The sequence below is a fragment of the Diuraphis noxia genome, unplaced genomic scaffold (assembly GCF_037042655.1).
Source record: "Diuraphis noxia isolate RWA-SAM2 unplaced genomic scaffold, SU_Dnox_SAM2 contig0002, whole genome shotgun sequence".
Classification (NCBI taxonomy): Eukaryota; Metazoa; Arthropoda; class Insecta; order Hemiptera; family Aphididae; genus Diuraphis; species Diuraphis noxia.
In genome coordinates, this window is record NW_028301712.1 from 19,732,144 (window position 1) to 19,793,091 (window position 60,948).

General features: G+C 28.1%; 1 protein-coding gene and 1 long non-coding RNA gene across 2 annotated transcripts; both read right to left on the bottom strand.

Moving 5' to 3' along the window:
• Positions 1-10,031: 10,031 nt before the first annotated feature.
• Positions 10,032-53,348, bottom strand: LOC107174156 (bestrophin-4-like). The gene is made up of 10 exons (XM_015524994.2): positions 52,635-53,348; positions 27,904-28,038; positions 27,656-27,822; positions 27,373-27,530; positions 23,737-23,814; positions 23,510-23,662; positions 22,246-22,326; positions 21,988-22,139; positions 21,745-21,906; positions 10,032-12,568 (listed from the first exon to the last, which is right to left on the bottom strand). Exons 1-10 carry the CDS (start codon positions 52,811-52,813, stop codon positions 12,172-12,174), a joined length of 1,662 nt encoding a protein of 553 aa, XP_015380480.2. The 5' UTR covers positions 52,814-53,348; the 3' UTR covers positions 10,032-12,171.
• Positions 34,094-36,780, bottom strand: LOC149058193 (uncharacterized). The gene is made up of 2 exons (XR_016190632.1): positions 36,693-36,780; positions 34,094-34,736 (listed from the first exon to the last, which is right to left on the bottom strand). It is a non-coding gene; the product is annotated as an uncharacterized LOC149058193 (long non-coding RNA).
• Positions 53,349-60,948: the final 7,600 nt, after the last annotated feature.

Consider the following 60,948-nt stretch of genomic DNA (forward strand, 5'->3'; position numbering starts at 1 on the left):
TAAAAATTGATCATTAGTGTAAAAAATATACTCGTAATACTTCGATGTTGTAGTATGTTATTTACCAAAAAAACTACGGTTGTTAATACCGTACGTATTCGCACCGTACCGTACCGTACGGTTCTTATTTTACCTACTGATAACCGATTAATAACAATTTATTAAACAAAACTTAATGGCATGCTGACGATCAGCAAGTATTTTTTTTATTCGCTTTTAGTGTAACTATGATAGCTCAACAATTATCAAAATATAACAAAGATAATTATTAAGATTTACATTATAAAATAATATTCGTGAAACATTGTGATTTAAATGATAATAAAGGAGTATTAAATAAAATAATAATGGATAGAAAACACATTCAAATGTACAGTTACAGATAGCGTATTCGACATTTAAAATTATTATAATATAGTAATGATGGTCGATGGAGTAATAAAGATTGGATTATGGAATAAGTTGTTTGTTTAGAACAACAGTAAGTAAATAGCGTAGGTAATTAGAGGATTACCTAATTAATGAGGAAAGTACAGAAATAAATTTAGCAAACGACTTATCGCTAGTGTTATAGCTATTAGGTAATGGGATAGTATTGGAATCGGTGGCAGAGGCGAAAAAAAATTTAGGAAGGTGAGGAGTGAGAGTTTCAAGATGATAAGGCGAGAATACAGTATTTGGATTTTGTGTTTTTGAATGAGATGTTTTGCTGCGTTTGAGAAGTGGTTTAAATGATGGGCATTCCCTGTAGTTGGAGGCGATTACGATCGCCCATGCAAAGGGTGCATTTGACTGGGCTGTCTTTCAAAGACTGTCTTTGTCCTTAATAGTTTAATGCAAGTGTCTGTGGAGTGGTCACCCCTACTCTTGACACAACGCAAAAAATGATGGTATAATAGTTTGTTGTGTGACCGTAATTCTAGTAGTTTCTACCCTGGGGTGGACGACTATTGGTCCTATAGGGTATTTTGGCTTTGTTGTAGGTGTTGGGATTTAGTTCCATGGGAAACAGAGGGCACGGGTTGCCATTTTTGATGACGTTCTTTTTGATATATCAGAGATGAGTGTTGTGTGGTCCAGATTTCTTATTATGAGTTTTTATGACCTCATATGGCCGTTATGTTGGGGGCATAAACGTGTGAAAACGGGCACTGATTTCCATTAAATGATTTGCTATTGCATTAAACATAAGGCGTCCATGAAGGCGAATGATAAGAAAAGAGGACGTGGACTTACAAGTAAACCGGCCATTATTGGGCCGGTGATTTGTACTAACGCATTTTTGAAAGTGAAGTAATTGATTATGTTTTGACTTTTGAACATTTATTGGCGGAGTCTTGGAGTTGTCTTGTTGAATATTAGTAGTAGTAGAATCGACGATCATGTTTGAAGTAACACTTGTGGTCAGAGGTTAAAGTGGGAAAAAATTCCAGAGGGGACTAATGTCTCCATATAGTTTTAAGCGTTCCATATATCATTTTATGTATAATGTCTAATGTATAAAATCCTAATTTGTTAAAGGGGACGCTTTTTAACCGCCATCAGAGGTAAGGGGACTGAGTCCTCCTGCGTCCCCCCCCACTTTAACCCCTGCTTGTGGTGTCGAGTTTGATTTCGTTATCCTCTGTATTCGCAAGGACAGCGAATTTATTTGGCAAGACGAATGACTTGGATTTTTTATGCTCTGTTTAGATAGGTGAATTTGGAGATTATGGCAGCGACCGTTTGGGCTTGGACATTTTCGGAGAGAAGGTGTTAGATATATTAATAAAGGAAATGCGAACAACGGAGTGGAAACCGTAAATAGATTACATATAAATTAATTAATACCGCTATAACGGAACGGGCAATTGCACATCGTGCGACCGTGTTGCAGGTCAATACCGCACTGATAAAATATTTTAATACTTTATAAATCGTTATTTACACGTCATAACAGAAAACTTCTAAATAAATGCCGTGTAATGTTTTTAACTCAAATCACTGCTGGACTGCTGTGCCTAAACATTTTCCCGTAATAAAATGAAATTAATATATGACTAGAACTGAATTGATTCCCAATTACAGGTTCATGAGGTTAACAAGAAAAAAACAAATTAATTGTTCCATTCATGCAGAATCTAACAACATTTTCACTTTCCATAGACGAAAATAAGCTTGTTGCATGAAATAAGTTTCTAATATAGTATAATATCTAATTGTTATAGCTTCGGAATAAAGCATTAAATTTGTATCCAAGTTGGATAGGTCATTTAACAAGCTAAATAATTTTAATATATCAATATTATTTTCAAACAATTATAGTCCTCATAAGTATCTTTAAACTTTATTATCTTGAATCTATAGTTAATTACATTAACTTTAAAAAATCTAGTTGGAAAGTGGGTACAGGTATATTTTATAATATTACTGCTTTTATAGTGATTTTGGTGAATAGTTTATAATATTTAGGTATAATTAAAATTAAATAAATAAAAAATTTTTTTTAGATGATGAACATTGAATTATTATATTTTATTAATAAACATTTTCCAAGATCTCATAAATACGATTTTTATAAATTTAATTATTAAAATATTAAAAGTATTATTAAACGGCGTCCAAGATAGGCTATTTTGCTACGCTACTGTTGCAAGTAAAATATTTCTTGGCATCTCACATAATATCTAATTAATTTATTTTTTTTTCAATAATGCAGTGTACATCAGTGTGTACATCAGTGTGCTATGACTAGATTTTGGTTTTCAACAATTATTTATGATAATAATAGATTTTTTGTGCTAACCATATTATTATAAACAGTTTCTATACTATATAATAAGTCAATAATTCTTTTATGTAACGAGTAGATTCGGACACGGAAAAAAAAACGTGTTAATGACGAACTCTTTAATATTAAAACACAGAATGATATTAGAAAACAAACAATAAATTACATATTATCATAACTCTTCATATTTATCGGTAACTACCTAAGTTTTTTTTTGAAAAAATTTGTCAAAATCATGAAAATTTGAAAAATTATTTGGAGTTAGAAATTTATAAAAAAAATTTTTTTCACATCTAACATTTGAAATTTTTCATAAGCTGTCTTTTTTAACGAAAAATAATGTTTATCGGAAGCTCAAATTTTTATGAGCGATTGAAGTACAAATTTTGACAAAATTGAAAACCCGCAAATCATTTCGTAGTTATTGTAGTAATTACACAGCTGATAATTGAAAATTTAAAACTAGGATCTATATATAAGTTTATATTGCCCCCATCCCTGCCCAAACTGAAATAAAGTACTTAGGCATAACACTCGATAAAAGACTTACCTGAGGCCCCCACCTAAAAGAAAAAGGAAAATCAGCGAACAATAGACTTCACCTCCTCCACCTAACCTCCAAAATACCACTCCAAAACAAACTTATTATATATAAGTCAATCATAAGACCAGTCTTATCTTATGGAATAGCAATCTGGGACCCAGCCAACCCCTCAAACATCAGGCCAATTCAGGCTTTTCAATCAATAGCGCTAAGGTTAGTAACCAAAGCCCCCAGGTACGTTTCAAACTTTACCTTACACAATGACTTAAAAATATTAACTACCACTGAACTAGCCAAAACAATGTATAAACGTTTCCACCAAAATTTAAGCACTCATCACAATACTTTAATATCACACATGTCCCCTCTTACCCTCCCAAAAAACCCACCACGCAGACTAAAGCGAAAATGGTGTAGAGACCTATTAAATTAGTAAAGGAGGTGTTACCATTGGGTTGCTTCCTCATCACGTCATTCATGCGACTTTATTCTGTTTTTATCTTATTTGCTTATTGTAATTATTGTGTACAGATTGTAAATTGTCTTTAAAAAAAAAAAGTTCATATTGCAAACAAAAAAAATATGTATACATAAATTTTGTACAGACATTTTAAGTTCAAATTTAGATGAAATTAGATATTAAAACGAAGGTTATCGATTTTAGTTGTTTTTTGTAATATTTAAAAAATATTATTCTTGGGTACTTAATTTGAAACTTTTAAAATATGTTATTATATTTTACACATAATGACATTTTAGAATTTAATTTTTTTGGCGAAAATTCATTTAACCTATTTCATAACACAGATGACTAATAGTAAAATAATTTATTTTCATAATAATATCAAAATATATAGGTACCTACTTTGTAATATGTAGGCTGACAGATCATCTTCGCTTAGTTTTTTGTTAGCTTAGGCTTGACATTTTTTTTTATTTTTTTATTTAAGCCGCAACAACTAAGGTTATTGGCATATTGTACAATGTAAACATTAAATTAGGTGCTAGACAACATTATGAGTATTAAGTACAATGTGGATTATTTATAAAGGTATAACGTTAAAATATAGAGGTACAGCATTGGAAGTGAGAGAAAGATGAAGAGAAAAAATAAAAATAAAAATAAAAAACAAAAAAAATAATACAAAGTACAAAATAGATACAGATACAAATACAAATGTCAGATAAGGTTATACAATTTGGTTATTTTAAGAAACTTTATGATTTTGACAGTATTTTCATGATCGGGTCCAAGTGCTTCATAAAGATGCTCAGGTATGCTTAAGGCTGTTATGGTGTCTGCGTAGTTTCGACAGTATAGGAGGATATGTTTGACAGTTAAAGCTTCCCCACAAGTTGTACATAGGTCAGGGTCTTCTCGTCTCATGAGGTGACGTGTGTAAGCCAGGTATGTCCAATTCTTAGTCTATTGATTACTACTTCATGACGTCTTTTGGTAAGGTAAGTTGGCCAAGGGTTGATGGAGAGTTTAATTTCATTTAGTTTTGTTTGAGAAGAAGCCCAACGATGTTGCCACTTTTCCAGTGTCAGGGCCTGTATGACGCCCTTGATGTCAGAGAACATGTTTGGACAGAGATGGCATCAGGGGAAGTTATGGCTCTTTTGGCATAGATGTCTGCTGTCTCGTTGCCTGGTATTCCAACGTGGCTGGGGATCCATAGCAGCGTAATGATTTGATTATTAATATTTAGTAGAGAGATCTGATTTTGGATTATTCTGGATATGGTGTTAGGTTGTTTTATATTTAAGATGCTGTTTAGAGCGCTAAGAGAGTCACTTAGTATTAGTGCTTGGTCTATCTTTTGTTGTTTAACTATCTCAAGTGCGTGTGAGATCGCAGCTTGACATTTTATTTTATTCATTAGTAGGTCTTGCTGAAATCTCCAAAATCTTTAAAATACTTCAAAACAATTTTTTTATAGACATTTAAAGTTTAATTGTTGACGAAATTGGGAATTTAAATGAAGAATAATGACTAATTGTTTTGTTATCGTTAAAAATTATTATTCACAGACACTTGAAATTTTTTTTTACTATTTATATTATACTATATTATACTCATTAGTATTTTTAAAATATTTAGAACAATTCTAAACTATTTCATATTGATCAACGAAAACCTTTTCTCAGTGTTCTACGCAGTAAGTTGGCATTGACTCAAATATTAATATATATAATATATATGATATAAATATAAATTTTTATAATAATTAATTATAAAATAATAAATGGGATGGTTTTGGTGAAAACGAAATCCTTCAACCGTATTACTGATATAGGTATACTAAGGTACCTAACAGTAAAATAAATTACTTTAAAATCCTACATATAAATTAACAATAAAATATATTTACTTTGTAATCACTCAAAATTGTTTCGCATGCGTCAATAATGCTTCATTGAATTCAAATTTAACATAATATCCATTAATAATATTAATATCCATATTCGATGACGGGTAAGTACATTCCAGTATTCGACACTTACTGTACAGCAGAGTAGGTACCTTATATTGGTAGCTATTTACTGTTTGGTTAGTATATCTAAATACACGAGTATAAATGCACGTTTGATGTCAAATTATTCAGATATTTATAATTATGAGTATAGTTGGCTAGTTATAAACTACCTATTGTATAGTTTGTATATTAATTATTATCCTTAGGTAAGTTGGTATACCTATGTTGCCTCCGGGCTGCAAACGTAATATTTTTGGAGTATTGCGTTTGCTGCTGGCTGCCACACTCTTAAGTGTTCTTTTTTACAATATTATTTAATTACCTATATTATTGTACTAGCCACTAGGAAAGTGTAGGTGCTATAAACATCGCGGACATGCAGTGGCACTGATTTTAATGATACAATCTTGACGTATGTACGTCAAGTATGTCTTACTATACGTCAAGTATGTCAAACTACACGTTAGCATATTATACATTGGCCATTGGCATATCTCCTTAAACTCAAGCTGTTGAAAAAAAATAGTGGGCAAAAGGTTTCTATAGATAACTTGATCGGTTACCATGAAGGTCAGAAAGTATTAAAGTAAATATCTAGAAATGTAATTGTTCTACGACCGCAGTTATAAACAATTTCTTCTCGAGGATCTAAGAGCTCTTATATTTTTATCAAATTGTCTATAAATTAATTTTAAATTTAACTTCAGGCTTCATTTAACCAACTAACCAATAGAAATTGTTTAACTGTAAATAAAATAAAATACTTGTTTTTCGTCTATTTGTTTCGGTTAGGTTAGGTTCCGGCCGGATTTCACATTTAGCGATTTTCTCATTTTGGTGAACTCTAAAAAAAAAGTGATCGCAGATACTTGAATTTTCACTGAATGTTATATATAAAGGCATTTTTTATATTTGATAACATTTTTAAAATATTTTGATTTATTTCGAGCTGTTTACTGACATTTGAATTTTTCAATATTTTAGATTCTGAGCGGAGCGATGAATGTATTGATTTTACCATGATGTGTTTTTTTTTTTTTTGTGTCTGTCATCACGTTATGGGGCAGTAAAAGTGCTTCGATTTTTGACTTCAGTACCTTATTCGATCAGAAAATGAATCTAGTTGGTACTTTTTTGGGGTCAAAAATAATAAATTCTTTATACTTTTCTAAATAATCGAGAAAAACAAACTAAAATTTAAAAGAAAAACGGGAATTTTTACGCACACTCATTTTTTGATAAAATCGATTTTGGTTTTTGATGTAACTTTAAAACAAATTACCATAGATACTTGAAATTTTCACCGAATGTTTATATAAGTATATTCTATCCATCATGAAATTTTCAAAAATGTTTGATTTAAGTTGAACTATTCATAGGTATATGCAATTTTCGATCATTATTAGTTTTTTTAAAATTAAAATCGATAAAAATTTATTTTTTGAATAGAAAATCTTGAAAATTTAATACAAGGCTCTTAACATATTGTTACAATAGCAGTTGAAAAATAAAATAAATTCATAGTCACAATTTTTTTTTATAAGCATTCAAAGTTCGAATTTTGACCAACTACGTAAAAATCACGAAAATTCGCAAATTATATTAAGCTAGAAATTCATAAAAAATTTTATTTTTAAATCTAAGATTTGAAAATTTAATACAAGATTCGTTATAATTTTGTCAATCTTTATCACAAAAAAAATTTCCACCGGAAATTCAAATTAAATTTTTATGAGCATTTGAAATTTAAATTTTTACAACATTGGATTTTTACTTTTAGCGATTTCCTTATTTTGGTGTAACTCTAAAACAAATGACCACAGATACTTGAAATTTTCACTGAATGTTTATATAGGCATTTTCTACATTTGATAAAATTTTCAAAATATTTAAATTTGTTTTGAGCTGTTTACAGACATCGATAAAACATTATTTGTTCGGTAAAAAAGCTTGAAAATTAATACAAGGCTTCTTACAAATTGTAACAATATCAGTTAAAAAATATTAAAAATACATAGCCACGATTTTTTTTTATAAGCATTTAAAGTTCAAATTTTGACAAAATACGTAAAAATTACGGCAATGTTCAAATTATCTTAGATAGAAATTCATAAAAATTTTCTTTTTAATTCTAAGATTTGAAAATTTAATACAAGCTTCCTAACATATTTTTACAATAGCAGTTGAAAAATAAAAGAAATAAATAGTCACAATTTTTTTTTTAAGCATTCACAATTTGAATATTTACAAAATACATAAAAATCACGAAAATTCAAAAATTATTTTAAACTAGAAATTCATAAAATATTTTCCTTTTATATCTAACATTTGAAAATTAAATACAAGGCTCCTAAAGTCCTAACATATTTTTACAATACCAGTTTGAAAAATAAAAAAAATATATAGTCACACATTTTTTTATAAGCATTTAAAGTTTAAATTTTGACTAAATACATAAAAATTACGGCAACGTTCAAATTATCTTAGATAGAAATTCATAAAAGTTTTTCCTTTTATATCTAAGAATTTTTAATTTTATATAAGGCTCCAACATATTTTTACAATAGCAGTTAAAAAAATATTAAAAATACATAGGCACAATTTTTTTTTTTTATAAGCATTCAAAGTTTGAATTTTGACAACATACGTGAAAATCACGAAAATTCGCAAATTATTTTAACCTAGACTATTTTATCCTAGACAGATAAACCGTTTCCGCTCAGAATCGTTTTTCGTATACAATGACATAATATCATTGGATTCAAATTTAATTCCATCCATTAGACCATTAGAGTAACCCACTTGTAACCTACTGTACAGCAGAGCGACATCCACGACTTGCCCGCTTTTTTTATTCTGTAAACACTTTTTCTCCCTCTAAACTTGTTCAAAAATATCAAATGTAGCATCTTTTCATAAATGTTATGTTCTTGAGCTGGTACTTTAGATGGGTCATTTTTTGATTTTCGAAACGGTACTCGAAATAAAAGTGGTCTAAGGAGAAAAAACGTACGATTTCACGATTTTATAATATTAAATAATTACGGACGACGTTTTCTACCAGAAATATTGCTTCAAATGAAAAATGACAAGAAATCTTTTTTGTTCCTTACGGTTCGAAAATTTTTAGCCATTTTTGAGCTATTTATAGACATGTTAATTTTGGGAGTTTTTTTGTTGTAATTCGGTTAAAAACATTCGTAAAAACTTGAAATTTGGGTTGTTTACTTATATTAGCCTTACCTAGAGATGGTAAAGATTTCAAAACATTTGAGTGACTTTTTAAATCTAAGATTTGAAAATTTCTAGTAATCTATAATAATATATCATAGACAGATAAACCGTCTCCGCTCAGAAACGTTTTTTGTATACAATGATATAATATCATTGGATTCAAATTTAATTTCATCCATTACAGTAACCCACTTGTAACCTATTGTACAGTAGAGTGACATCCACGACTTATTCGCTTTTTTATATATATTTTTTGAGCGTAAAATTCGAGTGTGTCATTTAACATTGACCGATATTGACTGTATTCGCACGTATACTAAAAGTTAAAACAGTCTAAGCTTTTAAATGACCTAAACGGCGAGTCGGCGAATGTCGTCCGTATCAGGCTGTTATCGTTTTTCACTTTATCGCTGTTCCGATCAGGTCTATAAATAATTAGTAGTCATTTGTATATGTATTATAATGGAACTCGCTGCAAGTACCTAAAGGTTTAATAGTTTAACGGAGTTCGTGGCTATATAATATATATTATATTATATAACGATAATATCTATAAATATATATATATAATCTAATTTGATTTTGGAGACGAAGGAAACCGGTTTTGAACCTTCATAATAATAATAATTAATAATTAATATTATTGTCATATATTCGACGATAACGACGTCTGTTTGACTGTTTCCTTTTTCTTTTGTTTGTTTCTTTTTTAATTATTGACCTATAATAATGTACAAAACTAATAAAAAATAAAATAAAAAGTAATAATGTTTCTGATACGCATGCGTGTTCCCTTATTTATTCAATCGATGAGATCGACATCTCCAACTTCAATCGTTCAGTCGTTGAAGTGGTTGAATTCTAAATGTAGGATATATAATTTTCAGAAATTAGCAATAACAATAAGTCAATAACTACAATATGTAATTATATTATATTATTTGTAAAGCCAAAAAATAGTCTTATGTTTTTAAATTAAATTATAAAAAAATAATTTCTTCCGGAGGAAGATCGGGCAGCTAGTATATAATATATATATAGGTAACTACTATCTAATATATTTTTTATTCGTGTAATAGGTAGGTAAACTACCTATGCGTTTATTAAAACATATTAATATTTTATTAAAATATTTTACATAGGATTTATGTTATTTTAATTCAATATCTTATCAATAATATAATACAAATTTATGTTAGGTACGTAGGTACTGTGTAAATTACATAATTTCGAAATATACAAATTAACATAATGATTTTCATTGTTTCACTCGCTAGATTTTTCAGTGTACAATATTATAATAAAATATATAATATACTAACGAAGATCTATACACAGTACATACACAATTTACATACATACATATTATATATTTATACATATTACACATCTAAACTAAAATTATTGCTATATTATTAGATATGTAATAAAAATAAGTACGCCTATATTTACAATTATTTAAAAATTCGATGAGGCGTTTAAAATTGTTCTTTAAAATCATATAGAATATAGAGTGAATGTTCAAAGATGTTGATTTTATAATTTAAGTTTATAGAACATGTCTACTGTATGCTGTAGAGGCAAATACGTCATGACTCGTTGGGGAGGGTTTGAAAAACTATGACAAACAAAAAGGTCCATATCAAAGACTTGTGAGGAAATTACAATCTCTCTACATATAATCTCGATTGCTACCTAGTGTAGTTCTAAATATATTATTATTTATAATTAGGTTTATCGCTATATCTATTATATTATAGGAATATTATGATTAGGTTACGAACAAAATAAAATTAAAAAAATTATATATCTACATTATATTTGTAGGTAGGTTATACATGAATATATAATATAATTGAGTGTCTCTTGTCTTTATATATGCTATTTATTTAATTTATTTTAAGAAATAATCTATTTTCTTTAACTACAGGTACTTTTTTGTATTTAATGTTCAGTATGAATTGTACCATAAGTTGTTTAAATTTTAGAAATCCGCACATACCTATATCAAATGTATTATATAATATTATCAATATGACAATATATATTAATGAACATTATTAATTAAGCTAAATTATTACGTTTAACTATTTGTCTATCTGCAGGGTATCATATAATTTTTAAATAATATGAACTATTATGGAATTAAATACTTATATAATTCATTATACAGAGTGTGTAAAAAAACAAAAACATCAATTCAAGGAGGAAGCTGTAGCCGTATAGGTAGAAACATAAAAAAGATTGTACCTATATATGGCTACACATACTTTGTCGGTAACTGGTAAATAGAAGATAAGTCTATAATAACGGATATTGAAGGGGATGGATACTATATCACTATAGATTTAATTAAGATGATAAATGTATACAATTACAACTGACGAGGTGATTACATTGAAGATTGGACAATAAATTCAAATAAATTATTGCGAATACGCCGTAAGCTAGTTATTCCTAAAATAAATGTCCACAGCCAAATATTTTGGCTTTTTAATGAAATATTTTGGCTTAAGATAAATAACTTCTATTCAACGATTTGTCTAAAAAGGTTTATTTTGTAGAGTTTTAATTTAGGAAAGTTTCATAAGAATAACAATGTTAACCATTTAACATTTTTGTATGGGAATTTATTTCGTTTTATTAAACACTGAATTTAAAATAAAAAGTTGTTAAGCACATAAAATTTGTGACAGTGTTTTTTTAGCGTCGTAGGACAATACTGTACCTTTTTAAGCTTCAATGAATAGCCGGGGGACCGAAAGTTTTTGTAAAAATTAATCAAGGCATAAAAATTGTTAATAAATAATTATAATCATAATACCTTAAACGAAAACAAGAATGTTATATAACCAGGTAATCATATATTGACACTTGTGTTTCAATTCTAAGACTAGATTGTAAATGAATAATGATAGTTACAAAAAATAGTTGGTAAATACTCGTGAGTTGGCGTGGTTATCTATAACATAAAATAAACAACCGTAACAACACCTGTTATTAATTTAAGGTGTAGCTGGAATTGAAATAATTTAACGGTGGGGGTAATTTTGATTTCTTTTGCACCGGTGGAGAGGGATTGGTGGATCGGGGATCAAACAACCCGACGATCCCTCTCAGATACGCCGCTGCATTAATGTGCATCACACGTCGTGTTGCTGTCTGTCCGGTACGAACGCCGCGTTGACCAGTCCTTCCGGTACAACCTTTGATGTTTCCGATCGGTCCATTTTCTGCATGTCTACATCCGTCTGCTGATGCTGTTCAGAGCGCCTACCTCCACCGCTGATGGAAGCGCGTCGCTGTTCTCCACAGTCCGATGATTTCCATTTGAACGGTTTCCACTGTCCCGAATTGTAGCTCGGCCGCCGGGTCATTGACACCAGCACCACCGGTTGCGCGGCGTCTGACTTGCGTTGTGCCAACTGTTTGAAACCACCGCCGCCTCCGCGTTTGGTTGGCGTGTTCGAGTTCTGTCCTCCACCACCAAATCCTCCGACTTCGCTGCCGCCGTTTGACGTTGACCTCTGATGTACCATTCTGCACATAATAATATATCAATATTAAATATTTTGTCATAACTTACTGCATACGCGCCGACGCTTTGTTTGACACGTACAAACACGAGAGTGTTAATTAAAACAATTAACTCGAGTTAGTCGAGTTGAGACAACGTACTTAAATTATAAGTCACAATTCACCAAATATTTACAATTCATTTTCCACTATATTGTTTAAACTCTAAAATTTTAAATATTTAAGTAAATATTACAGGACAAATATTTGACTTAGTTAAAAAAAAGGTTAATTAATTTTTTTTAATTACCACCTAAAGCAGGTCACATAACGCAATATTGATGATTACGCGTAACTTTTCAATCCTTCAAATAATCAAATAATTTGTTAAAATATAAAATATTCATCCTGCGATGACCTCTTATTGCATACAGTATATAGTGGTTTAGACAAATTGTATTTTTATTTCTAATAAATCATTAAATCAATTAATATTTATTTATTTACTTTTATTTAAAATCATTCTATAGATTCTACAACATTATTAAGCAAAAAATATTTTTTAAATTTTATTTTTACTATAGTTTGTAAAAATATGATTTTAACTTATTTTTAAAGCGTGCAAAACGATAAGTTATCAGTGATCGATTAAGTATTAAAAATGACAAATTAATCTAATTGCAGGTTATTAATTATAATAGAATATCAACTAACTTAAAAACAAAATAAAAAACAACAATAGCGTAGTAAAAAACTTCAATGCCTAATTTAACCTTTGGATACCTATAGGTATATAATATATATTTATTGTTTTTATCCTAAGGATTTCTCTGCCCGTATGAACCTAAGTCTTAGTTACAGGAAAATAATGTGACACGTGGTCGATAGTTCGACTCCAAATATTCGGATGAGGAAAGAAAATGGAGTGGATAATTTTTTAAATCAATAAATATTTATGTTTTTTCAATGTTTTATGTGGTAAGTACCTGAATGTTAAAAAACTACTGTACTGATTTCGAAAATTCTTTCACCAATAGAAAGCTACATTCTTTGTGAGTGTCATAGGCATATACATTAAGTCAGATAAAGTTGAGTATTAATTAAAAAATTAAAAAATTAAATATTTAAAATAAAATACATTAGTGTCGCCATTTTTTCACCAAAAAATATACCTACTAAAGGTTGATATCAGTTTTAAATCTAAGGTTGTGAATTATTTATAACTATTTATTATTGTTTTCGTAATATTCATTAACATTTTTGTGCTTTATTAGGTTATCACAATTAACTTGATTAAAATGCCCAAAAGAAAACAAATTATCGGCCGCTATACGCTAGAAGCAAAGAGTAATCTTTATCAGAGAAAATGATAAAAATGACAATGGGGGAACCAATAATTCACTACAGTCTTCTGGTGGTGTAAAGAAATGTCTGCATTTAGATAAGACGCTTCAATCACATATGAAGATGATTTCCATAATTGTATTGAAAATATAACTACGATTTGTAAGTTTTGCCAGACGGTGAAATGGGCTCTTGGAGCACTCGGTATTTGCTGTGCTGGAGGAAAAATTCTTTAGAAAGAAATCACTGATCCGCCAGAAACATTAAATGGTCTTATTAATAACACGGAAGTATAATTTGCTTTTCAAATGATGTCTTATGGTTTCACAGAAATAAGACATGGACATTTCATGCCTATATTTAAAATTCAAGGTAAGCCATAATATGCAGTTGGTTCACTAATACCAAGCATGAATGAAAAACCAAAACTTTTACAAATTTATTTCACGAGAAATGGAGAATTAGATAGACTATCCGTATGTCTTCACGCCAAGGGAGGTATTTTATATGGTTTGCAAGAACTTCTGCAAAGCGGCAATCCATATGTATAAGGTTTTAAATATGTTATTGAAACATTATCATCGAACTCTACTGACTTCAAAGTGATCATTAGAACCGATCAAAAACCATTAAACAAGCTTAGAGGCCGTTTCAATGATCCAAAATCAGATGAAGTGGCAATACTAATTGTTGCCCGAGAATTTACTGAAAGAGACATTATACTTCGAGCAAAATACGATACCCTATCCAACGATGCTCTCCAATACCCATTGTTTTGTCGTGGAGTGTGGAGAAGATGAATATTGTATCAACATTCCACAAATCGATACAATTACAAGTGAGATTTTCTAGGTGAAAAATGTTTCTGCAATGATTTTTTTTACGCATATACGCATACAGACTAATGAGTAGAAGTAATTCTAGCAACGTTTTGCTAAAATATCGAGTTTTTGCAAATTTGTAAACTAACGGGAATTTCCCACTGGGAGTTTTGAACATGATTAGCCTGCAGGTATCAAATGATGAATTAAACACACATTTTGAAACATACGGAGTTGGTATTTTTGACGGGTAACGAAATGCACGGGGATCAGCTAGTAATTATATATAAGAGTATGACACATGTTAATGTACTAATATAATAAGTAGAAGTATCGAAATATGCCATATAATATGCAGTAAAAATCATGAAAATATTTTTAAAAATATACAAACATTTTTATTTATTTAAAATGCACAGTAAAACTTATAATAATTAATTATTTAAATACTTAATAAAAAAAAATTTAGGGAATTTTCTGAAAACCTTAATTTATTTCTAAAATTTTATTTATTATTAAAATGAATAATCATATGCGTTTCAAGTTTTTTTTTCTGTGAAGCTGTGTCGTTTATCGGCTAACATATTTTTAAAGACTGAAACGAACGTTTGACGTCAACTGAAGTTATTGGGGCATATTTGAAGCAACTTAGTATTGTCTAATCTCGATAAAGATCTTCGAGCTGAACGTTTTCGCCTAATAACACTGAATTAATTTTTCGTAGAATCTTCAGACCTTCATTTTTGTTGAAAAGCTCGTTTAATTTTGTAGTAAGTGTTGCACCTTTTGATCCAGGAATAGAATGAATTTTTAATCGTAATCGATTATTTATCTTATAAAGGTTTAAATAAATATATATATATATAAATTATTTTTTAGTGACTATGAATTTAGTTTTAATTTTTCTACTTGACAAAATATTATTTTATACATTTTTTAAATTTTCGCTTCAATATGCAATAAATTTTGAATTTTGCCAAAATATACAAAAATATGCAATAACCTTTAAATATACAGAAATATGCAAAAAAAAATTTCACCATTAGCTTCAAATTATGATGATTCGTGGACATAACTGACAACAATCCAAAAATATTAAAAGGAAAAAAATATGCAATTGCATAGAAATCCGCACTCTAAATTAATAAGTAACAAAAAATAAAGACAATACTTTAATTTATTTATTATAAATATTATACTAAAAAACATTTCTAGGTGCACAGTACACGTGTATTCCCTTCGAAAGTTCTATCATACCATAAACTTTTACATTCACCACGGTTTGTAATTCGTCGAATTATGGATTTGATTGTTTTTCGATTCAAAGGTTTGATCACCGTGTGACTGGGGAGTCATAATCTCATGTAAAACTTAAATTTTTCGAATTTTTCATTTGTTATTAAACCTATGTCAATCTAGAAATCGAGAAAGTAAAAAAAAAGTCGCTCGTACGAAAATATAATAGGTATATTGAATACGTACCTATATAGATGGCGGCTGGGGAGGTTTAACCGCTTTCCTAACTGTTACAAATTAATTGCGAACTCGATGCGTGCAACTAAATTAAATTCGCTCGTTACATTCTCAAATATTATTATTATATTATAAATTATAATAGGTGTACCTCGTATATATATATATATTATATAAGCTGGCACTATTGACGTTTTGTCAGTTATATATTTTATAGTATTTATTACGAAAAAAATACGGAATTATTTATTTTTTCCTTCATTTGCTGCAGGCCAACACGATCGTACCCAATACATATATTATATATATATATATATACTTAATAGCCAGGCATGTTGATATACATATACACAGACATATTTATGTTATATTCGTGTGAGTCTAAGCATCTCGTTTATATATACCGTATATTATATACTGCACCATAATATAATCTTTCTAAAACATTTCTCATCACCCACGCCATGACTTTTGACCGAAAAGTATGTATACACAATATACATATACACACACACACACACACATACACATAACAAAGAGTATCTTTCTCTCTCTCTCTCTCTCCCTCTCTCTCTTTCTATATATAATATATATTATATATATTATATTTCGCATTTTGTATACAGTCTCGGAAATGCAGTAACGTCACAGTCTTAATAATCCGATGTGAGGTTCTGTTTTTGTTTCGTTGTACCCTCCGGATAACTTGATCCGGAGTGGGTTTGTGTGTGTGCGTGTACAATTGTATATATAGACTTTCCTTCTCTATATTTCTTTGTGTATAGTCGTCGTCATCTTTTTCATACCAATAACGATGTAAAGCCATTGGCGTAGCCTACAGCCGTTAATACGAACTACAATATATATATATATATATATATATATAGTATATACACACACACATTACGTGCGTTAGTATTGCAGACACGCGAAAGTCATCCGCAGAGATTACACTAACTATCCATTAACAAAAATAACAATAATAATAATAATAATAATAACAATTATAATTATATCAATAATAATCACTTTCACATGAAACATTACAGCAAAAATAAACGTTTTATAAATTTTAAATTCAATATAATATGATCATTATATGGTTAGTCTTTTAATAAATTTTACCAGTCTCCGGTCTCGATTAGTAGTAAGTTATCACATATGATATTATAAACTATTGCTACGAATATTAGAGCCTTAGAAGGTTCAATATAAATGTAGATAAAATTCGGTACCTATATTAAATCATCCTGGTACGTTTCTAATAGAAGTTAGTAGTTTAGTACATCCATATGACTATGAAAGTATGAACCTATATCTAATACCAATTTTTATTTTATATAATATATTTGTATGCCTAAAAGAAGTACTACATAGGTAATAAATCGGTAAAATCTACCTAACCTAAGCAGTCCCTATAGTACTTCCTACTGATTAGATTACTGGAATACAAAAGTATAACGGTATCAATAATGAAAGGTCAGATGTTAAATACAGTTATACAAGTTCTACCATAACCATATCACATTTTTTGTTTCTTTTAAATCTACTTGGAAACAATTTTCGGGTTTTCAAACGAACACACATCACGGGAAATACATTTTTTTTAAATTATAATAAATTACTCTAGAACAGGGGCCACAAAAATTTTCGTAGTAAAGAGCCATTTTTTTAAAAAGTCGCTGAACCATGATGTCCAGAAAACTTCAAAGTTTGTTTGGTCCAGGTATTAAACAATATTTTTTGTTTGTAGTCGTAGTTGTAGTACTACAAGGTTAGGTTGCAGGTTTTAATTCTTGAACCAACAGCACCTTATATTGGTGAAAGTTTATGTCACTGTGTAAAATCCAACGTAGACTTCTACTGGATAAATTTAACGATAACGCATGTTTTCGCGCAGAACGTCTTGGGCTCTTTATGACAGCGGCCTTGACAGCAGCGATGTTTTCAATTGTGCGAATGGCTTTTTTTCGTGCAGGCTTCTTTTTATGCTGAACCCAGTGAACCCGTTTCTTCAAAGTTGGTTACCCATATTTTAATAGCCTTAGCCGATGGTACAGAATCATGTCGTTTAAGATTAGAATGAAGACGAAATGAACGCTGCGTGGCTACGTAACTGTCATTATTTTTGTAAAACGATTTTATCGCATAAGCACATTGTTCGCCACTCCACTGTTCCGTGTTTACTAAATGGCATATTTTCTTTGAACTAATAATATACTATTTAGTGAGAATATTCTTATCTTAATTACAACTGAGCAAATATATTATTAAAATCGGCCGTTTCAGTGCCCCACCCTGTACTTTGCCATTTTTGTTAGTAAAATTTATATTTAAGGGTCTCGATATATTGATGCGTTTTACAAAGGATCATAGATTACCTACATGTTAAAAAGTCACATGTGCTGCTACGGAGTTGCAGGTTCCCGAAGAAACACCATTCATGTTTGGGACTACTTATTAATTAATAATTAACCAAAGAGGATTTTAAAATCAGTGTCAAATTGAGAACAAAACCAATGATCTCTTTAATATTATATTCAGCAGAGTAAAATATTTTAGTCTAGGCATATGACAATAAATCATAATTAATTTATAAAATCGTTGCAAAAAAAAATATTATTTTAGTAATATTTTCAAAATATGATAGATAATACCTATGTCGATATTTAATTTATATTAATGAAATGTAATATTTTATAACGGTTATAAATAAAATAGAATCGTTCAAAAAAAATAATTAAAAAATCATAAATATCCAAGCCCTATACGATAAAATATTTAAATATCAGTACCTAATAATTAATATCACTATATTATTATTTTATACTACACGTTATAATTTCTTAAATTTCTATCTTCATGTCTTTTATGAAATATATATATAGATAAACTTTATGTATATATTCATGTCTATATATTATTATGTGCCTTTATTATATTATTGTATTATAATTAATATAATATGCATTTTCAAAAAAACAATGATAGGTATACACTAAAACACTACAGCAATTTAAGTGTGAACGAAATAATGTGAAAATGTAAAACGCGGCATATGTAATGTATACTACTCCGGTCATCCTTGCGTCACGGCCGTGTCCATGTGCACGAGGTAGGTACTTTAATGTTTATTTTAATACATAAAAAAAATGCTCATCGGCATAAAATCGATAAACACAAAACTTCAAAAATTTGGAGACTATAAAAAACCCAAACTATTAAAACGTAAACAAACGGTATTTGCTTAAATCAGCTGTAGTAAATACACGATGATGCAAATTTTAATTTTACCGTAAAAACAAATACTGCAGTGAACGTTTAAATACTACCGAGGTGTTGTTGTATAATTATTTGAATACATGCCACGGCCTCGCAGAAAAACTATGTTATAATAAAAATTTTTGAAATGTTGGAATGAAAAACCAAACCAAATGGTGATAGGCACATTCATTTGAATCTCAAAATAGTAAGTACTTGATCTTAGATTAACCTTGTTTCAGTTTGTCGGTTGAAGTGTTTTTTGTCTCTCAAAAAAGTTCCAATAGGGACAAAAAAAATTATAAGTTGCAGAACTAATCTATTAATATTGTATGGGTAACTTAAGCCTAATTGAAATTCAACAATACCAAATGTAAGCTACCACAAAACTGTTAGCAATTAGTGAAAAACTATGTGTTGTGACCAAAAGTTTTATGGACGAAACATTGCAATAAATAATAAATAAAATAACAAATTATTAAAATTACGTTTATAATTTATTTATAATTTCGTGGAAAAGCTTCCTAGTAAGCATAGAAGAGTGTGGTAATTTGACGAGTTTGGGGTAAGATGTCAAACTGAATATATTTAATACAAAATTATTATGATATCAATCTATATAGGCAACTAATTGATTGCATGTATGATGTTAGAAAAAATTTATTTTTCAATTCCGATGGTTCTTTTGATATTTATTCGATGAAACCACATATTATTAAAATATTTTAATTTATTTAGTATAAGAAGTTCTGAAATACAAGATGATAGAAGTATGTTGAAAAATTAGAAATACCAAAAATATTTTTAATTAAAAATAATATTTATTAATTTCTGTGAGACGTGAGTAATATTTGAATTATATTATAATATTTTTAGACTTTTAGTATAAACACAATTTATAAACCTAACTTATAATTATTTAATATTATTTACTAATACGGCTATTCTATCTATATTTTATAGATTAATTATTTATGGTATAATATAAACAAGTAATCTTACCCCTGGGTTAAGTCACTTAGGTAGATACCATTTACAACAGGTTTGGGTCGAGATTTCGAGATTAGAATTTTTTTGTTGGAAAATTGATAACGATAAGTATTAAAACTTTTAACATAAAGTCTTGAAATGTTTAGCTTTGATAATACTCGAACCTCTTTAAGTTGAATTTCAGATAACTTGAAGGAATGCCTTGGCCCCTGCCTTACAATATTTGATATGTGTGATGAACTTTCTCGATAATTCGAATATAGCTAACTTGAATTTCTCGACAATTCTAAGTAATTTTAGTTAGATTTTGGCTTATAGCTAGAATTTTTGTTCGACATACATTACCGAATCAAACAACAAATATCTGATTTCTTCCAAAAATAATGTTAATTTATTAATTATATTGTATGTATTTTCTTTATTACATATACAATTTACATACATATTTATTAATTATAAAATCAAGTTAAAAAAAAAATTTCAATAACTTGAATTTTTTTGACCACAACCTATTTGAGTTATTGATGTTTCACTGCAGTATTACCAATTATTCTTGATAATTCATAATACTTGTATTAAATTCAAGATCTTTTGTCTATTGTTTAATAATAAAAGTATCACTAAAATCTTAAGTCCTTCAAATTACCACATTCTTCTATAAACTATACACGTTACTAAACCCTAATCGTATAACTCTTAGCGATAAATCATTAAATAATCTTTATTCTTTAGTATAAATAGTATGATTCCTTTGAACTTTGAAGACATTGACTTTAGATTGAGTTAACGCATTATGATTTAATTGATTTACTATAACTATAGGTTTAATAATAGTTAAAAATAATAAAAATTCACATGTGAAGGTATAATAAAACGCATACAACTTTAAATAATTCCCTTATAATTATTTATAGAATATTCTTTTTTTCAACTTAAAAATGTATTAAATTAGTTTTTGAATACCTCTAATTAATTAAATTATTTTCCTTGACGTTAAACTTTTGTGTTGTGTCGAATTATTGCTGAATAAACCATTGTTGGTTTTAATTAAAAATTAATGTGCTCTGACGAATAAAAGTTGTAAGAATGCATAATGTACTTACCAATTAGTCTTAATATATTACTAAAGATAAATAAATTAGTTGACACCAAACATTTGCAGTGTTTTATGTTTTCATTTATATGTATTAGATTACCCACATCGTATTATATAACTAGATAAATGCTATTCTATTATAATTTATACAATATAATGAATGAACGAATTTCATTAGAAAATATAAGGGGGGTTATATATTTTATTCGACTTACTGCATTATGCCAAAAGAATCATTGAATTTATTTTTGTTGATTGTGTTCATTTTTCCTTCACTCTTGTTCGAACACATAGATGTTCTTCTGCTTCTCGAATGGTCGGGGTCGGCCTCTTCTAATATTTCGGGTAAGAACATCATATGTTGGTCTTCAGGAACACTAAAAATAAATCATAGATAATATAGGTGCATGGCTAAAATATAATATATTAAAAAATAACTGTTGTAGTGAAATTATTACGGCATGTGGTGAACTGATCCTCTGTGTGATTTTTTTTTAAATGGTGCAGATGCGCTCGTGTACGGAATTGATACTTCCAACTCGTTGAAATAGATATCTTTGACCAAAGGAATTTTAATTTTAGCGAGATAATCTACAGCTAAATAGGATGCCTACGGAACATAATTCATTATGGTTATGATATATCACTTTTGTTATAATTAATAATAAACATAGCTTAGATATCGATATGTTGTTATCGTTTTTCTGTTAATTTACCTTTGTGTGTCTATCAATTAAGTAATTTAATTCAAAATCTTCTTCGTCGTCACCAAATGGATTTATTAATTGTTCAGCTACCTGTAGGAAGAAATATTGTGATACATATTTATATGTAGCCGTTTAATAATTGATTATACGTTTTGATGTTAAATAATTTAATATAGGAACTGCAATGTTAAGAGTTTTTAAGAATAAAGTAATACACTTATTTTTAATAAATATTTAGCTTAAATTTTCAACGGTCAATAATTCCATATTACTATACATTCAATTGAGAAAAAGTTAAAGTTACGTACTGTATGATGTGCATTTTATTAAGAATAACAACTTATCTGCTTAATATTGTAAACTTTATTGTAGTTTGATGTTGTTAAAAAAAAGACCAGCTATTATGTAATGTTATTTAATTAAATATTTGCTTTATACAGTAGAAAGGGAAGCAAGTTAAATATGTTAGTTTAATAAATACTTCTATATAGTCAAATAAGATTATTTCAACAAATTTAAAAGTATAATTTTGTATGTTGTTTATATTATTAAATATTAGCTTAAAATATTCTTAAAGATAAATAGGCAAACTTAGTTATTCAAAATATAAGTATATCATACATGTTAAAATAATATTTGACGAGGTGCAACATTTTATTAGTGAATAGTGACGAATGTAAAACACACGCATAGTACATAACTCATAGATTTGAGATGCTCATAGGTAGCATAATTTACTTTACCTAAGATACAATTTGCTATATTAATTGATATAAAAATAATTAATCAAGAAATTCTTGTCTAAAAAAATAACGATAGACTTATTTATATTAGTAGATATATTTATATAGTAGTATTATACAATATTTAGTAGGTTGTATTGAAATTAGTGCTATTTCCTTTAAAATTTTAATATTTTATTGTATTCAGACAATTTTTTGTCAATGTTAATAGAGTATTTTTAAATTAACTAATCTTCCTAAGAAAAATAATAACTACAGATCTGTAAAATGTAAAAACACATCTACATAATAATAACAAAGCAGTACTTCTCCTCACTATAAAATTATTCAATAACGCATGTGTTAAATTTTTTTAACGATGGTAAAACAACACGCAAAAGCGTAACCTTCCCTGTTAAGGGATTTATTTTTTTATTAAAATATTATGTTATTTTAGTAACACTAGTACGATAAATTATTTTTTTAAATTGTTAGGTATACATTTAAAATATTGAACTTTATGATAAAATTATAATTACGGAACTATGTACCTTTAAAAGTCCCATGAAGAACAAAAACTGAACGATTGTAAACACTGGTATGTATACGTCAAGTTCTGTTTGCAGCATTTTGTTTGATCCTTCTACGTATTGCCTCCCGACAACAGCAGTGATGAAAAATGAATACGTTGCAATTGTAACGACCTTAAAGAATTATAATTTTTTATTTTTTATTTAAGTACTAACTAGAAAAATTATGATATTATTATCATTGTTACCTGCGTGTACGCTAGCGGTATACTAATCCAATCGTAACTCCACAAATAACCGCATTTTGATCTGAAGTCGATAAATTCCTAAAATTAATAATATCGTAAAAGAATATGATTTGTCATTTGATTTTATTGAATATTCAATCTTAATTTAACACATTGTCGATACAATTTTGCAACGTTTGTAGATAACAATGAACTAATTAAACTTAAACATTATAATATATTATAAAGAAAAGTATGTTTTAGATAAAACAAATATTGTTGTTTTAATTTTAATATCAATTTATAGTATCATTCGTTACACAACTGATTTTTTTTATGTTTTATTCAATTTGTTGCAAATAATAACAATAAGAACAAATGAGGAAGTAATAGATAGTAATACAAATAAATAAATACACAAATATATACAGATAACAGAGCGTAGAAGCCTCCCAGTGGATGTACTATGACAAAAAAACATGAGTATTAAAATTGAATTAGTTTGTCAGTAAGTTTCTATATCATTTGCGCTTGAGCCGTTTGGGAGAATTTCCAGAGATAATCCAGGAAGATGAGATATCGTGCATGAGTGGGTTTCTGTGGTTAAAAAGGCGGTCATGGAATCTTTTGTAGTTTGTTTTAGCCATGTCTGCAACAAAGGAGTATAGAGAGGTCGTGAACTCGTGATGGAGTGTGTGATTGGAACGTAATATGGTGCTTTAGTGATCTTAGAGTTTTGGATTAATGGGTTTGTATTCCATTGATGTTAGTAGATTTTTCTGATCTCCAGAGCTGGTATACTATAGACCCATATTGGTTCGAGTAGCATTTTGTATATATAAGGAGATTGTTACCTAGATAAATATATTTAGAGGTCAGAGGTGTCCCAGCTGGCGGATACGATCATTGAGTGTTAAACTTTTGGAGCGTATATGAGAAACCCACGTGAGCCGGCGGTCTAGGGTTAGTCCAAGATATTTGACGTTTTGAGAGTAGGGTAGAGATTGATTATTGAGGAATAGTTGTAGACAGTGTCTCTGGCGTCACAACTGACATAAACTTATATTTTCTTAAAGTTGTAACATTTATAGAAACGTATAAAGTAATTTAAATTATGCTTTGTAAATATCAAGAAAATTACTCATACTAAATTAGGTTATTTTTGTCAAGTGACATAATCATAAATACGTAGTATTACAATAAAAATAGTAAGAATTAGATGCAACAAATTTACGTTTACAATATAAGACCGTATTTTATTCAAAATCACCATTCGACCGCGATAGACCCTTAATGTTGTTATGTTGTCATGAAGTACGAAAATATTGATTTTGGTTCTATTAAGTTGTACAAAAGTTGTGTAAATGAAATTTAAAATTCAATATGTTTATTTCGGTTCGGTATGCTAGGAAATCGTTTAAATAGTTGTTGCATAATATGTAAAACGATTTTTCAGTGTTTGGGTTCGAGTACAAAATCTGATTTTCGTTAGGTTTCAAAATAAAGTACATAAGTACATAATACTGTGCAAATTGCGAAGCGAGCTTAAATAATTTATGTTATTCCATATTTTGCAATTTTATTGCATAAAAGCAATATGTATTCTTAAAATATGAAGTATGACCTCAGTATGGTTTATCCAAAATGATTATTTACAGGCAAGCGATGATAATTAAGTCTATAATACCATTTAAAATTCTAAATCTATAAATCTATTTTTACTATTCATTTATAAATAGAATAATCAGTGGGGTTTTCGTAAAAAAGTATTAGGATATAGGCTAGTTTATGAATTTTAGTGAAAGATGTAAATATACAGTGATGAATATTGTAATTTTATAAGCGCACAACGAATCAGGTCCAATTCTTCAAAAATTTGCTCACTTTGCTCGTGTACCTACAATTATTTTATAAAGAGCTTACGGAATACATTCACTAATTCACAAACTTTACAGAAATAAATTATTTGTTACTCAATTTTGTACATTTGTATTTATTTACCCTTAGGTAATAGTTGTGAATACTTATATTCACAACTATTGTCACACATAAGATTTGATATTTTATAACATTTAACTTAATTCCGTTGGCAGTTATTATTATTATTTATATAATTCTTATCTGTGATGGATGCAAATCAAACATATTTTTATTAGAAAACTGCAATAAACGACGGTCGTTGGTCACGAACGGTGATCAACTATTCCAATACGTTATATAACATTTATGTGTAGAAATAACCAATTTTAATTATTTGTTAAAAAGCGCTTGTGTGGAGATCTAGGATCTATCACCAATATTCCCTCCTATATACGACCCTGACAGAAAATTGTATTATAAAAAAAATCAAAAAATGTATAAGCATTTAATTTATAAATTCATTAAAATATATTATACCTACCTTAAGGGTAGTAGAAAATTGTCCCGCTGTATAGTCACTACATTATTACATTGTATACTAACAACTGTTATTGTGTTTTAGATAAATACACATTTGTGCCTCTAAAATATTAAAAAGAATACAATACACAACTGGCATGGCATGCACTTTAATTTTCTTTAGTATTTAAATCAATAATGATAACGTGAAATCACAAACGCAATATTTTATGTAAATATAGGTACTAGGCAGAAATTGATGATGTAAAGATGTTGAGCAAGTTTCTGTTTATTTTTTATATTATAGATTCAATTTTTTTTCCAATATATTTTCTGGTCGGAAGAAGATGGTTATTTGCTTGACAGTTTTTGAAGGGTATTAAACTCAAAATGAAAGAGAAGTTTTTGAATTTACGTTTGCAATAGTTCTGTTCATAGTTAAACATATTAAGTATCGGGAAACATTCAAACACTCGTATTTTTTTTATTATAAACCGGGGTACAAAAAAATAAAAATACTGCGTATAAACGAATGTTAATAATTTTTTTTTTTTTTTGAATATTGCTGTAGGTACACGATACACGCGATATTATCGAAATAAAGACTAAAAAATGATGTTAGAAACAGTTGATAACTCCATCATAAGGCACTGAATTAGTTTATTAAAAATGTTTTTTTTTATAATTTCAAACTGAAATAATATAAATTCATGGGTTTTTAGATTATAAATGCAGGATGTAGGTATGATCTATTTTCCTATAGTTAGATTGTTTTAAGGGAATATATTAGGTTTATTATTTTAAAAGTCGAAGGTTAACAATTTAGCTGCAGATTAAAGTTCACAGTCTACAGTACGGGGTTGTTTACACATTTTAAATGGGTTTGATTTCAATACAATGTAAGTTAACCCGAAATTTCCTAGAAAACTAGAAAAGAAATTGTATCAAACTCGTTTTTTAATTTCAATAGAACTAAATTCAGTTCATATTAGAAGTAGTGTCAATGGACGCTCCCCTTCCATCAAACCGTCCAACCTAGTTAAAATATCAACACAATTTATAATTGTATTATATTTGTATACAGGTTGTAAATTTTTTTTCTACTTGAATAAAAAAAGAAGAGAATCCAAACATGGTCAGAAAAAATAAAATACGTTAAAATAAGTGTAGTGCGTCAATAAATATTGCTAATATTTGATAAATAATAGTATAAATACATGGAATGTTATAAAACAAACGTCTGTGTACATAATATCGTGATACAGCACAATTTATTACCTGCATTATGAGTTTGACTCCTTCGGAATCTTCAATTCGCTTAGATTTTCTAGCCTCCTTCAACAGACTTACGAACCAAGTGCAAGGTACCCAATAAGTATTAAACTCCACCTTGGGGAGTGAATAAAATACTTCTATCTCGTCAGCGGTCATGTAGCCTGTACATATTTATTAAAATCAATAACGATTACCAATGTCTAATATTATATACTACGATATTCATATCATATTATCCATACCATATTTGCGGTATGGATCGATGAATTATGAAGTAATAACTTGCCTGACTCAGCGACGTGCTCTAATGTTGGAAAACGTTTTTTCACCGATGAACTTATAGAACGCAATACCAAAATCAATGTCAAAATCAAATATCTCATTAGCGATCTTCGAATCATACAACCGTAATCGTCATTGCCTTCTACATACATCGATATAACATGCATTGCTCTTATGAAAAAATAAAAACAAAACACGTTTTAATTTATAACACGGTACCTAGTGAGGATAATGGAGGACTATGCTACATACCTGTCAGGCCATGGAATCGCCAAGTATTGGTTCCACCATCTTTTGGCCACATAAGTCACATAAAATCCTAAGATGAAGGATAATGGTAACTGACTAATAAAGGCATCACAGTATCGAACTATTTTTTCAAATATTCTGGAACATAATTAATATAGTTGTCAGTGAAGTATACATTATTATAATATTATTAATAATAATGAAATGATATTATTATTTAGACTTTATTTCATATTATTCAAATATGTTTATTATTGTGATAAAAGCACGAAAAACTATAGGTAGTTTTCTTTAATAAAATCTAGAAATAATAAATTATTTAATCTCTGTCTACAATATCCTTAATTTTAAAATTCAAATTAAAAATAGTTTGGAAAAATAAATATATTTCACAGAATGTAATAGATTATAAAAATTCATTGACGGTATGGTTATCAACATATTATATTCAAGTTTAATTAACTATATATAATGTGCAAATAGTTTTGATAGGTCTAAATATTCAAAATTAGTTGTAAATTGGCATTTAAGGCCATAACTATACGACGTTTTAATGATTTATTTGTGTTACCAATATGTCGGGTGATTTCAGTTGGAGACCGATTTAAAAGAATTTCAATTTTCCATTAAAATATTATGTAAAATGTAAATAATATAGTTTTCAAGTATAATTTAGCTTTTATTTTACAAAAGAATAGCTATTAATATTTACAGAAAATATTCATAAACAAAGGGATAGGAAGATAACAGTGAATAATTTATGTTGATAAATCTATTTGAGGATTTTGTAAGGATGGAAGGGACAGAGGAGGAAATTTTTTTAAAGAAGAACATCATGATGTGGAGACATACTCGTATTACATAATGTACATATACATATTCGTGAATTAGTTATTAATGTTATTATAAATATGACCTTTGTGGCAGTTCACTGCAATTGAATAAAAGGAATTTAAGTGCACGAATTATGGCTTAGCAGTCAGCATTCGTTAGCGAAGCATATAGATACATGGCTGATTTAAGTAAAACAGTATAAATATGACGGTGAGAATAAAATAAAGTAACTTTAAATTTACCTACTTTTCGAAAGAAAAAAACATTTATCTATAAACTACATATATATTACGAGGAAAAAAATGCGAAAAATATTTGAATAGATACATTTAAGATTTACATTCATTAGGTGTAATCATTAATTTTAAATGAATATCAAAATTAATTCATTGGAAATATAATATGTAACGTTAACGTAATATATATTACGACTATACCTAAATATCAGAATCGTGTCATTTCGATGATTGGTTTAAATACAATGTAATATTGTAAATTTCTTTTGGAAGAGTTACTTAAAATCATAGTCAAATATAATTACATCATACGAATTACTTCTTAAGTCTAAAGTTGTAAACTCTGTCAAAATAAAATATTGTCCTTACACGAATTATATGTACGTACACGCGTCCTATTATTATATAATAATATATGATTTGTGCACGCACGTGTGTTGTATTGTCAGAGTCACGCGGACACGTTAATGAATAGTCAGCAAACACAATGTATAATTATAATATATTATATAATGTATACAATGCAAAATGGAAAACGAGAATTACGACGTGCCGAGAAAATTTGATTAATAATAATAATTATTAATATTAGATACTACGTGCGGTCATTCTTTATGATATATGTAGTAATAACAATAATATTTATTACTCGCAATCGCGGCTTGAGTGCGTTTTCTGCCAAGTGCCAAGGGTTCAATGGAGGATCTGACCATGAGACTTGTTTTTTTTCCGTTCAAATAGTATTACTAATAATATAATGTAGGTACATAGTAGGTATAACCTCTTCCCGCTTAGAGGCAACAAATGGTGCCATGTATATTTATTTTTATTGAAAATCAACATAATATATTTATTCAATTACCTACATACTCGACATGAGCTTTGATGAATCATAATTTTTGTTTTTCCTTAAGCGGGACGCTTCAATTGGTAAATAAAAAAAAAACTTTACCACAAGACTTCTTCCATTAAGTCATGGACTGACTGGCGACCACTTGGGATTTATTATAATGCGAGCTGACTGTTATATAATATAAATACTAATATAATATTCTATATTATCTGTTTTGTAAAAGTTTTTTGGTACAGTCTTCACAATAAAAATTACCAACCCTTTAAATTTCATGAAATCTAGGGATTCCAAGTTTACCTTAGAGTATTTCATGTGTAATACGTCATGTTTACACGTATTACGTTGAGCACTGACATTTTGCGAAACTGCCATCTTGCATTTTGAACATGATGACATACTTGTACAGATAATTAAAAACATGACTATTAGGACAATGTATGAACTAACTAAACTTATATTTATGGGAAATTGGCAATTAAGCATTGCTAAAATATTTCGGATATTGTAATCATTGTTCATTGTATAATTTAGGTCCCGAAATTCTATTAAAATTGCCGATTTTTCACTTTGGTGATAACAGATATAAACATATATACATAATAAAGATAAATAACTGTAATATCTTGACATTTGGAACGTGCAAGATTTTTAAATATCAAATGGTTACATTTTAATTAAGCTTAAAAAAATGAAGCAAATAACTATCAGAAAAATGCCGTATTACTACTGAATATTATTATTTTTTTTATAGTACCAAAGTAATAAGCAAAATAAACACTAGAATAATAGCATCACAATGCTTTTTGTCCTTTTGGAGATATTCTGAATAGGAACACGGTTGTACTTAGAATTGAACTCCCTCACGCGTATGGCTGGTGGACAGCTGAAACTAATTTTGATAGGGATAGTTTTAAGCTTAACGGTGGACACAATTAGCATAATCAAAATTATTGCAATTTCCATTTCTACATTAATATTATTATGTTACAATGTACAAATGTTTCAAACAGTGGAAGGAAAATATTTCAAAATATTATGTTTGTTAAATTACCTAAATAGAAATCATTTAATGTGGTAGATACAAATATAAATTTTTTCGTTGTGCATAGAAAATATTTAAGGTTATATCGCTATCGCTATCGCTATAATATGTTTATTGTTTATACTCGTATATTATCTAGCAAGGCGTATTGCGTATTGTGATACTTATTTTTATTATTTCTAATCGATTATTTGATTATTTTGATCCTTCCTATAACCTCTTACAAAATGGACTATCCATCAACCTAATCTTTATCCTTTCAAATTTAATCAGGGACATTTTCCAGAACATATTTTGGTTTATCATAATATAATATATAAATACATACACTATACTAGTTTGTTTATGAATTTATTTATTGATAAGATTAAGGAAAAATATAATTTATTTTCCTTTTGGTTTTGTTAGATTCGAGAAGAAAAATCAAACATTGGTAACAATTGTTTGATGTAACTCTCAAAATTATCTGAAATATATACTCAAAATGACTTATAAGATTTATTAGTAATTATTTATACGTTTTTCACATAGTATAAGTGTTTTTTATTTTGACACATCAGTATATCATAAAAATACCATTCCTGTACGGAAATGGAGTATAAATGATTTGCATGTAATATGAATTGCTGCAACTGCGAAGCTTTTGTGAATTTGTTGCGTGAATTTACATGTGTTCCTTCTACTCCACAATACAAATACAATAGACTGTGGTAATATGCGATTATCTCAAAAAAATTAGATGTATTTTATTAGAAATATTCAAGAAGATATCTGATAAGTGTTGGTTTTGAGAGCGTAAAGCAATAAAATACTTGTAAACTATACGCGGTAAATGTTTATAACAATATGATAAAATTACATCGAGAATCAATATCCATAAAAAAACAATTATTTGTATTGCAATGAAAAAAAATCCCGTGACTACTATAATTTTTTTGATTTACTTTAACTGGAAATTAAAATAATTATTTTCGTATTTCTTGAAAATATTGATATATAATTCCATGTACATAAAATAGTTTAAAAATGAATTAACAATGATTTCTATTAAGTATTAAAATAGTTTTATAAGTTTTAAAGTTTTGTTATGAGGGGGAGGGGTGGAGTTAAATAACCATATTATAGGCACTTGGCGGCCTGGTATATAGGTTATAATATTAAAATATTATATGCAACAACAAACAAAGTTATAGACACTTTAGCATTAAAATATTTGTTAAAAAAAAAAAAAAAAGCTTTAGTCTTAATTTGAATATTTACACAGTAGTTTTTCGATTATTTTTTGCGAAATTCTAAAATTCTTATGATGATCTCTTATTAAAGTAAAATTGTTCTTAAATTTTTTTATCATTATCTATATAGTATACTTAAATAATGCGCCATTTTTTACATACAATTTTGTGAGTACTTATTTGGCCTAAAAAGTGATTACCACAATAAAACATAAAAAAAACACAATATAGGTAGTAGATACTCAGGTATCTCGGTAACCGCATTAAATATTATGATGGTTAATTTCATCGTTAGTTAAAATTACTTGTTGTACACCAATAATTTCATACAATGTACCTACGTAACCAAAACATTTCATATTTTATTATTATTTAATAATAATATATTTAATTATAATTTATAATTTTTATTTATTTTATTACTTTAATTTTTTTTTTTTTTTTTAATTATCCCGCGAAAACCAAGGACATTGGGAAGGGGGTAGGTAGTACTGTAGGTTTTATGGAACGGTAGGTTGGTTTTACACGTTGGTGAGAGTTTTGGCAGAATTTCTATTGGGGCACCCGTAGGTTTCTGACATGCCCCGGAGTGGGGGATGGCGGCACTTGTTCTCCGGACACCGTGACTTGCCCGGAGAAAAATGTCGCCCGATGTTCGAGGATCGAACCCGGTCCGGCTGAGCCACAGCCGACGCGTTAGACCACTCGGCCACCTCGTCCCCCATTACTATTATTATTTTATTATTCAATACTCTATGGGATAGAACATAATTTATTTTAAAATATGTTATTTTAGTGTCCGTATTATTATGATATGACAATGCGAAATCAGGTGCACTTTTTCTTGACTCATCTTTGGCCTACGTCCTACGACATGGATAAACGGTCTTCTTAAAACGGCTAAAATAAATAAAATTTTCACATGGTAGTATACTTAAAATAAGGTATTTTTTTCATCAACTGAACAAAATCATGTATTAGCTACCTATAGGGGTTGAAAAGTAAGCTCTATTAGCATCCTACATGGATTAAGCAATCTATTAATTTAACATTTTTAAAAACAGTAGTTTTTGAGTCTATTAATCCAAATAAACCAACTGTGGCTAAAAAATATAGTGACCAAATATCAAAATAATTTTGACTTAAAATTATTATATCCAGACATACAAACAATTATACTATACGTAACCAGCTGCAATCATTTATATAGAAAAAAATAATATACTAATTTTTTCTTCCTTTTTTTTTTTAACATTATAGCATTGGTAACTATGGTCATTATAATATAATTGCTATAATATTTTTTTTATTACTATATTATAATCTGTAACCAATGGCAACCATTTATAAGCCAAGAAAATTTTAATTTTTCTTTTCTTAAAAACATCATTCGGACTACTAAGAACATTAAAAAAAGCCGATTTGGTACAACCGTTCTCAAGTGTTCACCAACGGACAGCATTTCGTTTTTAATATAAAGGATCTATATAATAGAAATATAGTTGGTATAGAATATAGTATTGCTTCTGAATTCATATCAGAAAAAGCTAAAATATTTTTAAATAACTTTTACCATAACATAAAAACTTATTAATTACCTAATTAAAATAACAACCTAGAACGGTAATTGTATCTAGAAATAATAACAAATATATGTAAAGGTTTTTTTGGTCGATTATTTAAGTGAAATCGTCTTGAAACCTAACTACGGGTTTTGATTATAAAATAGTTATTAAAAGTTTCAATTGAATGAGACGAAGCTAAAAATTTAATCCATAAAACAGTATTATTAATTTAGAAGAAATTGTAGATGTATTTGCTAAAATGAAAAACTAAAAATATTCGTTTAATTAAAATTTAATATAATTTTTTATTTCGAGAGCTTTTTGAATTTTTTTGAATTTTGCAAAGTGGTGGTATAAATATGAGTATTATATGTGTATTTATAAAAGTTATTAATATATTTGCCACGATCTTATTTTTATTTTGAAACGCATTTTCTTTTAATGTTTTTTTTTTTTTTTTTGAAATAGGTGTATTTGCTCTTATGGGTCTGTGAACAATTATTATTTATTTGCTTTTCACTTTTCAATTACTTTTTGCAATCTTTGAATCCTGATGTGTTTATTAGTTTGTGCTCAAAACAGGAACATTCTTATTTTAATGGTTTGATGAAATAACGTAGACGTCTGCATCAGATGTGATTGCTGCAGTATCATGAAGAGTAAGATATAATAATACTATCCCCCTTAACAATTCTATGCTAACACTTACAAACTATTAAAAAATAAAATAATTATTACTTTTTATAATTTATTTATTTAAGGCGGGGTTAATGCCTCCATCGCTCCATCAAATATGCACTTGATGCTTGTGATTAAAAATAGAAATATTAAATACTTACAAACTCCAAACTTCTACACTTTGCTTATATTTTTGGTGGCTGAGTTAATAAAAATTTAAAACTTGAACTAAACTACGATTTAGATTTTGGTATTTCGACGTAGCATAAAAGACGTGATTTATTCATTAAGTTTTGGAGTGATGTTGAAAGCTTTTTGGTGCATTGAAATCTTCTTTATTTTGAAATCCACTTAAGATTAATACGGTTCAATACAAGTAGGTGGAACAGCCATTACCTATAAATATCCGTCAGTAATATTGAAAATGAAGCGATGATGAAAATCAATTTATTCCTCTAAAGTACTTGTCAATGTGTCGTATTTTTGTGTTTTAAACAGTTTGTCAAATGAAATAGTATTTTAAATGTCGAAAATTTCAAACGTTTAGTCGGTTAGATTTTATTTATAATATATAATTTTATACCTATACTGTACATAGATAACAAGATAACTATTGTATAGTATACTCCGTTATATAGGCAGTTTCCTGTGCACGTGTACTTTTGGAAATAACTATCAGCCCTCAAACTAGTAGCTTTTTAATGAAACGTTCTAATATTAAGTAAATCATTCATTCGATTGTAATAAAATATTTTTTACAACTACGTAAAAAAAATATATATATCAGCAATTTCAATAACCTATATGATGTAAATATAAAATCAACAGAGTTATTAGTTAGACCTGACCGATTAGTTAGAAATCTTGAGGATTAATTAAATACAGTATTGTTGTATTGCTCATTATATTCATTATATTCATATTATTCTAATTTTATAATATTTACATAATATCTGTAGCCTATAGGTAGGTAATAGGCATACAATACATTTTAAAACTCGTTATTGCGTTATTCTAAAAAGCATTTTATCGTTTTATATTGTTCAGCGCCCATTGTCGGCATGATATAGTAGTTACTGATAAGGGAAACATATTAGAACATTGATCACAACTGTACAAGAGGTCTGAAGTGGTATTCGATTTGTGTATTTTGATAATAGATTAATAATTAAACTAAAATACTCATGTTATGTAGGTGGTAGGTACCTACAAATTATAGTGAAAAACTATTAATTCTTGACTTATAATTATATGATAACTGTGTAGCTAATATTTAGTAGGCACTGGGATCATAGATCGTGATGGATTTTCATCACTTTTCACTTTTCAGGTTTCACACTGATATAATACTTATGAATAATATCTACCTACAATTATTTTTATTTTTTACTTATTTGTATCACAGCATCATTTGAATTGTCCAATCAATATTGTTATAGTTGTACCGTCATATAAGATATAACACACATGTTAGCAAGGCTGGACATTAATGAGTTAAAAAGTTAAAGTTAAGTTACTTTTAACTAAGTTATTTAACGAGTTACTTTTATTTTCAAAAGTAACATCCAGCTTAACGAGTTTCTTTTTTTTTTTTAAACAACTTCTAACTTAACGAGTTAATTTATTAATTTGTCCTAATATAAATTTCATATATTTAAAATTATATTTTGATTTTTATAACTTATTGGTATTATATATATATATATATATATATATATATATATAAATAATAATTGTGGGGATAACCAAATACTTTACGATATGAATGGGAGTGTTTTGCATTATTTCTATATTTGAAATTTCAATATGCTATCTAAACTTGGGAAACGATTTACGAGTAATAATAATAGTATTAGATAATAATATTTTATTTTATTCTGCTTATTCGCAGAAAATATGTATATACATATAAAATATAAAATATGTATATAATAAAACAAAAATGTTATAGGACCATAATAGGGGTAATCATTATTTTGAGAAAAGAAAAACATATTATTTAATTTCCTTGTATACAGGGATAATATACTCTTACTAATTTAATAGTTGTTATATTTAATTTCACATAAATTACAAGTACATGGATAACTTGGCCTGCAGAGCAAATAATTAAATTTAAACCCAATGGTCTAATGTATTTAGGTACTATAAATAAATGAACAAACTAGCCACACAGTAGGTCGATTATTATTAATATTATTTTATATTTATAAGTTGGTAATGAATAAATAAAATAAAATTTTTAAGTTAAGCCATCATTTTGGAAAACGTGTAGGTAAAAAAAATATATTGAAATAATTTATTTGTTTTGTTAGATTTTATAATTGATTGAAGTATGTAAGTAGTACTTACCAAGTACCCACTGTAATTAATACAATTACATATGTTTATTGAAAATAGGTAGACTTCTATTATATTGTGTTATTTGTTAAGCTTTGATAAAAATGTATGATAATTTATTGTACATGAAAAAAGAAAATTTATTTATTTTTAACTAAGTTAAGTTACTTTTTTTTCAAATTAACTTTTAACTTTTAACGAGTTAAATAAATAAGAAAACTAACTTTTAACTTTAAACTTAACTTACATTTTTCTGTATTAACTTAACTTAACGAGTTAAAATAATTAGTTAACTTTCCCAGCCTTGCATGTTAGGTATCATAAAAAAATTATTCATATTTTTTCGAAATTATATATTTCTGTATTTTTGTGGTGAAGTTGTGAGCATAATAATGACCAATGGTAACTGATGCTTTATTATCACAAGAAGCTTTTAATTCAAATTTTTATTTGATAATTATTTTCATAATTCATATTTGTAATAATGTGACTTGAGTAGGATTGGATTCTACTTTTTGGTACCTACACAGTTGTTTACTTATAACCACTGCAATGGTTAACTGCTAGGTGGCTACAAGATTCATTCTGCAATCAAAGAACTGAATTTTTTTTTCGGAAATCACGGTTCATGGATCATAGAGCAGTATGAAATCACCATTTATATTTACTAATTGAAAGTAAGGGCCACCAAAATGTACATGTGAAAAATGTCTTTAAAACATATTTGTGCGTTTCAAGAATATAGGTTATTGAGTTCTTTTATTATAAAAACAATATATTAGAGGAGATTCAAATCTGGTGAAGCTAATTATTTTCGTAATATTAATTATAAGTCATGAAAATAACTGTCGAAAAATGTATTAAACGGGCATTATTTGACATGAAATATTCTGTTAAATTTCATGGTATGAATTGGTATAATTAACGATAGTGAACAAAATCAAATTAGCTAATACAAAAACACTTGTCTGTCTACTTATTAAACAGTAAAATTTTTGGTTTATTTTAATTGTTCTTTTTACAATTTAGCTATTCATACAAACTGTCAGCAGGTGTTTATAGTATACATATACGTGAGGTATCACAGAGTCAATCGGGAAAACATAACCTTTACATCGAAACATGGAAATCAAATCTGAAAATTTATCAGAACTTTGGAATACATTCCATAAAATCAAAATTAGAAAACATTAGAGAATGCCTAAAAATTATATTATCCTTTAATTAAAGGACTGAAAATTAAAATAAAAAAAAATCTAGAATTCAGTATTATAAATTCATTTTAATTATATTTATAAGGTTGAAAAATATATAATTTACCTATTAATCATATTTAGTCCTTTTGAATACTACTAAATTGTTTTAATATATTTCCCTAACGAATAAGCAAACATAACGAAGCTGGTATTCTTAATTTTTTTAAAGTTAGGTACATAAAAATATTAGAATAGGTACTTGATTAGTGACATTATTGATTTAGTGTATGAATATTGAAAATCTGCCATGGTTTAAAATTAAATATAATTCTTTTAAAGTGGGCCACCAAACACATTAATAACAATAATACTGTTTTGTTTAGAAATATTATACAGGTACTAGTTAATACTAGCTATCTATGGATACATTATTTTAAGCAACGAATTTCTTAACATTTTGAATATAAGATCAACTAATAAGTTTATTTTTATATTAGATACATCTAAATAACATAATATACATATAAAAACAGGGATTATTTTAAATGAAATATTACAATACTTGCTGATTATAAATATTTAATAGTAATTATAGTTTATTTCTTATGTAGTTAACCTAACCTATGTACCAAAATTGTTATAATTTATAAAGGTATATGAAGAATTTTTTTTTTAAATAAATATTTTAAGTTGCCAACTTTTTACACTTTTATTTTCTGCAAGGTGATATTCGTTTTCTATAGACTAAGTATATTTTATACGTCGTACTTTTTATGTTTTTGTTAATCGCAGAGATAAAAACAGCAGTTATTTAAATGTCGTCTTAAATTTACTTTCTTTTTAAGTACCCAAAACAATGAAACACATTGTCAAATTTTTTGGGTGAATAAATTACTATTTACGTAGATATTTTTATTCTAAAATGAGTGATATCAGGTATGAGGTCATATTATACTAGCTTATTTTAGAGGCATTCGCATTGCATATAAAACTGAACGATTCATGGAAGAAAATTGGCATGTTGAGTTTATAAATTAGTGAAAATATAAAACATGTATGACAAACATTCAATTTATTAAATAATTATGATTCTCTTTAAATTAAATGTGATAAAATTATACGAAAGTTCTTGTTTGTTAGTAGAAAGTATCCGATACTAGTTTTTTACTGAGAATATTCTGTAGTTTTAGTTTACTTAGTTTACTTATTAGTTATTAATTATACATTAGATGGTATTTATGTAAAGCATTTCTTCAATCGATGTTCTTGGTAAAACACGGTCAGATTATTGTATAGTTTTATTAACAGGTTGGCGCTTACTTATAGGGAATTGTAAAGAATAATAATATTATAAAAGACGGATCGATGTTTTTTAAATTTTTACTTTGAAATAGATATAGAAAATTCTTAAATCACTATAGTTAGCTGTGATAAATATCATTATAGAATATATAGGTAGCATATTTATTCGATCATCAATCAATAGTTTAGATGTTTCATGTTAAAAAAGTTCTGATTCATGTTTCAAAGTTTATGTTTCTCCATAATGATACAAACTTTTGATATAGCTTCGAAAATTCACGTGCATTATTATAACCAGTCGGAGGAGTTAAGACAGCTGCCGATGTTGGTAACTTCGATACATTACTCGTGTCATGATTGATTAAAATTCTTACGAGAAAAACAAATGATAAATATAGAGCGAAAAAAATTAAGATAATACTTTGATTCTTGCTTATCTACCTAAGGGAATACAGTTATCATTAAAACAATATAAAAGTAAAGCGGAAAATAGGTCTCTTGTTACAGTTTTAAGTGTGTGTCAAGTGTACCTCGTCATTGAGTACCTACCTATGTTAAATTTTAATCTAATGATAAATCATTGCATACGAAAAACGATAACGGTCTATTAGACTAAATTAGTTTACTAAGTATATTTATTATTTTATGAGACCTATTATATTAATAATATTGTTGTTTGGTATTAAAGTAATTGAGTGGTGTAATTTTTGCTTAACACATCCAATTTGAATAATTCATTGTGTGTTTAAAATATTATAATATACATACTTTACAATTTTCAAGTATCTACTAATAATATTTGTTAAGTACAGCAAACAGTAAATAATAATCGTGATTATTCGGTTAAATATCCTGTTTTATCTACATTTTAATTTAAAATGTCAATAAAAAAAACTGTTTAAATATTTTTATATTTTTTAGTTACACGTGGAACTAAATATGAGGAACATTGTATTATATTATATTTAATTCTTATCTATAAAATATAAAATTTAATAAATTACTAACAATATTATTAGTTATTGGGTATTACCTTATCTTCATATAAGTTTAGAACAGATTCTTTTATTACCTATTTTATTTGTTGTACCTATTTACAAATTATGGGTACCTATAGGTTTATGTTATTTAATAACAAAGTTTCATTTGTATGTATAGTATTATACGACCCAGGGCTATACATTATACACTGGAGGGAGGGGAGGTCAGAAGGTTCAAACCCCTTATAACATGGAAATTATATAAACGTGTTTATTATATTATAATATGTAGGGAATTGTTATGACAAGCTCTCCTTCATACTAAATTTCTATTTATGGCATTATATGGTTTTAGTTCCTTATAAAATTATGAAATAATCAAATAACTCATTTAAAATAATTACAAGTTTATACAAACATTTGAGTTCAAACAATTTTATGCCATATAGCTATTTAAGTAGGTACCTACTCATGTAGATATAACATAAGCTCTAATAAAGAAAAAAATTGTAATTTTTAAAACCACTGAATTGAATTTATAAACTTTTGGCATTTTATTATTAAATAAAATATATATTATAACCAGTTACGTATATTGTATATTGTTAACAGTGAATAGGAATTAAGAAGAAAAAAATCATAACACATGTTGTTGGAATATATTACAACAACACAATATAGTGGAAGTTCATACCTATACTAGTTTTTTTTTCAATCTTGATCAAGTGTAGCTATGTGACTATGGCATTACGTAGGTGTGATGTTTTATGACCACATATCCGAACTCTAACGAACCGTGCGGGCTGCACGAGGATAAAATGCGTTCACCTAGATATATTTAACCAATATATAATACCTATAAGTTTTGTTAAATATTGATATCATTTACGGTTTGTATGATTCGTATTAGACTTCTCATATGGTCGAAATGAAAATAATGTCATACATTTATAAATGTGCATAATGTATACATAACACGTGTTGTGATAGCTTAAAATACAATTAATATTTAGTATGCTTGAAATAAGTTGATACACGCTTGATAAACGCTTTGATCTTTTAGTTCCAGTAGTTGTGTGCCTGTTTATTGTACAAAACACGATTGATATGAGGAGTAATGATGTATGCTCTAACTACGAGAAAAGCAAATAATGTCTTAAATCGTTTGTTCGTGTTTCAAAATATACAATCCTCATGAAGTCATGAAGTTACATGAAAATATTATAAAAATTATAACTCTCAAGTCAGAATATGAGTTATAAAATATTGTTTTTAACAATAAAAGATTTAAGTTTTTGTGAAAGCTAGAATAATTTTACCTTTATAAAACCACATCAATAAAAAAACATCGTTACCGTTAAAACGGGATTTTCAAAAAATTTGCATAGAATCAGTAGGAGTGCATGCTATATCCTGTATATAATGTTATAGGTGTAGGTAACGCGTACTTTGCCGGACAGACAGATTTTTAACAACATCCAGTTATGTGAATAATAATATACTAATTAAACGTCATCTGAAAGAAATGTTTTTATTACAATAATTTTTTAGCTGTAGATACACTAGTAATTTTATCAATATAGTTACTTTTACGTACAATATATATCTTATCAAAAAAGCAGACCATGTTCGTAAATGGATACATTTAATGGATGGTCAGCATAATACTTTTTTAATAAACATTAATATGTATATAGTATACACGTGTACGTTGCATATTATATATTTTACAAGCGTTTTTGAATTTTGGTATTAAAATCGTTAATTGTTAACTAAACTACACTGCACATTATGAGTTATTAATTATTCAAAAGTTAAAAGTACCGTGAAAACGAAAAATACTTAAGAGTTAAGTGTATAAATTAGACCGCATTATGTCACAGTAATATATTTGCATATGCCAATCAATGAAAACTATAAGAATTAGGAATACACGTACCAACAATTACACATTAATAAGGAGTTTTAAACAAAATATAAAATTTAAAAAAAAAATTAGTTCGGGAACTACCGTTGATTAAATATAGGTAGGTAGTAAATCAAAAAAAAATCTAATACTTACAATTAATTACTAAATAGAAAACGAAAAAAAGGAATCTAAGTACATTGTATCTTATAGATTAGATAAATAATGATTATTGTTGAATAATTAAGAATTTCCATTTTCTAGTTTCTTGTGTACTTTACTTTGATACGTTGATAATGATATGATAATATAATTTTTTAGTACAATACCTTTAAAAATAACAATTTCGTACAGATTCTATTTTACCATTATTCCCAAATCGATCATGAGGAAGATAATAATTGAGTTCCTACTTCCTGTTAACAATAAATATACTAATTCAAAGATACTGTATCTTCAATAATTTTTGATGAGGAAAACAATAAATCATGGAATGATTTGTGTTAAAAAAAATTCTTATTTGCTTAAGTTCAGTCTGGTTTGATAAAAAATAAATAATGTATTACCATATTTTAACAACAATTGGCATATCAAATAGATAACATACCTATTGATATCATATTTTAAAAGAAAAACTCTCTTGAACGGTTTTGACGTAAATATTTCATGCTTAATTATTGAGAATTTAGGTTCTTGGCAGACTCGACTTACTTACTATACCTATATATTTTATTATTTTTTAAATGTTTGATTGTAATTAAGATTATTAGTTATTACTAAACTCAATTTTTATAACACACAACGTTAGTATTGCGATGATATTAATAAATGTAAAATATAATATTCATTAGTCATTAATAGATCATTTAAATAATACGTCCGTTCATATTATAAAAAACAACATTATTTATTTTTTACGACATCATAAATGAATTAATATGGTATAATATTTTTATCATACTATCAACTTAAATACATTTCAATATCTATTTAAAAAAGTTAATATCTGTATATTTTCATTTTTAATATTTATCAAACATAATATTATATGATTTTCATATGAAAATGGTCTAAGCGATTCCACTCTATGACTTAGTTTTTGGTATAAGATTAACTGAATTTCATACAACTATACAGTATACAGTACTAATAAATAATTTCTAATTTCAGAATTTATAATAGTCGAAGTTTTGAAATATGGCATAATAACATAATATGCAATAAAAATAATTCAACTTAAATTTGGAAATTGTTATGGATACATAAATAATATTTGGTAGCATTTTAAAATTTATACTTTAAGAATCATTAATTATTTTAAATTAAAAATGTTATTTTCTAATAATGTATGCGGTTTGTCTGAAAATGCCTATATAATTGTTAATCCATTTAGATAATGTTTTGGCTGTCAATAAACGATGGCGGCGCCGCGGAAGCAATGCGAAAGCAGATCCCGCGGCGTCGTCGGTTAAAACGGAAAAAAAAAAGATAATGTTTTGGTTTCTAATTGACCAGATTTGAAAAATAAAACTGTACATAAGTAGCGTTTGGGATATTCAGAAGATCAATAAACTAAATAAGTTTTTTTTTATATTTGAAAAGTGTTTGAGGTTTGATTTGCATTTTTAATGAAGATTTTTAACAATTATTTCCAAAGAATTTTCGTAAGCTTACATGCTTTCAAGTTGAATATAGTCCGTTAAAACAAGGAGTTAATCACATATGTAAATAACAAATTTTCGATTGAACAAATAAACGTAAATAGACCATGTGACAATGCATAATTTATTATATATCTGAAGTAGCCTCAATTATTCATAAAAGAATTTAAAAAATATATATATATTTATTTTTCACAATACATTGAGAAAGTTATTCTCTACCTATAATGAATATCTGTATACTTACCAATATATCATATTTAATTTATGGGTTTTAAGTAGGTATATCAAAATTAAAATCTAAGTTATAACCAAATACTAGAAGTATAATGGTTAAGATTGTATTTCATTTAAATTTGATAATTACGGTATATAGTGCAGTTTATCTTAACTGACACTTTTCAAAATATGCATATTATAAGGAAATATTCAATTGTTGTTTTGATGAATTATATACCTTAAATCTATAACTAAAATTAATAAATATTTTTTTATAGTATTCGAACAATGATCTTTTTTTAAGAAAGGGATTTATTTTTATATTAGATAATTTTTTCTTCATTTATTAAATTTTAATATTGTCTCAACATAATCTTTGTGTTTACTTTTTTTTATTATATATTATTCAATAAATTAAATAATTAGGTAGGAATAGTAGAGTAATAAAATAATTTATAAATAATTTTAATCTAGCAAAATGTACTTAAATTATATGAGTTATTTTATTAGGTCATTGTTCTGATAATACCGATAATGATGAAGATGATGATGATGTTTCTGAAGGTAGTAGGGTAATTTTTAAAGCATAAAACTGCATCGATCTTTAATGTTTAATGGGTTTTTAAATTATAATAGCAACTTGAATTACTTTTTTAGAGTTATTTATAGACATTTTAAATTTTAGACTTTATTTTTTCTTGCATATTAATTAAATATTTTACGCTCGGACAGATAGCTTGGAAAATGTAAAACAAGGTGTCATATTAGTAAACTATACTAGAATTAAAAAAAGTTGAGAGTAAATCTCCATTATTTTTTTATGAGCGTTTGAAGTTAAAATGTTGTTGTTATTGGGTATAAAATAACGATTTATCCTCAAGCCCACTTTTTGTCTTATCTTTTATCTTTTTCTGTACCCAATGTAATTTTTAACATATTTTGACTAATTTTAAGCTATTTATCATGTTTGTATAAAATATAATACTATATAAACAATAATTGAAAGCAATTTAAAAATTCATCAGTTATCAATGTAATTTTGATTTGAAATATAACTTAGATTAGTATTTATTAAAGAAATGAAAATAAAAAAAAAATTTAAAAAATTTTAAATACGAAAATATATTTTACAAGCCAAATGAATTAATGGTTAACTTTTTTACTTGTGTTTAATTTCGCTATTAATTCAAGATGGGGAGTCTAGCTGTGTTAAATTGTATAATGATCTGCAATATTTACAGAATTTACAATGAAAGTCTACACGTCTTACCATTTTTGTTTTAAGTACTAGATCCTTATAATGATTTAAAAAAAAAAACATTGCATTTATAAATAATAGTAAATTAAATAATAATGCATTAGTACTTAAAAACATAAATTGCATACCTAATTAATGACATAATTATTTTTCAATACTTCGTGTTCAATGATTATAGTTGGATGTACAGTAGGGTCTCGATAATCCGAACACAGGCTAATCCGAAAGACGCGGTAATCCGAACGAGCTTGAAAATTATCGCATCGCCGGTATTTCCCAATAATAAAATCCGGTCCCGCTCCTGGTAGAAAAATTATGAAAGAAAGAGTCACTTTTATGCCTTGCGCAAATGCGACGGGCAACCATAAACTTCGTTTACTTGTTGTAGGAAAAGCTCACAAGCCTCGTGCATTTAAATCGGTTACACTTCCTGTGTACTACCGAGGGCAGAAGAATGCGTGGGTTACAAGAGATTTATTTTTAGATTGGTTCAACACTGAATTTGTTCCTAGCGTTCGTCGTCATCTTTCTTCAATTAATTTTCCTATGGAAGCTGTATTGCTATTGGATAACTGCCCAGGTCACCCATCTGTAGAAGAACTTCGTAGTGAAGATGGCAAAATTTTTGCGATGTTTCTTCCACCAAATACAACTGCTCGTATTCAACCAATGGATCAGAATGTTATCCAAAATATAAAATTGAATTACCGAAAAACTTTACTTACGAACATTTTGGCGGACGAAGAAAACGGAAATGACTTGGTGGTAGCTTTGAAAAAAATCAATCTTAAAGATGTTGTTTTTAACTTGGCTAACTGTTGGTTATCTGTCTCGTCACATCTGATAAAAATGTCATGGAAAAACCTTAGTCCACACCTGGTTGCTGTGAACGAAACTACTGAAGTTCAGGAAGGCAGCATTATCTTCACCCCACTTTTAGTCAAGTTGACTCCAAACACAGTCATCTCTGAGGATGAAATTCAACAGTGAGCATCAGGGGGCTGCGATGAAGAGATACAGCACCAAGAAATTTTAACTGATGATGAAATCATTCAGGCAGTGACCAAAGAAGATATTGAGAAGGAAGAAGATGAAGAATTTTTGCCTCCTTCAAAAGTATCTGCTTCAGAAGCCACAAAAGCGTTGACTACGGCCATCGAGTGGGCTGAACAAAACGTTGAAAGCTGCGAAGAAGTAATGTTGCTGAGACGTTTGCGGGACAAGGCATTTAATCACCAAATAGGAGCCAGTGTACAAAAAAAAATAAATCAATATTTTAAATAAGGTTCATATACACATACATATATAATTTGCATATACACATTTATAATTATGTATACATTATTCAATGATTAATACAGATAAAAATAAATTTCATAACTTAAATTACAATAAAATTGTTGTTTTTATTAAGTCATAGGTAATCCGAACAAATCGGTAATCCGAACGACCCCTTTCCCCAATCTCGTTCGGATTATCGAGACCCTACTGTATTATAGTATGATAATGAATTATTAAATATCTTATGGATCATTATAAATTATAAAAAAAAGAACATTATTCCTAAGATAGGACATGTAAAAATTGATATCAAACATTATTATAGAAGAATATTAAACAATTTAATTGGATATTATACCCAAAACACTGTCGGTATATAGACGTTATTGGTTGCATTGCATTTGTTTTGGTTTTAATATTGTATATCTTATTATATATAATATGTACCAATGTGTTTTTTATATTTTTATGTTGTACAGACGAATTTTCGTGACTAATCGTAAAAAGTTGGAAAACTATAATTTTGTTTTGTCATTTTAAAACACCACGAATTCTATAAAGGTTGTCGCAGTTGCCGCGTATATTTTGACAGTGAAAAGACGTTGCTTTCTATTGTGTCTGAATAGATTATTGAGTATTTTATGCTTGGGCGCATAAAAATCGTTCATTATGAATTTTTACTGACCAACAGATAATTACGTAAAATAAAGTAATCTAAACAACTTTTTTAGTCTACGCGGCAGTAATATACTTTTGTTAACAGATGTCTATAAAATAGGTATACATAGATAACATAGAAGTCTCTTTCTATTTTTTAAAGTGAAATACAGTTTTGAGTTGATAGTTGAAAGTTTAAATACATAATATGAAATATACTATATCGCTATAGTTATGGATAAGTATGGTTGGGATTTTGGTCTAGATCTCCTATTGAAACTTCAACATTATATAGTTTAAAAGAAGGTATATTAAAATTTATTCTGTAATATAGTAATTATTATTACATATTACATTGAGTTAATTATTAGAAAATTACAATCTTAAAATGCACAAACTTTCTTTAAAATTTAAGTACACAAATCCTACGTTTGCTACTGAGTCCTTAAATAATATTGTTACCTACCTTTAAGTGTGATAATATGTCAATTAGTTTTAATATTAAGAAAAAAAAATATTGAAATGGATTTTGCTGAACGTAAAATTTGTTATGCTATGAGTTAATTGGACGGAAACAATTACATCTGTCCATCATAATCATATCTATCGTAATATCTTTCTATATATAACTTAACATAGTATCAGAGGCGTCATCGTCAGGTTTAGAAAATGTTATGGGGGGCTCATTATTTTATAAACATATGTACAGTTTTACCTAAATAATTTAATTTTCCTTAAATAGATTGTTAAATAATTACTAAAATATAGATATTTGTTGTTTTGTATGTTATATTATAATAATATATTGTCTATAATTCAATTTGTAATAGATACTGTATTACAATTATTATTTTAGTGAGCATTTAAGTACTTAAATTATAATTTAATAAAATTTTATTTTAATATTATATATATTACTTACAAAGTATAAGTTGGCATTTATGGCATACATTTGCAAACATGTTTGTAAATAATTGGTTATATATAAAGAGTTATGAATTGTGAAACTATTGTGAGAGCCCTATGTTTTGTTATCCCGTATTTTTTTATTATCCATTAATTTGTCGAACCAACAATTTTTTTCTCGATATGTTAATTGCTTTTGTTAATAGGTAACAATAATATCCATGTATTACATAGAATCATAAAATCTACACCTACCTACTGTATTAAATTTAATTGAATAGGTATAAATATAGTTAGGTAGCTACAAAAATTATATATTTTTTCTTCTTTGGAATTATTTTCAGAAAATAATTTTTTAACTCTCACATCTTATACACTAATAAAATTAAATATAAAAAACAATATCAATAGGAACCTTATTATATTTCATTTGTAGAGTTGTAACTTAGGTACCTACATTGCACAAAATGTTAAATATATAATAATTAATAAGTTGTGAGAATTATCAGACCAATAATTTATATGAATATATTTTTATTTAATTAATATATACTTATAAACATTGATAAATATAAAATGATACACTTTCGAAATCAAATAATTAGTTTGATAATTAATACCATTTGAAGAATTAGTTAAAGGGGACGGCCATATAAGCGCTATCAGAGATAAGGTGGACTGAGTGCCCATGCGTTCCCTTCATTTTAACCCCCTAACTAACCATTGATTACTGAAATTAAGAACTCACCCCATATATCGAGACTTAGGGATGATACCGACTTGCGTGTAATGTATTATTATTTTAGAATTTTAGATGTATCTATACTGTAACTTGCAATCGTGTAGAAAAATCTGTACTTACCAGAGACATATGTCTATTATAATCTAGTCCATATAGCTCGTGCAAAGTATTTAGAATTTCTCACACATTATTAAATATTACTAGTATATTTACCTACACGATATATATTTTTGTATAAATCTGAGTTATATAATAATACAAGGCAAGTAAATGAGATAAAAGAAGACGAGAAGAGTATATTATATTAAGTGTGTACCTATTAAATAATCATTGTACACCGATCGCGATCGACGGGTGATTTATTTGTTGGCGTAACGTTAAAAACACTACAGTGGCACTTGTACGTCAATATATGTTTTGTTTGGCATAAATACTAGTTAATAGACATGTTAAGGAACAAATAATATTATATTATGATGTTATTATTTCAAATCCATATAATATACGTTGGTATTGTTAGATGAAATCATTCAACGGGTATACCACGTCATTGGTGTCGTGTAACTTGCTTATAGATTATAATCTATAAATTATGATACACTATATATGATGGTGCTTTTATGCTTAACTGCAAGCAAACATCAATCAAAGAAAATAAAGCTGGAAACTTATTACTAAATTAATACCCGTTAGAGTCTTAAAATACATTTTGAGCTATGAGTATGTTGTTTTTAATCAGATGTGTGTTTACCACTATACATAAAAAGTATATAAATATTATTGTGTTGCATATGTTGGTGTACAAACTACATTCTGTTGCGATGTTTGCAAATTCGTCGATAAAATCATAACTTAATAAACTAACTGCTTATTTTAATAATTTTTTTGTGTATTAATCAACAAAGAAATAATTCAAATTTCACATGATACCAGTGATACCACTTATCAACTATAAACTTGAGGTACGATCAGGCTAACGACTAATGTAAAAAACATGTCTCAATGGGTGATTTCCATAGTTTAACGCAACTTTTATATGTTCAATAAATAGTAAATAGGTATACTTAGCAATGAAAAATCACAACATTGAGAAGTTGTGATCCGAAGACTTTTCAACTACCTATGCAGACAGCTGTTGGTTTGCATAATCAAAAATGAGACTTGATATAACTGGAACCTGTCGGTCCGACCAACCCTTAGCGTCATTAAACCAAAAAAGTTTGGAAAATTAGAAACTTGGTTGGGCTGGTTTGAGCTACCACTTACCACACCGTTAAACTATTGCGATTTATATCAAACAATAGACGGTGAATTATTTAGTTCAGGTCAATGCAGTGGTATTGAAAGCAGTAAAACGTTAAATAATATATAAAAAAAGTATGTTTTCCCAGTCTCATTAAAAAAAAATAAAAAATATATTTGTACAGAAAATTTAACCTAGACATTTTGAGTGGATAACAGATAGTCAGAACTTCAAAAGTTATATCATTTAATGTAATGTAAATTTATTTTACATACTTAACCTATAGTAATTATAATTATTATAGTCTATAGATGGTGGTTCTAGGGCTCAGTGAAACACTGAATAACGAGAATTATTATTATGAACTGATTATTTTTTAAATTTATGTTTGAGGGGGAGTGTTGACTATAGTTAATTTTCTGACAATGATTTTTTCCTATTATATGCAATATACTATACTGCATTTATCTGGATTAAAACGTTCTATTATTCGACAAACATACGTTTTATTGACTATAAGTAATGTGCTAACCGTAGTTACACGCTTCTGATATCGCAAGCATTTATTTTTTCGGTTTTTGTTCAATTGGCGTTGTTGACTGATTAGACGTTTTTCACATTTCTACGGTTACTGTGGGTTTAGCTGTGCCGTTGGCTTGTTCCCTCGAGCCCAGCAGTCATCCCGAAATAGAGTTCTTACGTTCTATTTACCGAACGGCTATTCTCTAAATCAATGGTAGTATAGGAGAATAGCTTCGGAACTGAGTGGTAGCGGAAAGAATTAGTCGACCAAGATGTACTTCCTTACAATTCTTTTATGTATAACTTTGTTTATTTTTTTGTACAGCAAATGTTCTAGAAATGGGCTAAGTTTCATAAATGTATTCCATATAACATGTCTAGCGGAACAATTGAAATTTAAAACGACAGTTTCCACCAATATTTGCTACACTTTTCTTAGTATTTCGGCTATTACTGTTTAAGATCATGTAGTACAAACAACGGAGCTAGGGTTCTGAAGCGTTATACTCATATTCTTCGTTGATCATCTGACGCTCAATTTTTTGTTTTTTACCATTAAAAATTATATTTTTTTTTCTATTAAATTTACGTTTACCTACATTTTCGTCTTATTCACAAATATTATTATTTTTATTTTGAAACCATCGCATGTAAGCGACTGTACCTACAGTTAATTTGAATACGAAAAGAGTTGATGTTTGTTAAATAACCGTTTGTTTTTAATTTGAATCTGGAAAGTCTGACAGATATTCCAAATCGTTAATACTTACTTTAAAGTTATACAGGTAAATTATTATATAATATAAACCACATGAAAAATGATTGTAATACTATATTTACAGTAGTTCAAAGAGTTAAGGAATTAGTGTATCTATATAGTACAATCTATCATTCACAAATAAACAAAATTATAACTCTTAATTATTTAGAATCTAGATTAAGTTATAAATCGCAATAATTGACTGTTTGGTTTCACTAAAATTCCAAAACAATGGCTTGCACTTGAATTCACCGGAACACGCGTAACAATATTCTATAAACGTCCTAAGGAATCCATCACTTGATTCCAGTCTTGTAATGTATTTGAGTAAATGTATTTCAATACTTTTAAAGTATTTATTTTCAAAAACTTTTTGATTTAATTAATTAATTTATTTTTTTTTAAGTATCTTTTACGACACTGTCTGAAACTCAAGTAACCCGAATAATATTTTTTAAGCACTGTTATTATTTGAGACCCGAAAAAAACGTTCCTGTTATCCAAAAACCGGGAAATTATTTAATTGGTATACAAATTTCATAAAATAGTAATTTTGTAAGTATTTTTAGTGGCAATTAGAACCATTTGGTAATCGTGGCCATAAGAAATATACGCTATTGGTGGTGATCGGAGATATCTCTAAAAAAATTTATATTTTATAATTATCACAGCATATGAGCCAGGTTGAACCGATTGTACGGTGAAGGGTATTTAAAAATAGCAGAAGTGACAACAATATTATTTAAATAGTGAACAGTAATTTTATTATATTGATCACAGGCTATAGTTATTGTCATATTATTTTCATATACCATCATCTACGGCATATCAGTAATTTTGTATTCTAAGGGAACTCGTATGAACTAAAAAAAAAGGTACATCGTTTTAAAACTAAGTTTTTGTTCAAGTACTTCACACATTAATCAATATTAATCCAGATAATAACGGTCATGAACGTCAAAATTAATTTTAATTTTTATATTTAGGGTGATTAAACACCTAGATCGGGTAAAATATATCCAAGCAGGAAGCCCGAATAATTCATTTGGATGCAGCCCTGCCTCCAAGTCTGAGAAAATGTGTGTACTTGAGAATCAACTCGAGTATAGCAGGGTAAAACTGAAATTTAAACTGGAACTTAAATTTGTTTACTTTTTAAATGGCAAATTCCAAATGGGAACCAATTCGGAAAATTCCATTTATTTATTTATCTGTATACCAGATAAAACAAAATGGTCAATTGTTGTTGATATTATATGTTTGATATTGCACCGAACACAACTCGATTCGTATACGGCTGAATAAAATCATGCGGACTTACTCCTTTTGTGCGTTGGTGAACGCATTCCGGTACAGGGCGCTGATGATGACGAACGCCACCATGAACAACAACAGTTCCCTGTACAGTACCTGGTACAGGCTGCCCCGCCACAGGAACAGTAATTTTGTGAATCCCGCGCTGGTCGACGACGACACCTTTGACTGGTAACTGACGGTCATCGTGGTCGACGGCGGCGGTATGGGACTTGGGACCCGCGCTGCAGCTGATGATCAACGGCGTCTCGGACCGCATCCGCTCGCTAGGGAATGTCGGCTCGCGGGATCGATGCCGACAATAACGACGACTGGTTAGGTTCGGTCACGCGGTATCACATGATAATATTATGGTAACATGGCATAGAATGATGTAATATTATAATTGTATTTTACCGTCGTCTCCGGATCCGTCGTCGACGCGTCGTTTTCATTTTGGGCCGTCGTCGGCGGAACGCTAGACGTTCGCTATTTTTATAAACTGTATTGTTTTACTGCACCGATCGACGTGTACGACGGGATTTTCCTTCTATCGATCGGCGCGAAAATCTATATCGATCGGCGCCGAAATATATCGCGTGCGGTTAGCGGTTCGGCGACTACGACGACGTGTTATATAAGCTATAATATAATAATATACGTATACGACGACGACGACGGTTCAACGCGACGCGCGCGCGCTTTTAACTGACGCCGGCGGCCCGTTGTCTATGCGGTTAGGTACAGCGCAGGTACGAGCGTTACGCGGTCTAGGCGTATTTTTTTATTGAATTTTTTTTTTTTTTTTCCGTTTTAGGTTGATACATTGTTTTAGCAGCCGCCGCCGCGTGCATATTAGGCGCGCGTGGTACCTCCTCCTCCTCCTCCTCCTCGGCGTTTTCCCGGACGGAACGCGAGCGCGCGCACGCGTGCGACGAGCAAAAAAAAAAAATTATTAAAACCGAGAGACCTTCCGAACGCAAACAATTTTTCTAGATAAACAGCGCAATCCGCGCGTCGCATTGTTTACACGCGCCTATATGGCTAAGTGCACAGCATATCGCATTCACGCCCGTAATCGGCGAATAGGGGGTGGGGGGGGGCCCATTGTTCCGGCCCGTGCGTGAACAACACACACGTACCTGCACGTTGCCTACACGTATATGAGCTGGTGTATATCTGTATAATATTATGTTATTATTTCATTAATATTGCCGAGGTTAGGTCACACCGTATTTTGCGCGTGTCGCGTAATGATTATAATATCATAATAACAATATTTATATAATATTGATATTATATCGACGCGGGTATATGATTGTTTTTTTTTTTTTTTTAGGCACTCTCGATTATTAATTCATAATAATATTATGTAGTTATCTAGGTACGCTGTATTGTGTTATATTGCGATTGTCTTCTAGATTTGTCACCGTCATGCCGATTACTATCCATTTTTTTTTCACGCGGCTCCCGGCGAGAGAGCGTCGTTGGTATACTTGCATAACGTTAAAGGCAATATTTTTGTGTACGACGCAGTGGCGGATAAACGAAGAAAATCGACACGATAATGTGTATCATAATATTATAATGTCATCATTATTATTGATTGTTTTATCATTATTTTAAATAACACATACTACCTATTAGGTTCTCGGAGGTTATTAGACCACGCGACCTTATATCCGAGTGTGGTTAGATATTTGAGGTGCATTGTAATATAATGTAATAAATGATGCAAGAGTTCGAGGCCTTCATTAGAATATCATTCGAGGTGACTTGTGACCTCGCGTCAGACCCTTTTTTCCCTGGGAAACACGCTTGATGTCGCGAATAACTATAAAGAAACGATGCTGCATCTTCCCCATGGTGCATAATATAGTATATTCCGTGGCCGTAGCCATTTTCTTCTAAAAAACGAAATGCCGTTATCCTCCACTGTCCATTTTCCCTCCAACAAATAATAAATAAAAATATAAAATAATAAAAGTCGATACCAAAATGTAATCATACGTAATACTACAACACTGTGTCGTCTCAGAATGAAAAGGTTCTAACGTAATTTTTGTAATTGCTCAGGAGAACGTTTTTAAGTTAGAATTGGAAAAATTTTTTTCGCCGTAAATACTAAGTTACCAAAATTTGATGCAGTATCAAGAATGTTCCAAGGAACACAACTTTACTGGAATTTTGTTTTTACCGTTTTTTGATCAAGTTAATAATAAAAAACTAAAATATTGTATTTAGAATTAAAATGTTTTACGTGCAGAACTTTTTCATTCTGAAAATAAAAATTATGTGTTTAGTTAGAACCTTTTTATTCTAAATAAATATATTATTGAGTTAGAACTTTTTGATACTGATTTAAATAATATATTTTATTCAGTGATACCAACTTTCAAGACGTGTAAATTATGTTAGCTTTTACACCACGTATATTATAAACTTTTTAGTATTTAATATAATATTACATTTTTAAGTTGAGTACCTATTAGGTATTATATGACTTAATTATATATTTATATCACATACCTAGAGATAAGGAAAAATATTAGTTTAGCAACTTATTGATTTTTTTTTCAAAATTAACCACATTATGTCAATGATATGTTTATACCGCATATTATCTTATCACACCAAAAAACAAAAATAGGCGGTAAATACTCGTACGCGCCAGAATTGTATTATGGCACAAGAATAATTTGTATTATATCAGTAGTATAATCTTATTTTAAGAGTTTAGAACTATTTCATTCTTAATTATTGTTTAGAATGAAAAGGTTGTATAACTGTCAACTGATATTTCTCAGTTTCGCCTTTATCATATTCATATGTGTATGAGTTAGAACCTTTTCATATTCTATATCTCATTGAATAATCAACGGATCAATACGATTTTAATATTGATTTATATAAGAATAAAATATTAATGATTTTCAAAAAAATTGATTAAGAACCTTTTCATTCTGAGACGACGAGTGTGGCTAAAATATTGGAGGAAAACACTCGAAATTGTAGTCGAAAATAATATGGAAGAAAATGGAAACTAACCTTTTTTTGTGGAGAAAAATGGATAGTGGAGGAAAACGGTATCTCGTTTTTCGAGAAAAATGGAAAATGGAACTGCTCCTTTCCGTGAATGTGATCACTGCTGCAGTAGGTTAACAAATATGGAAAAGCGAAAGAGAGAATAAAAACACTTACTTATTCAATATTTGATGAGTTGCAAAAATATTCGATAAACCTGAACTTTACAGTTACCTATAAAAATAGTATAATTAATAAATAGGGTGTTTCACCGTACAGACTATGGAAAAATATAGTGAATATTTATTATAATTGTTTAAAACCTAATTCATTAGCGTGTTGTCTGATAACGAAACAACTAACTTATTGAACATACAAACGAATAATCAAAAAGAAAATAATAAAGAAGATTAGTGATGATACGTTGTGGATATAGTGATGAAACAGCTGTCAGTACCTAATAAAATATAACAAATTAATTAGGTAAGTAAACTAAATTAACAGGAAAAATGGTGGTTGTTTAGTTCAACTGCTCCGTACAAAACATATAATAATCGTTTAATCTCATTATTAAATAATAATTACTCATTTCATATCAGAATAATATTATAATTTATAATATTTCATTTTATATTTTAGGCTATAATATGGAGAATAGTACACAATATAATATTATATATTAACAATTTCATTTTTTATTTTAAATGTTTTTTTTTCAATTATATTTTACCATGCTTTTTTAAATTGCTAAGAATAATAACTTAACATAAACTATAATAAGCGGAACTCGCCGTTTTAAATTTTCTATCCTTACGTGAAATGACAATAGCGTAAAAAATGTGTGGTTTTTATACGAATAACAATTCACACAATCATAATTACATAACTCAACATCATAATTCCAATGACCGCGACCCAGTGACGGGGTGTAAAAATTATGAAGGTGAGAATATTATAAGATGGGATTTAATATGGATTTTGAAATAATATACCTACTTTTTCAGTTTTCCATTAGTTCCAGTAAATTATGAAATGGTATCTTTGTTGAAGCGTAAGTCGATAATTGAACTTGTATTATTGATAATAATAATAGTTACTTACCTATATCTTTTATAAAGTTTTATTGAGAGAAGATCATATACTTTTGTGATATAACATTGAAATGTTTCTGTGAAATTATGTTGAACTTACGAGTCGCGATATTGAAACCAAAGATACCGGGGCACGATGATAAAGGCGGATATACCGTAATTCATGCAGCGTATATTATCATTTAGCACTTTTAATATGAAAATTGACACTGATATTTTGGTATCCATTTCAAATACCACTGCTATAAAATAAATATACTACAACCATGGAACTATACATACAATTATTTTGAACGTTGATTTTTTAATTAAATTTTATTGTATTCGTTCAACGTAAAAAACACATTTAAAAATCTACCGACTATTATATTATATGAATTGTAAAAAATTAACTAGTTACGTGTATTATAATTTATATTACCACATTATTGGATACTTGTAATGCAATTATGCTGTGTTGTAGAAATGAATAATAAGTTCACCGTAGTAAGACGGATGCCGCAACAAGAAATGTCGTAAAGCTGATTTTTCATTGAAACATTTCTAAAAACGTTGATATTTAATAAGAATACGTTGAATATTTGACCAATTATCAATAATAATGTATCGTCGTTTAAAATTCGGAGAAGAGACCTTAAGTCTATAATAGTTCCGGTTCATTAAATAAAGTTGGTAACTTACTATGAAATATTTAACAATAACTGCATAATATTATGTTTTGTTTTAAAATAATTACATTCATGTTTATATCTTATATAATATCTTAGTTTTCAAAACATCATCATTATTAAAATTCAGACAACAGCTCGCCAAAACGCTGTTATAGTTGCTTGTTGCTTATAACTGCTTGTTGAGTAGTTTGAAAACCTAGATCTGCAGAAAAAGGTCAATGGCTCAGCAACACAGCTATAGCAGGTGACTTGTACCCGATGGGGACAGAAAAAATAAGTTGACATTGATAACCACTAATATAATTATCTGACAAAGAATATAAGTAATCTCAATCAGTCTATATATATATATATATAGGCAGTATAACGATAAAATTATATTATTTATAAATCAGAAATGTATTACAGTAATAACGCTAATAAATTTTGATTTGTGAATATATTAAACCTGCATAAGTTGATTTATGTAACATGGTAATTTCAAGCCTCCGTTGTAAGGAACAATTATGTATACATTTTTTTATAGAACGACATTTAGTTTTTATTAATACGAATTAACGTAAATGACTGCAGCACGCCATATTGATGATAAATTTAATTTTCGTAAACCAGTAACGTTTTACACATGATGACGACGTACACCTGTACTGCCATAAAAACAACGTAAAAAAACCATCGTTATCGTACCTACTTCAATTTATCAATTAACTCATTAGATATAAAACAGTATAGGTTTATTGTTTTTATTTTTAGTATTCGAAGACGTATATCTTGACACAACGTAAATTCCGCGGTATACTTATTCAATAATATAAATACAAAATTTTTTCTTCTCACCTCATCTTCGGAAAACATCATTGCTAATTTGTTATTTATTGTGTTAGTTTTCGGTAGTCTATAAATTTTTTCTCCTCGTTAAGTACAAATATTCTAGAATATTCTCATTTTACGATAATTCAGCGTTTTGACTTAGTTTTGAGTAGTATCGGAAAATTATAATCAAGAGGAAATACTTATTCTTTTAAACATCTTACGAATCATTTTTCTTTTTACACGAAAATAACAAAAATTTCTATTAATTACGCTGATATCAAATAGATACAGATGAACCGTGTCCGTTTTTCGTTTATCAGTACTTAAAATCTTAAATCATATAGACAATTATTTGAAGCATCCTCTTATGTTTTATAGAGTTTCGTTATATTTTAATACATTAATACTATGGTACACTTGTATTATATATTTATATGTTTAGTGCAATACTGTGCTGTTTAATGATAAAAATACCTCTTGTAATACTGCTCCCCCTCCATTAATGTAACCTAAGTGATTATTCGTTTATGTCGTTTTAATAAAATATTTCTTTCTTTATTTAATTCAAACAACCACCACCCATTTATAGCTGAAATATGTTCTGTTACGAAAATCAATATAAAACTTCTCTAACGGGACAAAAGGGTGAATTTAAGATGAAAAAAATAACTTGAATATACCATCTAAAAATTATAACTCAAGATATTATTACCATATATATTTTAAATTTTCTCTGCTATAAGTAATATTAATCGAAATTATATACTATAATCATTGCACTTCATGTTATTAAATTACTATCCTTTCATAAAATTTACTTATTGTATTAAATAGATTGTAAATATGTCTAATAATAACAAAAATAAAAATCCACGTTCACGATATTTTCTAAAACTTTTTATAAGATATCGGTGTCTTAAATGATAGCTAAATAAGCGTGGCGTATCTGTATCTTTAATCCATTATAAATGATGATAACTATGTATAAATAGTCTTTTCATGAACAAAGATGATGTGTATAACAACTCGTCAAATTATGTAAGTACATATAATTTATGAATAAAAACATATTTTAGCTTATTATTATAATTTATAAACAAAAGACTTTTCTAGTCTACTTAATTGAAATAATAATGTAGGTACTTGGTAGTTGATGAATAAGGTGTTCAACATATTTTATAAAACCATTAAAAAAAACAACAAAATTAACTCACACAAATACATTGACACATATGAAGTACATAAATGTTTTTAAAAAAAAGAATATTTTGTAATAAAAATAACGGTGATAAGCCTTTTCTGTACATTTCTATGAAAATAAGAATAAAAACATCATATGCGAAGGTTAATATGAGGTTAATGTTGTTCATAGTTCCCTTGCCGCGCATTACGTAATAAAAATTAAAAATTGCTTTAATATATTTTATTTATATTATAATGAATATCATAATAATATTTGCTGTAAAATATAAGCATTTTTTTTTAAATAAGACATACCGATAAAGTCAGACTTAATGTTTTAAAAAATAAACTATTTTTACTACTTGTTTTATATTTTTTAACTTTAAGTCAATATATTTTTATGTTATTGATTATTTTTCTATTTTTTTAATATATAAACCTGATAAACTAATTCCATTTTCTATCGTTACGGAAATATAAAAAGGAAGGACAAAAAAGTTGATATTGAAATGGTTATTATTTCCTTAAGTAGGTACCTAGTTATCGATGATTTTCCCATTAAAACAGAAACTTTTAATTTTTTTTTATCATTAAGCGAAGCGTATCGTGCAAATCATGTCCGAAAACATGTATTTTCATCGAAATTTATATTTTGCGTACGATCGATACTTACATTATGTAAAACGAAGATAAATATGTGCCTGGTATTTTTTTATTTTTTTTTTATTTTTTTTTTTTTTATTAAACAACTATCCGCGGCGCCTATGGCCATTGGATGTAACAGTACATTATCTATTAGTATATTTACATATTACATTAATATTTAAAAAGATATACAAAGTAATTTAGTATTTAAAACAAGACAAAGTAGTAATAATTAGGAGTTAAGTGAATAGTATTATTTACAATTTACAGTTTGTTTATAAGATTCGTTTGTTTGAGAAATAGTATGATCTTGTGTATATTGTTGGGGTCCGGGTTAAGTGCTTCAGCAAGGTGGTTGGATATTTGATGTAGCCTTCTTTCTTTGTCGTATATTCTGCATTTGGTTAAGATGTGTTTCAGTGCCTGGTATTATTGTTAAAAATATATTTTATATTATTGTTATTATGGTCATAATAATAGCATAAAAGAACGACCGAAAATATTTGATCGTGTATCTGGCCTTAATCTGGCTGTGGGTGAGTAGCGGCCTGACTTTTCGTTTCCGGTGTTGGAGACCGGTGAATTCCGGCCCGATAATATTTTAGGTATAGGTTAGTTGCGGCCCGACAATATTTTAGCGGTAGGTGAGTTACGGCCCGAGTAATTACCATTCACTAATTGGTAATTAGTATGTACCTTACCTATATAATATATATACCTATTACTTATAGTTACTTATACTTACTTATTATTATCATGTACATGGCACTATGGCAGATGTGGTTTTGGATTTACATACTACATAGCAATAAACGAAATGTTCAATACGCATGTGAAGTTATATTTTGTATTATATGATAAAGATAATATAGATAGTTTTATCGTCTTATCTGCCGTATGACTTGCATTAATTATG

Bases quoted from the DNA above. Each gene is read 5' to 3' on its own strand.
- LOC107174156 (XM_015524994.2), bottom strand. From the start codon at position 52,813: ATGACCGTCAGTTACCAGTCAAAGGTGTCGTCGTCGACCAGCGCGGGA. The intron at 28,039-52,634 runs GTAAGTCCGCAT...ATTATGTTCCAG, and splicing joins TTCACCAACGCACAAAAGGA to AATATTTGAAAAAATAGTTC. The intron at 27,823-27,903 runs GTATGTAGCATA...TTTTTTCATAAG, and splicing joins GCGATTCCATGGCCTGACAG to AGCAATGCATGTTATATCGA.